The sequence below is a fragment of the Leptodactylus fuscus genome, chromosome 8 (genome assembly GCF_031893055.1).
Source record: "Leptodactylus fuscus isolate aLepFus1 chromosome 8, aLepFus1.hap2, whole genome shotgun sequence".
In the NCBI taxonomy this organism is placed as follows: domain Eukaryota; kingdom Metazoa; phylum Chordata; class Amphibia; order Anura; family Leptodactylidae; genus Leptodactylus; species Leptodactylus fuscus.
The window spans coordinates 64,193,992-64,259,616 of record NC_134272.1 but is presented as its reverse complement, the minus strand read 5'-3'; the positions used below and the strand labels follow the sequence as shown (position 1 = coordinate 64,259,616).

Below are 65,625 nucleotides of genomic sequence, written 5' to 3'. Positions count from 1 at the left end.
ACACATTGTAATGTCCTAAAGTGCCCTCCAGACAGTATAATATCCCATATTGGCCCCTGCACACAGTATAATGTCCCACAGTGGCCCCCATACAGTATATTGCCCGATAGTGACCCCAGCACACAGTAAAATGTCCCATAGCGGTCCCAGCACACAGTATAATGCCCCGTAGTGCCCCTTCCACACAGTATAATGTCCCATATTGGCCCTTCCACACAATATAATGTCCCATAGTGGCCCCCATACAGTATAATGTCCCATAGCGGCCCCAGCACACAGTATAATGTTCCATAGTGCCCCTTCCATACAGTATAATGTCACATAGCAGCCCCACCACACAGTATAATGTCCCATAGCGGCCCCTACAGTGTTTGTTGAAGGGGTTGTCCAGGATAAATACAAATTCCTACACTCATCTAAATACGCTCCCCTCGCCTACTTTCTAAATTACATAATTCAGCAAAAATGTATAGCTACCCAATTCTGTCAAATTCTTCAGGACAGTCCTGGATTGTGGGTCCTGTCCTGCGGTCCCGGTCAGTGGGATGTATATGTCTAGGATTCAACTCATCTTCTTCTGGGGAGGATTCAGGTGAGTTAACTACAATGGTGAAGCAGGAGTGGACAAATGAAGGAGGGACATTAAATTGGTGGTAGATGAAGGGCGGACATTAAGCTGGTGGCAGATCAAGGGGGACATTAAACTGGGGGCAGATGGAGATGGGTACATTAAATTGGTGGCAGATAAATAGGGGGCATTAAACTGGTAGCAGTTGAAGGGGGGCAATTAAACTGGGGGCAGATGAAGGGGACATTAAACTGGTGAAAGATGAAGAGGGGACATTAAACTGGCAGCAGTTGAAAGGGGGAATTAAACTGGGGGCAGATGAAGGGGGCATCATACTGGGAACAGATGGAGGGGGGACATTAAACTGGGGGCAATTGAAGGAGGTTATTAAATCATGGGGGTAGCTGGAGCAAGTAAGTCTGCATCTAGTTGCCCCCAGTTTAATGTCTCCCTCCAGCTGCCCCAGTTTCATGTCCCCTCTAGTTTCTCCCAGTTTAAACTGGGGCACGAGGAGAAGGACTTCATACTGTGGGGCAATTGGAGGAGAACATTATAATGTGGGGGCAGTAATGTTAGGGTGAGGAGCTTTATACTACAACTATAAGACAATTGTGACGGCATCAGACTAGAAGAGAACCAAATAAGACACTCAAACACTTATGTGACATCATCACAATGGAATAATTCCCATGAAAAAGGACACACTACTGTGACATCAATATATCGGTACTCTTCCTAACATCGAAGACAAGCAGTATTATGACATCATCACAGGGGAACAAAACCAGAAGTATATATTAAATATAATATACTATTATATAATCACTATCTATTACATGAGTATAATAGAAATTAGATAAGACTAAAGAGAGAAAATGAAAATGAAACACAGCCAATGAAAATTGCATCTATGATATCACCAGAATATAATTCTACCTAGGAATGAAAACAATTGTGTCATTATTATTATTATGGTACCTTGCCTGAGATCAAAGGAAAACAGTACTGAGACTTCATCACAACCAAGGTATAAAGACAAACACTATATCATCATAATAGAACACAGACCAGAAATATATAAGGTTTCCCAAGACGGATTCATGAAAAATTCATGAGTAAAGAACAGTTTAAGAGAGAAGGGGAAGGAAGAAAAAAATCCAGATAAGTGGATAAAGAAGCATTTTTCTCTTTATAAGGTATATTACAAAGATTCTTTTATTTAATTGCATTATTGATTTATGCAAAGTTTCTTGAAGTGTTAATAAAGATTTAGGCCAGGCTACACAGCAACATTGGCCAAAACTGCCATCAAGCAACCAAGGATCACAATGTGAAACCATCTCTAGTGTTAGTTAATGGAGCTGCATTTTGACTTGAGACCACGACCGTTGCAGAAAAGTTGAGCAATGTTGAATTTTTTTGCGAATGGAAATCAAGGTCACTACAACCTTGGGGTCACAATGCGACGTCAAAGTGTGGCAATGAAGAGACAGCAATCTTTGGTCACGCAACGGTGGTATTGGTGAAAGTCAATGTGTAGCCTTAAAGGCAAATCATGTTCATGATGTTCTGACATCACTGTAATGAAAATCTGATGTCAATACAGACAAAGTCCATTGTGATATTATCCCAATGTAATTTTAAGAACATAGAGAAAACGATTATGATGAAACAAGACATAGGAAAAAAGATAAACACTATTATGACATCATCACGAGTCAAAAACGTGTAGAGGAAAGTAAACTAATGTGACATCATCAAGTTCAGCGCTACCTAGAAATAAAGAAAACCATATTGTGACATCATCCCAAGGGCTAGGGTGAACAAAATATACTATGGTGATGGAACAATGCCTGGGGAAAAATAGTAAAAGCTTTATTGTGACATCATCTCAATGGAACTGTACCCATGAATATAGAAAAACAGTATTGTGATGTCATCACAATAGGACACAGCTAAGGTTTAGAGACAATCACAATTGTGACATCATCAAGATAGAACAATGCATTGGGAAAAGGAAAAGCATATACTCTTATGATGTCATCATCATTGACAAACATTATTGTGACATCATCACAAAACACACTTCAAGAGCAAGGACAGACGATATTGTGACATCATCACAACAGAACACACCTAAAGAGCAAGGACAGACGATATGGTGACAAAATGAGACTGAAACATATAGACAAATAATAATGTACATTTATCACAATGGAACATTGTCTAAAGAAAAAAATGTCTTCATAAAGTTATTATATCTGCTGCCTAATATCAAAGACAAACAGAACAGCACAATGGAAGATAAAGCCATGAAAAGGAATCCTGCCTAAAATCAAAGACTAACACTATTGTGAACCTATCCTAAAAGAAAGCACATCCAGTGACTAAAGAGAAACCGAAATGTGAATAGTCTGCAGCCTCAGAATAAAGGCAGACATTATTGTGGTGTGATCACAAAGGAACACAACCAAGGTAGAAAGACAATTGTCATATTAATACAACGGAATGTGACTGAAGAATATCACAAAAGTGACATTATCACTAGAGAGGAGCGAACAGCGTTCGATCGAGTACATGTTCGATCAGATATCAGGCTGTTCGAGATGTTCGATTCGAGTCGAACACCAGGGGGCAAACTCACTAAAAATTCAATTCCGTTCCCACCTTCCCTGGCGCTTTTTTTTTTTGCAGCAATAACTGTGCAGGGGAGGTGGGACAGGAACTATGACAACAGAGGCATCGAAAAAAAATCGGAAAAAGTAATTGGCTGGCTAATTCAGGTGACCTCCAATTTATATGAACAGTGGATTTAATATCCAGTTCATATGAGACTGTGAATTATCTGACTGTGAGACAGGGATAGATGTACAGGCAGGGTTAGCTAGGGATTACCTTTATTTAGGTGGGAATGTTACTCACCCAGCTCTTTGGGGCTCTAACTGGTCGTGATCCCTGTCAGCTTGCGATATGCGGGAGCTGACTTTTTCCCATGGTAAGCATTGACCAGCGTTGATTGGCCGAATGCCATACAGACTACAGCATTCGGCCAATCAACGCTGGTTCTGCCAGAGGCTCGTCTGTGAGGAGGCAGAGTCTAAGATCGGACCAGAATGGAGACTGCTGTGGACCGATCTTAGACTCCGCCTCCTCTGGCAGAACCAGCATTGATTGGCCTAATGCTGTACTCTGTATGGCATTCGGCCAATCAACGCTGGTCAATGCATTCCTATGCTGAGATGTAGCAGTGCTGGCCGTGCGCTCAGCTCGGCTACTCCGGAGATGCAGCCGAGCTGAGCGCACGGCCAGCACTGCTACACCGGAGATGAAGCAGAGCTGGCCGTGTGCTCAGCTAGACTACTCCGGAGATACAGCCAAGCTGAGCGCACGGTCAACACTGCTACACCGGAGAACCACTGAACCCTGCTGCACACTCAGCTCTGCTGCATCAGAGATGCGCTGAACCCTGCTGCACACTCAGAGATGTAGCAGAGCTGAGTGTGCAGCAGGGTTCAGTGCATCTCTGATGTAGCAGAGCTGAGTGTGCAGCAGTTCTCCGGTGTAGCAGTGCTGGCCATGTGCTCAGCTCGGCTCATCTCCGGAGTAGCCAAGCTGAGCGCACGGCCAGCACTGCTACATCTCCGGTGTAGCAGTGCTGGCCATGCGCTCAGATCGGCTCATCTCCGTGCATATCTAATTCGCATATCTAATTCGCTGGCATGTGGTACTGTGTGCAGAGGAATGTATCTAATCCTCCAAAGTGTGGTACTGTGTTCAGACGCACGTATCTAATCCTTCCCTGTGTGGTATTGTGTGAAGAGGTACGTATCTAATCCTTCGGCATGTGGAACTGTGTGTAGACGCGAGTATCTTATCCTACAGCATGTGGTACTGTATGCAGACGCATGTATCTAATCCTATGGCGTGTACAACTGTGTGATGGTGCGCGTATCTAATCCTCTGGCGTGTGGAACTGTAAGCAGACGCATGTATCTAATCCTACGGCATGTGGTACTGTGTGCAGACGTGCTTATCTAATCCTCTGGTGTGTGGAACTGTGTGCAGATGCGCATATCCAATCCTCTGGCATGTGGTATTGTGTGCAGACGCATGTATCCAATACCCCGGCGTATGGTACTCGTGTGCAGACGTGCGTATCTTATCCTCCGGTGTATGAAACTGTGTGCAGACACACGTATCTAATACTACGGCATGTGGTACTGTGTGCAGACGTGCGTTTCTAATCCTCTGGCGTATGGAACTGTGTGCAGATGTGCATATCCAATCCTCTGGCGTGTGGTACTGTGTGCGGATGCGCGTATCTAATCCTCCCCCGTGTGGTACTGTGTGTAGATGCGTGTATCTAATCCTCTGGCGGTGGTACTATGTGAAGACATGCGTATCTAATTCTCCAGCGTGTTGAACTGTGTGCAGATGTGCATATCTAATCCTCCCGTGTGGTACTTTGTACAGACACACGAATCTAATCCTTTAGCATGTGGAACTGTGTGCAGACTCGCATATCTAACCCTCGGTCGTGTGGTACTGTGTGCAGATGCACGTATCTAATCCTTCCGTGTGGTATTGTGGCATATCTAATCTTACGGCGTGTGGAATTGTGTGTAGACGCGCGTATCTAATCCTACGGCATGTGGTACTGTGTGCAGACGCACGTATCTAATCCTACGGCATGTGGTACTGTGTGCAGACGCACGTATCTAATCCTACGGCATGTGGTACTGTGTGCAGACGCACGTATCTAATCCTACGGCATGTGGTACTGTGTGCAGACACACGTATCTAATCCTTCGGCATGTGGTACTGTGTGCCGAGATGCGTATTTAATTCTCTGGCTTGTGGTACTGTGTGCAGAGGCATGTATCTAATCCTCTCGTGTGGTATTGTATGAAGACGCGTGTATCTAATCCTACGGCATGTGGAACTGTGTGTAGATGCGCATATCTAATCCTATGGCATGTGGTACTGTGTGCAGACGCACGGATGTAATCCTCCCCATGTGGTACTGTGTGCTGAGACGTATCTAATTCTCTGGCTTGTGGTACTGTGTGCAGACACACGTATCGAATCCTCCCGTGTGGTATTGTGTGAAGAGGCGCGTATATAATCCTACGGAATGTGGTACTGTGTGCAGACACACGTATCTAATCCTACGGCATGTGGTACTGTGTGTAGAGGTGCATATTTTATGCTCTGGTGTGTGGAACTGTGTTCAGACGCATATATTCAATCCCCCGGAGTGTGGTACTGTGTGCAGACGCGTGCATCTAATCCTTCGGCACGTGGAACCGTGTGCCAGCGCACGTATCTAATCCTTCAGTGTGTGGAACTGTGTGCAGAAGTGCGTATCTAATCCTATGGTGTGTGATACTGTGTGCTGACCTGTGTATCTAATCCTCTGATGCATGTATCTCAGCTTGGATATCAGTGTTGTATTGTGACCATGTGTATTGCAGTTGGAATATGAGTGAAAGATTTGCAGGTGGGGTGGCTAAGGGGGGGGGAGGCATTGTGTTTGGAATGCTATATCTCAGCAACGGTACGTCCGAGTGAGCTGGAGTCTCATCTTAGCCCTTCCCCAGATACCTGAAGTATCTCTGTACCAAATTTGGTGAAGATCGGTCCAGTCGTTTGGTTTGCATTAGAGAACAGACAGACAAGAATTCATTTTTATAATATAGAGAGACTAGCAAAAGGACCTGGTTTGAACAGGTTTATTGCATTTTTTTGTTTGTGTAGCGGCCCCATAAGAATTGCCCATTTTTGCTCTGGTGTATTTTGTATGTTATTTATGTGTATGTCCATGTGTATCTCTGTTTGGATATCAATGAATGAACATGTGATCGGTTGTTACGGAAACCTGAAGTAAAGCTGTGTGTAGGTGACTGTCATCCACAGCGACCTGCCTCTTTAAAACTGACCTACAGCAGTGAATAAAAAAGGCTGGGTTATTATGGAAACCTGGAGTAAAGCTGTGTGTATGTGTAGATTAAAACGCCTGCGAGCTTCTATTGGCTGATAAGGGACATGTGACCATGTATATAGCAATTGGAATATGAGTGAAAGACTTGTAGGCTTGTATTGGCTAATGCAGGTCATTGTTTTGGGAATACTGTATCTCAGGAATGGTATGTGCTAGACAGCTGAGACCTGGTCTAAAACCTTCCCGGATGCCTGATGTACCTGTGTACCAAATTTGGTGAGGATCAGTCCAGTCGTTTGGGGGCGCATAAAGAACACGCAGACAAATTTATTTTTATAAAATTAAGAAAAAGAGGTCAGGGCTGAGAATTCCATGATTTGATCTAGAGCTGTGGGTGACGCTGTGGAATTGTGCGATTATTGCATCCTGTTACTTTTGCGAATATAAAGTATTGTACAGGTTTAATCCTATAATATGCAAGTGGCAGAAAAGTGTATTCTTCAATCTAAAGACTCATTTTATACACATTTTCTGTACAAAAATAGCTCTTAGAACTGCAGATAAGGAAAGATGTGCAAGTGTCAAAAAAGAGCTAATCTGAAGAAGGCCGCCAAGGAAACAGACTATTCTTTATTGCAGTTCACAAAATGAAAGAAATTAAAACCGGTTCCCAAAGCAACATCAACATATAAAGGAATGCAACAATAATGATGTGATTCTTCATATTTAGTCATCTGAGCAGCAGAAAAATATTGCCATCCAATTACCGTGTTACCTTATGGGTGTATAAAGTGATCATATGGAACACCTTGCAGAATAGCAGGGATTTATTTTACACAATAAATATATGTTTCTAGAAGCAGATTTATCAGAAAATAGTCTGATTGGAGCCAAATTTTATTTTAACCCAGATTAATGCCGTAGGCTCCTTTCTATATTACTGTACATTGTGTTAACATTGCCATCTAGTGGTCAGTCTTGATTACTTAGAGAAATAAAAAAAAAAAAAAAAAAAAAAGACAAAGACAAAGGCACAACAGTGTGCGAGTGCAATGCACTGTCCAGGTTTTTCTCCCAATAGCACACTAACTGTATTGCTGGATCAGAGTGCTGGCCGCGCTTCCACGGACCCCATCATGGATGACACCTATGTGCCGCCTGTGCCGTTCAATCACGACCAGCGGTTAGCAAACAGGCGTGTGCAGTTAGCCCAACAATCTCTCAATTTTTGTGTTCCGTAGTCCAACTAATAACCAACATCAATGGCGTCTGTCCATTATCTGTTGTAGTACCCGAGTAGTCCTGTTGGATGATCAGTTCTGCATGTAGGATTTTGGCCAACAATTTTATACAAACTCTTTAAAAGGAAGTGTCACCACGGTGAAACATATTAAACCAGCATTGCTCCAGTCTGCTACATCCCATGCTACCGTGTCCCATTTGTCCCCCCACGTAGACATTTGTGACCCCCTACAGGTAACCCCACTACAAATTACATTACATACAGTCCAGGCCACACAATTCTGGTGAATTTCATACTTCTCTCTTCTTCCTGCAAAACGCTGATGGGGCACCCATTGACCTTTCCACTTGCAATACCATAGGTTGGGAAACAGCATGGCGGAAGGACATTAAAAGAGGTGTATAGCTGGATGCAATATCAGCACTTTGCAGGAGAAATAGGTAAGTATATAATTCCCTTCACTTGGAGAGAGTAGTGCCTGGTTTAGGCGCCCAGTTGCAAGGGCAACTGTTGTGACCCCCTATAGCTGTTTGTGCTGTCTTTGGCTGGAAGGTCCACAGCACTCCCCAACTATAGAATACTGGGGACCTTCTGACTAAAGACAGAACAAAGTGATGTTGTGTAACAATGGCTTACTAGCCCACCCAACACATAATATAGCCCCATTGAGAACTGCAGCCTCTTCACTGAATGTGTGTTGTATATTGTGTTGGGGCTTTACTAGGTATTACCCTTTCACTTGAATGGGATTTAATTAAACAGGCCATATGATGAATGATCATGAGGTCAATGAGGTCAAATTCCTATGTAAAATCACAAACACACTTTACATATAAAATGTAGATTACATTTTATTTTTTTTCTTTACAAAAATGACAACATAAAAATACATAAAAAGGCATTGACCACCCAGTGATCACCAAATTAAGGAGTCTCTGAAATGAGACTTAAGTGATTGCACTCCCTTCCTCATACAAACTTCTTACAATACACAGAAAAATACATACTTTATACAAGTGCTAAAAGTGTATAAATAGGTTTATTGCAAAATAGAAAAATACAAATATCAATTTTTGCATATTAAAAAATAAAAGCAGAAAAAAAGACAGAGGGGCTCATTTCCGGGCATATTTACCACTACGAGGCTGTTCTGGTGATGGACCTGTAGGCAGAAGAAAAGATTTTAAATGATATTTTCTCATATGAATGTAAAATCTGGAGAAAGTTTCTGCATGCCCAAGTACAAAACCATCAGGTGCAGACTCTAGAGCAGGGGTGCTCACACTTTTTCAGCATGTAAGCTACTTTATAAACTGACCAAGGCAAAAGATCTACTACCCACTTCTTGTGGGCGGACCCGGGGCAGGCCTGTGGGAGAGCAGGGACAGCGGCGTTCTGCCAGTGTCCAGAGATGACTCTCAGCCTGCGCTGTGAACAAGCAGCACCCCGGCTCCCTCCATCCCTAAGAGCGGGGAGCGTGTCATCCTCCGGAGCTGCTGCTGCCTGTGCTGCAAGTGTCCGGATGGCTTGTTCACAGTGCAGGCCGAGAGTCGACTCTCAGCCTGCGCTGTGAACAAGCAAACACCGGGGATCCCTGGCTGCATCCCGTGATCGACCCATATGTCCTTAGCGATCGACCGGTAGATCGCAATCAACGTATTGGACACCCCTGCTCTAGAGAAAGCCTAGATGGTATACACTGTTATTTACAGGCATTTATGTTACTTTTGTTAGAAACAGGTCTTTATCTGATGTACACTTATGCTTTTATATTAGGATTTTACTAGTATTGCCCTGCAAAAGAATGCAGGACTGACTGCAACCTTTATTACGGTTATGACTGTAATTTCAAATTGATCAGCTACCATATCAGGGTGGTTTCACAATACTGTTAGTGTTCGTTGCTGTCTTCAGTCATAGGATGACAGCAACGGACATTAACTGTGGCATAGAAAGGACATAGACTGAGTCTGTGTCTGTTCCCATTGACACTAATGTAAACATGATGGACGCGGTTTTCTGTCAAGTTTGTTTACTTTTGTAAGGGAAGAAAAGTCCTTCATACCTGACGCTGCTACTTTAATTTCTAATAGACTCACCATTCTGCAGTCCGCCCAGTCTTCGTTGCACCATCTCCAGATGGTGGATATACTCTGTAATAGAATGCTCAGGATCCTGAGAGGAGTGCTGAGATCTTTCTGGGGTGGGAGCCAGGGAGTGTGCTGCCCTGTATTCATGCAAATACAATTTTACTTTAATTCTCAGGAATAGCAGATTATTAACCCCACATAAAGCAGGGTTTGGTTTTTTTTGTTATTTTTTACTATTTTACTAACCATTTTGGCGTCCACTGTGATGGCCTCTGAGGTACCGTACCAATACTAGTGTTAGGGCTGTGGTAGAGACTAAATGGTAAGTCTCGGGTTGGAGGAGAGTTCAGTTTTGTACCACCCAACTGTTGTAAAACATCCATTCGATTCACTGGCAATAAAAATTAAGAAAAAAAAATAACTTTTTTAATGAACTGTAACTAGGGCTTATTTTCAGGGTAGGGCTTATATTTCAAACATATTCCAAAAAGTCTGAAAAATCACGCCAGGGCATATTTTTGGGGTAGGTTTAATTTTTGGAGAAACACGATAGCGATAACATTTTGGTGTATTTATCACTCAAAACAAGGAATTTTTTTTCACATTTTGCATGCAAATAAAACCCAAATGATTAAATGTGATATTTTACCCTATTTTTTTTTACTGACCAAAAGCCTGACCCATGTATATACACACACACACACACAACCTAAATAAGCTACTCTGATCCCTTTCTGTATACTGTAGATGTGCAATTTTGCTGAATGAGCGGTTTATCCAAATGTAGAGCTGGAAAGACTTTGCTGCCAGAAAGGGCCTTATTCATATGACTTATGTTGATGCATGTCTGCGTAGACCATAAGTCTTATGACCAAAACCATCACCATCTAAGATCATTGGTTGGATCTGATCTAACAGCCATAAGACTGACACTACATTGCACTGCAATACAGACCACTAACAAATGCTGAAGTAAAGAGCCCATCATCTTGTCCCTTTGTCTTCCGTTACGGTCTTACTTAAACACAAGCTACAACAAGTGCGCTTTAAGAGGTTTACCTTGCCGTGTCCCCAAATCTTCACTACCAGTTTTCCGATTTACTTTATGCCACTTCTTAACCAAGAACTTTAACCTGGAAAAAAATAAAAATTATCAGTAAAACAGTCATGGTGAACTGTGCAGTAACACACACACACACACACACACACACCTCTAGCCTATAGTGTACATTGTACACACACTGTTCTAGAAGCTTCACAGTTCTCTCAAGTCAAAATCTTTAACCCAAACTAAATGTACCAAGTAGCCTCACACTGCTCCACAGACGCACCACAGACATACCAGTGTCTAGTTGTAACCACAATAGTAAATCTGGCCTCCGTTTCAGTAATATCCCGATAACAGGCCTACCTAGAGATGGCGATGACTGCTCTCACAGCTGAACGGAATTTGCCAAGGCCAGTCTGGGACTTGCTGCGACTCTGTAGGTCTGCCGGAGAAGGATATACACCCATACGGGCGATCAAGGACAGAGTTGCCTTTTCACAAGCTTGAAAACCTCCGAGTAGGAGGAGCAAATATTTCTTTTGGTAGACTAAGGCTTTGCGGAAGCTTTCAGCTCTGAGGTATTTGCGGTACAGACGTTGCATCTAGGAAAAGGAGAAGAACAAAAAAAAAAAAATGAAGTGGATTTTTGTGTTATGTACATTAAAGGCCACAACGTTTTACTTCTACAGTTTTGCAGGTGATGAAAAATTCACCTTTGAATTTGGAGCATCTTGAAGTGGCCTGTTCTCCAGAGTTGCTTTGCTCAGTTCAGATTCTGCGTGTTTCAATGCAATCTGTAAGAGTCGTTTTTCACGTTGCCACACAGCACGTTCTGCCTCCAGGACTGAATCTACAACATCAGCATGCACCTAGAATAAAAGAAATAGGTTTAGTATTTAAGAAGTGTGGGGTTTGCGCTAAGACATTATTCTAGTCAATGGAACTATATTCATGATGGCCAGACGGGGATCACAGCTAAATTGTAGTAACACTGCCTCCTTTGCCAAGAGCTCCACAATGCTATTTTTGGGTTGGTTTTGGTGGGTGTTGGTACCGCAACCATAGCACTGCCAAAAGGTGAGTCAATGTAGAGATCGGCATGGTTTTGTTTCTCCACCTGCTGCAGGTTGGCCTCAGTACAAATGTCCCACCAAAATACCTATTAGGTTATGGGGTTGCCATGCAATTAGTTAGCTGAAGTTCTGTTCTATAAACCAGCAATTGCACCAAGCACTGTAGTGCACAATTGTTTCCCACGAGGTTGTGCGTTTTTTTTTTTCTTCCTTTATGTTATAACTATAATCAGGATTTGCTAAGTCTACGACCTATACAGTTATTTCATAGCCCGAGGTCATTTGCCTTTATCAGCAAAGTCAGGGAAGATTGATTTTCATGTACCACTATTACATTTTATAGGTCCTGGTTATAAAAAATAAATAAATAAAACAAAGTAAATAAAAGTTCTAAATCCCTCCTTTCCCTAGAATACATATAAAAGTAGAAAATGACTGTGAAAACATTATACACATTAGGTATCCCTGTGTCTGAAAGTGCCCGGTCTACTGAATATAGGGTATCTGCAGTGCTCCTGTTCCGTCGGGAAGAGGTTAATAGGAGCACTGCAGATCCCCTATATTCAGCCAGACTGAATTCCAAGTGGGGGGAAAAAAAACAAACTCTGTCCTCAAGCTCAGGGAAGGGGCAGACAGACAACTAAAGCACCCCCTCCCCTTCCCCAGCAACTACTGCACCCAAAAACTCCAACCATTTTAATTTTTGAAATTTTCCAGTAGCTGCTGCATTCCCCCCCCCCCCCCCCGCTTTTGCTCGAATCAATAAGTTTTCCCAGTTTTTTGTGGTAAAATTAGAGGCCTTGGCTTATATTCAGGTCGGCTTACACTAGCGTATATACAGTATATTTAAAGTACCTGATCTTTGGTCTTCCGAAGGGATTCTTGATGGCTCTTGGATAGTTTGGGCAGTTGACTTTTGAGATCTAGCTTCTCCTTTGTTAGCTGTGATACGGAGATTGCAAGCTCCTCATTTTCACGTTTCAATACATCAACCACACTGGATGGAGACTGTACTGGCTGCTAAAGGAAGGAAAGACTTGAGATCATTCTGGTGGATAAACCAGCTTAAAAAGGTCATATACAGGTAAAAACATTCCTCTATTCACCAAAATAATTTAACAAACATCTTCAGACCACCGCTGCCTCAGCAGGAGATCCTTTATACCTTCAGTATTAGGGAACATGGAAATCAAGAAAGCAGTTTACATAAAACAGCTGGTGGACCCGGCCTATCTTTGGTTTACATGCCGAGTACTTATTAGAATGCCAAATATCATATCTCCCCACTTTGCACTAATGCGTGATGTATAAAGCCAGCTGTCTTCCTTAAACCAGACCCATAATCATCTGTCGGGCCTCTTAGGCTGGTCTTACACTACAGTAATGTAAGTCCGCAAATGGTCCGTAATTGAGGGTTTTCAATTGCGGACACATTATAGTCAATGTGGCCTCTTACACCACTGGATATTTTATCCGTAGTGTGGCTGAGCCGCAACCGTGGTCCGCAATTTATAGAACATGTCTGTAATGGCCATGGCTTACGGCACTGTACGGACTCGCCCATAGAACTCTATGGGCGAGTGCAGCAGTTTAATGGGCATCTGCGGTGTCTATGTTGGTGATCAGCAGCTAGTTTTGCTGATCAGCAACTTGCGGACCGTAACCTCATTACGGTAGTGTAAGACCGGCCTTAATACTAGGAAAAGTAAGTCACACCTTGAAACACTAACCTGTGCATATCCTTTCTGCAGTTCAGACTTTAGTTCTGATAGAGAGTCCAACAACGCCATCACTTCAGCCTCATCTGGGAAGACTTCATGCGTTCTGAGAAAAAGTACAATATTAAAAGGGGTTTTGCCATTACAGACCCTTCTCCTCTATCCACATTCACTTCTATACGGCTGCATGAGATTGTATAGCACCATTGATGCTACTTAATTCAGGATGCGGGGGATCTTTTGGACCTCTGTTTCCCCGATCACATTTTTGAAACCCCTTTTTTGGACCAATAACTCCCAGAGCTCCATAGACCATAGCTGAAAGTCTAGTACCAAGCTTATACAGACTATATATTTCAACAGGTTCTAATATTATGGCAGCTATAAGTAGTCCAAAGGCATTTACACATCTTTCCTTGTGTGACCGTAAATACATGCGCTCCCACCGGTTTCTATAGCTGCTTTTGTCTCTATATTTACAGCACAGACTAAATGGTGTCTTGTTTAAATCTTAAGCCCAAGTCTGGTACAGCTTACCTGTCGCCTTTGTTCTGCACCCATTTCTTTACTTGAAGCACAGTGTGAAGCAACTGCTGCCATACTCTCTGCATGTTATTGGTTAAGTAAGCCGTGTTTTTCGGAGGGGTACTGCTATCATTCCAGGATCTGCTCTTTCGAGATGCCAGTGCGCGTTCTTGCTCTTCTAAGTCTGCCAGCATCTGCTGAAGTTCCTGGATACGACGTTTGTCTCTGTCATGTTGTAACTGCAAGTCCTATTTGAAGAATAAAGTCTATGAAACCAATGCTTTGTTCCTTGGAAACACACCAAGTAATCCTTTCACTAGGTAACAATACCTTAGGTATTTTGTATACAAACTCACCAACTCTGACATTTCAAGCCCTAACTCCAGAAAAGAGGGATCTATCCTGAACCAGAAGAAACCACAATTGGTAACCTTCTTAGGACTCACCATTATTCGTCGTTCCTGCTCCTCTTCTCGCACTCTACTGGTTTCGGACTGTTTAAATCTTTTTGATTCTTTCTCAAGTTCCTTCACCCAGGTTCTTTCCTTTTCCTTAAGAATCAGTACTTGTGCTTGGTACTGATCACGATCCTTCTGCAGGCGAAGTTCACGTTCTCTCTGCTGTTCCAAAACACTGTCCAGTTGTTGTTTCTGACTCTGTAAGGACTCCAAAAGTGCCTGCAGCTTGACCCCAGCCTCACGTTCTTTTTGCATTTCCTCACGACAGGTCTGCACTTCAGATTCTAGCTGTCGTTTGGCATGGACGGCCTGCTGCTGAGTTTTCTCTATCATGGCAACAAGGTCTCTGGCACGTTTCCTCTCTGCTTCCAATTCACTCTGTAATGTCAGTACCAACTTCCGTTCCTGCTGCCTCTCCTCTTCTTTTTCAGACAGTTCTCGAGCATGCTGCTGCCTGAGCTGTTCAAGAATATTACGCTCAAGGGTTAAAGTGCTGGAAAGACTTAATGAATGCTGTTTTTCCTTCTCCAGTTCCTTCGCTGCCTCTGACAGTTTGCTATGTTCCTGAGCAAGAAGAGCTTTACAGCGAGACTGCTCTATTTCAAGTTCTTTCTTAAGATTGCTACAAAATGTTTGCTCTCGCGAGAGCTCGGCTGAGATTTTGGCATTTAGCTTTTTCAGCTCCTCGAGAGACAGTGAAACATCCTGGCAAGAAATAAAAATTTTAAGTCCAGGGAACAAGACACAAATGGGTTTGTCATACTATTTCACGCATTGCCTAGCCTCTTTCTTTGCTCCCCCTTAGACGCTTATGGAGAACACGCTAAGTCTAGAAATCAATGGTGAGGACCAGCAGTGGGGTCCATCACCAGTGTGTTCTAGGATTTATTACCTATGCTGGGAATAGGTGACGAACGCCAAGTGGGAAGCTCTAGTCACATTTTTTTTTTTTTTTTTTTGTCTTACCTGTAAGGATTTCTCCTTGAGTTCCAAAGTTCTTTGGATAACAGACTTCTGCTCGGCAAGTCTCTGCTTTTCCTTCTGGCTTTCATTCTGGACGGTCTTCATATAATCAGACATAGTCCTTTCTTTATTTTCTAGTTCATCTCTAAATTGGAAAAAAAATGCAAAAATAAATCAGTAAAAAAAATAAAATAAAAAAATAAAATTAATAAATCTCCCCCCATGGATATGTAAAAGATAATGGAAAGTATAAGGAAATGAGTCTGAGGACAATATATAGTGTGTCAAAAGTGAATTAATTTTAATCATACCTCAGTTTTGTGGTTTCAGCCTGAAGCTCTCTCTGCATCTCCTTCTGTGCCTTTCTGAGGCTCTCCATCTCCATTGCCTTTTCCTCTAGCTCAGATCGGAGTTGAGAAACAGCCGCCTGTTCCTGGAGTAGGAGTTTATACTGTTCAGTTGCTCGTTCCTTCTCGCGTGACAGAGACCCCTTTACATCTTCAGTTATGGAGGCTTCCTGCTGTAGTTTGTACTCCAACAGCTCAACTACGAAAGAGGATATTCAATTTCAGCCATTTTTAACAAGTTGCTGGAGTGCATTAGAAAAAGAAATGGTCATTGCATCTAGAGATGAAGTCAGTTTTTGCTGTACCCATACAATTTGGTTCCTTACCTTGCCTGCGTAGCTGGTGTTCTCTCGTATGTCCTCTCTCCTCCGTGCTGGTAAGAGTGTCTTGCAGTTTCTGAAGTTTCTCCTGATTTTGTAGATGGGCCATGCGCAACTGTGAACGGAGATCCTGAATCTCAGACAAGAGACTGGTGCGATCAACGGCCAGAACATGCTCTAGGACAAGACGTTTCTGCTCCTCCTGCATAGAAAAGTTGCTTAGTGTTTGTCTCCATATTTTCAATATTGTGCAGGCGAGTATTTAAAGCCAAAACCAATGAAATGGACAAGTATCTAGTCTTTACCAACCTGTTCCTTGATAAGATGCTCCACTTTTTCTGACAGTAGATTTTTGTCTCCAGAGCCATGGCGAATATCAGACTGAAGTTCCAGACGCAGATACTCTCTCTCACTTTCCAGCAGTGCCTGCACGCTCTGCAACAGGTCCCTTCTCCAGTCCAAGGTGGTGCTTTCCTAGAATCCAAGACAAAAAAATAAATGCAACGTTGTACATTTACATGGATTCCTTGGTAAGTATTGTTGCAGAGTAAAATATGACTTGTATCCCGATTCCTGGTCACTATGGATAATGGGCTAATTGTGCACCAAAACCAATTCTAAAAAAGGTGAAGGGACAATTTAAACAAAGGAAAGGTGATCTAATAACTAGAGATGAGCGAGTACTGTTCGGATCAGCCGATCCGAACAGCACGCTCCATAGAAATGAATGGATGCACCTGGTACTTCTGCTTTGACGGCGGCCGGCCGCTTAACCCCCCCGCGTGCCGGCTACGTCCATTCATTTCTATGTGAGCGTGCTGTTCGGATCGGCTGATCCGAACAGAACTCGCTCATCTCTACTAATAACCACCCCATACAAAAGAGACAACACATTAACATTTATAAAACCTGTACCTTCTCTCCTTTGTCAGCAGCCAAAGCTAAAGCTGAACTCAGGGACTGGATGGTTTCTTGCAAGCTTTGTTTCTCCTTCTGCCAAGTTTCTATCTTGATCGCAAGATCTGAACTGTCTGGAACGGTAGACTTAACCAGAGGACGTTCAGACAACTCCAAGATTTTGCAGCTTTCTTCGTGCACCATATCCAACATTCTCTGCACATAGTAAATCAGACATATCGTAGTTATAGCGAATATGATCCGTTAAGCAGAAAAGGGTATTCTAGTAATAAATCATCAGCTATTCACTGAATAGGAGATGACTGCTAGAACAGTATGGTGATGGAGGAGGGGATTCTGACCATTAGGACCGCCATGACCACAAAACTGGGGCCCCAATTTAAACTAGAGTACAGTTCTATGCAATTACAGCCAGATCCCCACTTGTGATGAGTGGAGGTCCTAGCATTGGGACCCTCACTGATCCCCAAAAGGCAAGGGATAACATCCAGTATTTGCAATGACAAAGGCTTTATGTAGGCCTGCAAAGGTGAAATACAAAAACACTTGTATTCAAGGTTTACCTGCAGTTGTGGAGATAGCCCGGTGGTGCCCAGGATATCCATCTTTTGTTTTATGTGCAACAAATTCTCCATATAATTTTGCTCAGATTTGGTGCCAACTTCAGACCTGTAATCTATAAAGTAAATTAATTTCAGTAATATTTACAGAACAAGGTTTTGTTGAGTTTCTTGCCTCAATTTAAGTAAAACCGGCAAAAAAATAAATTATAAATTTTAAAAGGGGATTTAACGCCATAGAACCATATCCATGAACCTAACTTGTTGCAGATAAAAAAAAAAAAAAAAAAAAGAAAAAAAAAAAGAAAAGGGGGACTGTGAGCAAAAACACCCCGGGAGCAGGGTTTACAACTATGGATGGAAGACATGCCATGGTTCATGGCATCACTGCTGAGACCAGTGATTGGCTGCAGTGGCCATGTCATGTGACAGTATAGCATGCCATCACCTAAGTAGAGAACAAAGATCAGAGGGGACCCCTATAGCATCATTGAAGAGGTTGAGGATTTAAGAGACATGTTAAAAGGGGGTACATAGCAACTTAGACCTATTCACAAGACAGATCTCAAGTGTCTGATCTCTGGAACCCCCTCTAATCACAAACATGGAGTTACCTTGCTTTAAAAGGAATAGTGGTCGCACATTAGTGCCGCTACACTCGCTAAGGGACAGATAACGGAGTACAGCGCTTGGCCATCTTAATCAGTGACACATACTTTGGATAGAGTGGTGGTTGTGGATATGCTTTGCCCTCCAGTTTTCCTCTACCCCAGGCAAATTTTGTCCAATCCTGGAAAACCCCTTTAATTCCTAGAGAGTGCTGCATGATAACATTTGCACGTACCCAGTTCATCAGATTTCTCAGAATCCACTTGATCTTCCCTGGAGCTCCTGAAGTCATCACAAGAACCATAGTCTGTGTGTTCCGCATCTCTTAGCTGAAGGAGAAACATTTTATTATAGTTCCTTACAAAATCATGCAAGATTCCACATTACTACACATCACCATAGCATTAAATAGTGCAGTGGTCGGGTCTGTAGTTGTGGCTAGTAGTAAGTAATACATGCCGTATATACATACACAAGCAGAAATAACCTTACACTTACCGGACTGGTCTGCTGTGCTGAAAAGTTGCTCTCAGATAAAGATGGAGTGCTGGATCCTATAAGATCACAGTGTTCAGATCTTTTGATACAAGAAGATTTGGATCTCATAAGCTCAGCACTGGGATCAATACTCAGTTCAGAGAAGGGTGTAAATGCCCCCAGGCTGTGTATCGCTTCCTCTTGTTTTCGGACCATTTCCGGGGAGTCCCAGGTACTCAGGTCTGTTAGGCTTTCAGAGAAGCTCGTAGCTTTTCCAGGTCTTGACAGGTCAGGCTTCACCTCTTCAAAATTCTTTTTAGGCATCAATGCTATCATGGCTTCTTGGTTCACTAGGGCTTCGTGTAGTTTCTTAACCTGAGTACTAAGATTCTGGGAATGGGTCTGCAATTCTGCCACACTATGTTCTCGCTTCTGTTCAACACAAAAATAAGATATTAATTCAGATTATTTCATATCAATTTCAATAAAAGTTTATACCTGCAAATAACCTTCTTGAGATTCCAGCGATATAACAGACCATGTGATTAGAGAATATCTAATTGAGTAGTACAGCGTGTTTGTGTCAACGCCTCACCAAAAGAAGGATAAAAAGTCACCCTGACCAAATATTGCAGTTACGATATATAGTGGTTCCACTAATTACAATATAGATTCAATCAGGGATGATAAAGCTGAAAACATTAATTTCGGGTCATCGTTCTATTGAAAACTAGTTACTGGTACTGAAACTAGGAGAAGGTCAACCAAAAATAAGGACATTAAACATGATGAGCAAAAAAAAAAAAACTAATACAGATAATGAGTCCTTATATATAAAGTCATAAGTAGCTGGTAGGAGCTGTATATCACTTTGTGTTCGTCTTCAGGGTGTGTAGTATGTAATATGGAGCTGTGCACTAAACACCAGGTGAGGCAGCTCATCCTGGAAACCAGCACATCAGTAGTACAGTGGTGTTACCAAGAAAGTGACAGTGTCACCATGCTGTTTGGATGAGAAGATCTAGTCCATAACATGGCTGAAGGTGGTTTCAAGTCATAATGATCCAGAAAAGAGCAATGAAAATCTGGTAACCTGGGAAACCTCTGTACATTGCACATCATTCTGTATTCGCACCTGAAGCTGCTGTAGAACATCTTGGGCCTTGGCTTCTTTTCGTTCACACTCTGCTCGTAACTCCTCTAGTTCTTGCTTCATGTCGGCAAGCTGAGTCCGTGCACTATGAAGATCGGCTTCTCTCCTAGTTGCCAAATTCTCTGCGGTAGTCAACTGCTCCTTCAAAGTAACCTAATGAATAAATGGTATAAGAAGGAAACGAGACATTTCAAATACCAATGAGTTAAAGATCTATAGAACGCTCCGATCCCGTTTAACTATTTAACACCTCACAGAAGGCTTTTCCAAGTTGTAAACTGAAGGTGATCATTGTAAAGTTAGTAACAGTTACAGTTCTTACACACAGTGCTGTGGAGTTGGAGGCATGGATTGGGTCAGGGCCGGTATGGATAATGTAATGGCTGCTCAAGAGTGCGGTAAAATTTTCTTACACATCCAACTAGGCACTGCAGTTATCCTAATACCCATGAAACCAGAATCTGGACTTCAATACTCCAACACCTCAAGCAAAGACTGTGCTATTGTAGCAGCAAGACATTCCAATAAATCAATACTCACCAACTGAGGTAGTACTTGTGGTTCCAGAAATTCATCCTCATACGTTTGTGTCTCTTCAGACAGCATCTGAGTTTTCTCCTCCCAGTCGCTGAGAAGTTGCTTCAGATGCTGAATTTCTCGCTTATACGCTTCCTCTCCCTCCCTTTGTTCATTGGAACATGTTGCCATTGAATCTTGAAGAGAATTATTATCTTCTTGCACTTTTTGAAGGTCCATTCTGGCAGTTTCTAGAGACTGCGCACTTTGAGCCAGAAGATTCTCAAATTCTGCTCTGTCACCTGCATTTTGCTCCTGTATCGTCTTTATCAAGAGTTCTTTTTCCATAAGGAAGCGATCTTTCTCCAGTAATCTATCTCGCAGTTCTTGCAGATCAGATGTTAGAGTGACAATATGGTCTTCTCGCTCTGAGTATCGCACATGGAGGAGCTCACACTCCTCCACCATATTCCTATATTGCACTTGGAGAGTTTCTAGTGCTTGTTCATGCTGCCTGCAGGACTGCTGTACATTGTGCAAATTTCTTTCCAAGACCTCTATATCAGTGATGTGCACAGCTTCTTTCTCTTCTAGATCTTTCTGCAACGTTTCCAACTGAGTTTTGTATGAAGGTTCAGAGTCTTCTAAACTATCTTGTGTTGTTCTTCCACCCTGGCATTTAGCACCTTTTCTTAGCTCCCGTTGCAGGTTCTCCACCTCGCCAAGCCCCAGCTGATCCAAACTTTCTTGACTGTCACTGATTTCATGTCTGTTTGGCCCCAATTGTTCAAGCTCTTGTTGCAATTTTTCAATGACTTCATGAAGCTGCTCAACTTCTTCCTCCTTGTCCTGACGTAATCTGTCTAGGTCGCTGCGAAGAAGTTCAATCAGTGATCTCAACTCCTCCAGTTCTGCAGATTGAGAGCTTGTTGCCTGTATTTGGAATAAGAAAACGTTTTACCACATTTCCATAAACTGTTCATACAAGGAAATCTATCAGACATTCATTACATATCCTATGAACCTGTAAACGTCTGAGTTAGGAATACCCCTTTAAACCAGAAAGTTTAAGAGCCACCTCCATTGATGATTTTTTTTTAACCTATCATCTATCCACAGGATAGCGGAGAAGTGTCTGATCCTGGCGGTCTGACTGATGTGATTGGAACTAGTTCTGTTAATAGATATCCCAAACCTTCCATATGAATAGAGTGAAAACTTGGTATGACCCCTTCAAGTTCCCATTTCAGCATGTGCAGTAAATATCAGCCATATAGGATTGTTACACAAGGCAGCCCTTACCTCTTGCTGCAGTCTCAAGATCTGTTCATTCAAATGGTCAATCTCTTGGTTTTTCTCTTGCAGCAATGCCTGTGGAAGGTGCAAGGTGGAGCTAGAAGCATCTTCGAACTTCTTGGATTGCATGGAAGACATTTCATCCTATTACACCAAATACATACAATTACACCCAAGGTCACACAAATAAGTTACTTGCAAGCTTTGATGATATACTTGCCTTCAACTGCAAATATTCCTCCTGGGCTTGCTGTATAGCTTGTTCATACTGCTTCCGCTGGATGTCCAGTTGCAAGTTAAGTTGGAAGACTTCTTCTGTTTTGCTCATCAATTCTTCTCTAAACTGCTCTAGCTGCTCAGCCAAGCTCTCAGCCTACAAAGTAATGGAATAAGTAAGAGGGACTCTGCAAGCAGGACAAGATCCTCAACATTGGGTACAGAGTTTTTTGGAAGCAAGTCCTTCTTCTCCCACAAGGGGAGGTGGGAAGGCATAGTAGAACGATGAATATATCTTTACACTGAATACATGGGTCTGATATGGACTGTATGTAAACAGGCTGATAAGTTTGCCTCTCCAGATAATATATATTACAAAGATGTTGCTGTTCACCTGTACTATTCATTTATAACAAGTTGTTTCATAATTGGAGGTACAATAAAATGTGTTTAGCTGCAGCCACCACTACAGGGAGCATAGTGCAAGTTTACATTGAATACAATATATTATGCCGTAAGCTCATCTACTCCATTTCTAATGGTGGCCAGAATGGGTTGTCAATCATAAATGTATAGCTAAAATGTTAGTACTGGATAATAAATAAATAAAAAAAAAAACACACGTGTTACACTATTGGTATTAGGAAACCTACCTCTTTCTCTTTTCTTTGCAGGGCCTCCCGCTCTGCCTGCAGCTCTTGCTTTAAGAGATGGTCCGGCTCCCCCTCCAAGGGTATTCTATGGCGGGTCTCATCCAGCTTGGATTGAAGCGCAGAGATCTGTAGTACGTTATTGTACTGCTGCTGCTGTAATGCTTCTTTGTCCTTGTAGGAAAAAAAATTATTAACATTTCTATAGCCAGAATGCTAACAGACAAACCATTCATTTGCCTAGGCATCTGTCAATGCAAAGATGTGCCAAAGGTTTATCAGGCTGGCAGGGATTTTGTCAAAATCTAGACATGTAGCGAGAGGGCTGCCTACAACATTACAGACATTCATGCATATATTTTATTTTCTATTCTGGTAATACTAAGGTAATGCTGGCTGCCTTTGCATCATAAATAGAGAATCCATCTCCCTCGATTGTCACTCATGGTTAAAACTGCCCACTGGACTCCATTACTCCCCAAGCAGAGGGAACAGAAATATATGGATAAATGACAAACTATACATATTTTATTGGCCTATAAGATTATATATCAGTCTTCTCAGTATTCCCTGTGCTATAACGTTATTACTGCAGCTTATACTGCATTGTCACGTCTTTTATATGTTCTATGTTCAAATCCATGCAGGATGATAAAAGGTACCCAACCCATTTATCTTGCCTTAAAGGGGTTGTCCCATAACAAGGATCCTATATATACTGCTAGTTTATGTGGATTTAAGACTTTCTAAATGCATTGCTTTATGAAAACTGCTTTGTTTGGCCGCTATCTTAATTTATTCACTTAATTTTTTTACATGCGTTTCTATGACCACGGGCCCCGAACCACAGGCTTATCTGCTCAGTCCCTCAGTGACATAGCTCCCTGCTCTCGGGGGGGAGGGAGGGGCTGAGTGCTCGGCAGCAGCTCTGAGCTGTGTATGTCTGACAAGTAGCGGAGCTCCTCAGATAGGGGAGGGTGGAGGTGAGTGCTCCAAGATTTTTGAACCATTTATCTCCTGCTCTTCCACTTATCAGCCAGTTTAATTGAATTTGGCTGATAAGGGATGAGATAGGAAGTCCGGTACCTCTGTATGTAATGCAAGCTGACTCAAACCAGCTCTGCTACATCAGCTTCATACTGTGGTAATGCATTTACAACCAATCCCTCATTACCGACTGCAAACATAGCAGAGCAAATGAAACCCCGCCCACCAATGTACCGAGAAAACCAGGAAATAAACAGAGCACAGAGCCTGCAGTTTGGTGAACAAGGGTTATGGGAATACCCCTTTAAGGGTCTGGTGTCAAATCTATTCGTTCAGAGAAAGGAGTCAGTGTATCCACCACATTTCCCAGGTCATCCTCTGCTCTTCTTGCTGTGGAGCTACAGTAAGAATATCCTGACCAATTTATAAGTAGATTCTAAACATCAAACTATACGTAAACTGTCGAACAACTTTATTTTCTGCCAGCATTTATGCCATTAATAAGTTTTGTAATCAACTATTAACAGGTTTTGGCTCCTTTCTGTGAAATCCTATGTCCTCAGTTTCTTTATTAGTGTTAGAAATACTCACAGATTCTAACAAGGAATACGAATGTGAGAATCTCACCTTTCATATGACACCAGGAGACCGTTTCTACCTTTTACATTGCCTGACAAGTTCACATCTGTATTGGACTGCTAAAATAATGCAAACATACAGAGCCCGAGGAGACCCTTTAATGGGGGTTGGTCACTGCCCATTGTTTTTAAGCAAAACTGCTGGGCAAAAAAAGTGCCGCGTGCAGGACTGTTTAATGCAGCGATTTTGGCTGAGACAATAGGATTTCTCCCTCACATAACACATATGAGCACCGCCTTACCTGTACAAGTTCCTTCTCCATCTTTTGCATTTTTAGCAATTCTGCTTCCAGCAGGCTACACTTCTTGGCTGCGTCAGCATTGATCAAGACGGCTTGCTCCAGCTCTTGTATCCTCAACAACATCTTATCTATTTCTTCATTTCTTTCAGTAATCTGCTGCTCCAATTGCTCTCTTCCCTGAAGCAATAGTTTGCAGTCATCCACTTTCTCCTTTACACGCGCCTCCAGTGTCTCAATCTGCAGAAGACATTATTTGCGGATCTATTATATGCTTGGGAATAGTACAAGGAGCGAAACTAAAAGCAATTAAGCAGGGAACGACATGCGGGGCTACGAGTCTACAAGTGGCTTCTATCTACTACGGAGGGTAGTCATGCGGGAGAATTACTGGACGCATGGGACAACATAGGGATCAGTTAGTCATTAGTGAGGAATTTCAGATGTAGACATGACCGATCATACCTGGACACTCCAGTCATGGAGCTGTGTCAAAATTACACAGTACATAGGAGAGGAGGGAAAAAAAAAAATGAAGAAAATAAAGATATTAAGTGCTATTATAAACAATAAAGTGATCAAAAAACGGAGGATGTTAAGATAAAATAAGAACAAAGCATGCTATACAACAAACTATCCTGGAGGTCAGCTCATCACTGTAGTTCACAATTTCCAAATCTGCTTGCTCAGTGTATTACAAGAGTAAGCAGCGGTTTAGGTACACGTTTCAGTTGCACTGAAATGTAGTATTGCATATGGCACCCATTTGTATGAATGGGTGACCATGTGACGTATCTGGGCTGGGCCGGCTGGAACAGGGGCTGCTATTTCTAAAAGTCTCTCAGCTGTGGTCCATAGAGGAAGATCCTGAACGTGGAAACCCTCTCTGACATTGATCTGCTCTAATAGGACACAAGGGACAGCACAAAGAACTTTCTAATGATCTTTTTACTCCTAGGCCAGTGACAAGGGGACATCCTCTATGTCTGGAGGAGAGAAAGTCTCACCATCAACATAGAAGGGGATTCTTCACAGTAAGAACAGCGAGGCTAAGGAAGTCTCTGCCCCAGAAAGTGGTGATGGCGGATTCATAGAGCAAGTTCAATGAGAACAATATTATGGGTTATTGATTCCAGATTTTAAGGACATGTTGATCCAGGGTTTTATACTGACTGCTAGATTGGATTCGGAAATAATTTTATTCCCCTGAAATAGGTCAATTAGCATAAATCTCATGGTTTTTTTTTGCCTTCCTCTGGATCAACGCTGTAGGGATTGTAGGGTTATAGGTTGGACTTGATGGCCTGATGTCTTCATCCAACCTCATCTATTATGTAAGGTGAGGGGTTGTTCTAGAGATATTTATTTTTAATTTTAAAGTGGTTACTACTTAACAGGGTGTTCCATGATATAAAGGGGTTGTCCAATTGATTTTTAATCAGTTATCTACCCTGAGGATAGGTCATCAATAAAAATGAACTGTACAACCCCTACAAATATTGATGACCTATTCTAAGGAGAAGTCATCAATATATAACAGGTGTGTGTCCAATACCCAGAGGCTCCCCAGTCCCTTTCAAGTGTTCTTGGTATTCAGTGAAGAGGCCAGAGACAGAGAGCTCAACCAAATGTTCACGTGGTCCCTCTTTAAACCCTTAAAGATGCGTATTATTAATGCCATATCTTAATGATAGGTCAATATTACATTCCTGGAAAACCTGTTTTTTTTTTTTTTTTTAAACTCGTTTTATTGAAGATTACATAACAAAGCAAGTAATACAATCAAAACAAAAGAAAAACACAGGTACAGTATAAGCACAAGAAACATACAGTTAACCAGAAACAAGCCACAGCACTGGTCCATCCCGACCCCAACCCAACCACCCCGACCACAACACAGTTCTGAACACAATATCACATGACACAACAACAAAGTTACAACAGTCACATATATTCCCCACACGAGGAGTCACAAACCTATCTGGCAGTAGCTCCTATTTATGGAGCAAAGGTGTCTAGGGCCAAACGCATCATGGGAGCAGAGTATTGGGTCACGGGAGAATCACACCACGCACCCCATACCGTAGTAAATTTCTGGGGACAACCCCTCCCTTTATATATAATCTGATTAAATGGGAGAACCGAGTTAACCATTTTCCGCCATTGGGAGACAGATGGGGATCTAGGGGCCATCCACCGCAAGGCGATGGCTTTCCTAGCATAAAACAAGCACTCTCTAAGAAAAATTCGAGTATGATGCTGCCACAACTCCTCCTCCAAAACGCCAAACAGGCAGACTTCGGGAGAAAACGGGACTGGGCGGCCCAGGACATCTGCCAGAAGGTCTACCACTCCCCTCCAAAAGGTGCGAACCACCGGACAACCCCACATCATGTGCCAAAAATCTGCACGAGGATATGGACACCTGAGACAAGTCGAGCTAGACATACGGCCCATTCTGTGCAAACGGACAGGGGTCAAATAACATTGGTGTATGATAAAAATTTGGATCAATTTATTATTAGCTGAAGGAGAGACATAAAGAGGAGATTCCAAAACCTCCTGAAACAGCTCATCAGTCAATTCTGGGATGTTGGTGCGCCAACGCGTCAGAGCCGGGGACTCAGCCAGAGATACCTTTACATGAATTAGATGGTTATATAGAACCGAAATAAGACCCCCAGGGCCCTGAGAGCGTAGCACACCAATGAGCGGGTATTCGGAAATGGCACACGGTTGGGCAGGAAATATCGAGGAAAGGGCATGACGTATCTGAAGAAACCTAAAGAACTGGTGTCTTGGGATCTCATGTGATGCGGTCAAAGAATCAAAAGTAACAAACACCCCCTGTGTATATAAATTCGCTAGAGTAGACACCCCATATCGTGACCAAGACCTAGCATCAGGTAACACGAATAAATCAGACAAGCCAGGATTGTCCCACAAGGGGGTCTCTGCAGGGGTGTCCGAATAAGAAGATACTTTCCGGGCCTGCGCCCAAACCTGCGCCGACAGAGTATGAATGGGCAAAAGCCTACCCCTGAACAACCGAGACTGGTCCAGCACAGGCCACAAGATATTCAGGTCCAGATGGTGAGCCAAATGCCCCTCCGGCCCCGGGAGCCGATCCGAGGAAAGCCAGGGCTTTATAAAGCGGAGTTGACCCGCAAGATAATAAAGAAACAGATCAGGGAGTGACGCCCCCCCGAGCTGTTTCGGCCTCTGGAGAGCAGTCAATCTCAATTTGGATCTAGAATGACCCCACACAAAAGATATCATCAAGGAGTCCATCTGTCTAAAAAATCGGAGGGGCACAGGCACGGCCGAATTACTTAAAGAATATAGACATTTGGGTAATACAATCATTTTAATCAGGTTTATCCTGCCCGCTACGGACAGGGGCAATGCAGCCCAGGTCAGGAATCTAGAGCGGAAGTGCGAGAGAAGGGGGAAAACATTAAGGTCCAGATAACTCTTATAGTCTCTGGGAATGACGATCCCAAGATACTTAAAAGCAGAGACCACCGGCAATCCACATACTACCTCCCCCTCCGCTGCTGCCGGCACCCCACCTATATGCATATAAGAGGACTTAGACCAGTTAGTGCGTAGGCCCGAATAATTGCCAAAAACATTTACCACTTCCATGGCTCGGGGCAAGGATATAGAGGGGTCAGACATAAATAGAAGGAGGTCGTCAGCATAAAGCGCAACCCTCTCCTCACTAGGGCCAATGGAGATACCTTTATAGAGAGGGTCATGCCTCAGGAGTATGGCCAAGGGTTCTATAGCTAAAGCAAATAGCAGCGGAGAGAGAGGGCAACCCTGCCGCGTGCCCCTACCCAAAGTAAAATACGGAGACAGCGAACCATTAATGGACAACGCCGCCCTAGGGGAACAGTACAAAATGGAGATCCAAGTAATAAATCCATCCCCAAACCCATATTTACGCAAAGATTGTAAAAGAAAAGGCCACTCGACAGAGTCGAATGCCTTTGTAGCATCCAACGAGGCTATTGCCCAGTCCGCCGAAGTGGCTGAGCCAATCTGGGTCACCACCTGGACACGTCTAAGATTATCAGACGTAGATTTGCCTGGCATAAAACCAGCTTGATCCGAATGAACCAGATCAAGAACCACAGTGTTAAGTCTCCTTGCCAACATTTTAGTCAGTAATTTATAATCGATATTCAACAAAGAAATAGGCCTGTAAGAACCACAGTCCAGCGGATCCTTATCTGGCTTGAGAAGAACAACAATTGTGGCATCATAAAAGGACGCCGGAAGACTGCGGTCCCGAAAGGCACGTTCATAACATTTTAGCAGCACTGGCAGGAGCACATCCCCATACTGAGCATACACCTCTATCGGAATACCGTCAGGACCTGGAGATTTCCCCCTCGCCATGTCCGCCAGCGCCTCCGTCAACTCCTCCAAGGTAAAGGGGGAGTCCAAAAAAGCACGCTGGTCCTCAGACAGAACGGGGAAGGGAATGGAATCTAAGTAAAGAGCCAGATCCTGATCACCAACTCCTAATTTAGAACTATATAAGTCACTGTAATACTGGTGGAAACGGGTTCTAATATCATTACTATTGGTGAGGATATCGCCTGTCTCCGAGCGTACTCGGAAAATAGCTGGAGAGGCCGTATTTTGGTGTACCAGGTGGGCCAATAGGCTGCTAGACTGATTCCCGAGTTCATAAAATTTCTGTTTGCTAAAAAACAGAGACCTGCGGGCCTTCTCATGGAGTGCATGCAAATACTGTCTGCCTGCATGCAACCATTGGGATCTAGACTCATCCGTGGGGTTCGCAACATACTCAGCCTCCAGGGAGGTACACCGGGCCGCTAGGGAAGTCTCCAGTAACGAGGATTCCCTTTTAATAAAAGAAATGGAGGACCTAATACACCCACGTAGGTATGCCTTCGTGGTTTCCCAAAGGAGGGAGGGGCATGTATCCGGGGAGTTAACGGTCAGAAATACTTGAAGCTGGTCAGGGATCCTATCATTGGGTGTAAATAATTTGAGCCAAAAGGGGTGTATACGGCAGCTCAAACTCGATCTAATCGTGTCCCCATGATTCAAGATAACCAAGAGAGGGGAGTGATCGGAAACCGTCCTAGGCAAGTAAGATACAGATTGTAGAATGGAACAGGTCTTAACATTCCCAAAGGCATAATCAATGCGGGACAGAGCATGTCTATGAGCAGAATGACAGGAAAAAACTCGGGAATCAGGGAACACCACCCTCCACAAGTCCTGCCAACCCAACTCCTGGACCAATTTGGCCATAGAGGTGGGACGAGAAGACAGCGGAGGATCCACACCAGCATGAAATCGGTCTGCAGCTTCATTCATCACCCGATTAAAATCACCCAGGCATAACACCACCGCCCCAGGAAACCTGACCACAAACTGAGTCGCACCCTGGAGTACAGACATATCGGAGGCAGGGGGTAAATATACACCTAAAATCACATACAGGGTAGAGTCTATCCATGCTTGGACAAATATGTAGCGCCCCTCGGGATCCCGCTCAATCACCCCCGGTTCCCACCTAATACTGCGATGCACCAGGATAGACACCCCCCTAGAGAAGGAGGTATGCATAGAATGAGCGGCCCACTGAACCCACGGCTTCTGAAGCCGGCTAACAGTCTCCGCCACCATATGTGTCTCCTGGAGGCAAACAATATGAGGATGGACCCGCCTAATTTGAGAGAAGACAGTAGATCTCTTACGCGGACTACCTAGACCCCTCACATTCCATGAAAAAACATTAAGTGACGCCATAACAATACAATCTCTTATATCTGTAAAGCGTGAGCCACGGGCAGGAGGCACAGGGCAGTGAGCGGGGTCTCAGGAGAAAAAGACAATTCAGTATGTGGCATAACAAAAACAAAAAAAACGTGAAAACACAGACAAAATAGAACAACACACCCATGGAGGGCGCAAACAGTCTCGAACACATTAACCAAATACGGAGTAGTACAGTCTCGTAGCTACTATCAACGGGGGAGAAAGTGCACCCAATACAGATGGATTGTTGGGCACTCTCTCGAAAAAAATTTTGCGCAAAATAAGCAAAGTACGTTCATGTAATAAAGCCGAAGGTGCAGAACCAAAGCAGTGAACACACCTTAGGCCACCGGGTCAATTAAACACTGTAACGACAAAAGCCATAAGGCCGGGTCTCCGGTCTAACAGGACCTCTCACCACCAGGATATGATGTCAGCGCCGAGGAGATCGGGGCAACAGGGACAACCAGTCCTCCGCATCCTTGGGAGAATTGAAAAAAAGGGAACGGTCACCATGGATGACACGAAGTCGGGCTGGATAAATCATAGAATACTGTATAGCCTTTTCTCGGAGACGTCTCTTGACCGCCACAAAGGATGCTCGGGTTTTCTGGAGGGCAGCCGAGAAGTCAGGAAACATCGCCACTGTAGCTCCATTGAACTTGATCTCCCCAACTTGACGCGCAGCCCGCAGCGCGGTGTCACGATCCGTACTATTAATCAACCGGGCCAGTAAGGGACGCGGGGGGGCCCCCGGAGGAGGAGGTCTGGCAGGAACTCTGTGGGCTCTTTCAACAGCAAATATGGGAGAAAAATGAGCATCCGGCAGAATGTCACGTAGCCATTTTTCCATGAAGGATCGGGGGTCAGCACCCTCTGCTTTTTCTGGAAGGCCCAATATGCGCAAATTGTTGCGTCGCAGCCGATTCTCCAGATCATCCGCCCTCTGAGTCCACAAAGCTGCCGCCCGTTCCAGCTCTTGAATTTTGGCAGGGATGGGTTGAACAGAATCTTCCACCCGAGAAACACGATCCTCCACTTCACCCACTCTATCCCGCAGAGACTGAAAGTCCTGTCGAAGCAGGCCAAGATCAATTTTAACCTCTTCAATTTTACCAGTCAAGGAAGAGGTGCCAGCCTGTATCGCTTCCAGCAACTGTGCAGTCACCTGTTTCAAGGTGGGTTCAGCAGTATCCATAGGCTCAGCCGATGAGGAAGCCGCAGGAGAAGTGGTAGGCGGGGGAGTGGAGGATCTGGTAAAACTACGTAGGCGATCCGACGTGGAGCTCGACAGCGGGCGACTCATTTTGGAAAGTCCGCCGCCGCCCTTCTTGCGTGCCGTAGAAGTAGGTATGATGGCGGATGGAGAAGGCCCAATCCACAAGGAGCAGCCACAGCAATCACAGGTATGGAGGACAAATATGCAGGGCAATACAGTCCTTAAATATATGATGGAGAGAAAGCTGAGGCAGGATATAACAATTCCTAGGCTGAAGCTGCCAGAAGAATAACTAGGATGTGTTCAGCGCTCACCACACGCCACAGGACCACCACAAGAAGCCAGCTGAGGGATACCAGACATCCAGGCTGGGGACACTGCTCAATCATACAGAAGAGGAGGCAGGAAATGGCTGCTGTTCAGGCAGAGGGGGGGGTAGGAAGGGATCCCAGGCAATCCAGGCCCACACCAGATCTCCACTCACCAGCGTCCAGACCCACAGCAGCAAAGGAGGCACCCAGGATGTATATGGGTCGACTGGGAAAGGTCCGGAGCCCCAATTCCACCAGCACCTGGGGTCACAGGCCGGGAGAGTATGCCGTGCTGCCGCTCCACAGACAGGAAGATGGCGGCCGGCTCCACACTGCAGGAGTAGGCCGCAACTACTCTCGGCTCCTCACCGCCTTCAAAACGCCACTACGCGGGAGCCAGCTGCGAGAGGACCCACTCCAGGACCCGGCCCAGTATCGCAGGTACCCGGGGCTTCAGATGTGCAGGCTGGGAGTCAGGATTAATGATGATTCGGCCCGGAGCTCCAGCTACATGCGGCCGACCGCTTCACGCGCAAGCCACGCCCCCCCCTGGAAAACCTGTTTAATGAATACTTTTATAACTCTCACATTACATAGAAACAGTGGAGCAGGTAACTAAGTTATCAGATGTACAAGGCAGTCTTATTTAACTGCTATGTACTGAAGGTGCCTGTAGATACAAGTTGTCTGAACTAGGAGCTGCTGACAGACTTATGCCAGTTTTATACTAGCATTCAGGTTTTTCACCTTCTGATCTGCCAGGTTTCCACAGAAAATAGCAGAGAAACGTTCTTCTTGCAGGACTTGAGAATGTGGCACCCAGTGTAAGGGCTCGTTCACATCTGCGCCCGTACTCCGTTCTGCAGGTTTCCGTTTCCTGCACAAAACAGGAGCAGGAGACTGAAACCTGTCGGCATGTTTCAAGCCCATTCATTTGAATGGGCTTGAAAAGTGTCCGACCGTGTGCACCGGTGAGCGTTTTATGCACTCCGTGGTGAAAAACTTTTTTTTTTTTTTTTTTTAAACTGGACACAGAGTTGGACATGCAGTACTCTGTGTCCGGTTTAAAAAAAAAAAAAGTTTCGCCATAGAGCGCATAAAATGCTCACTGGTGCTCACGGCCGGACTCGGCATGACAGGTTTCCATCCTCTGCATGCAGAAGACGGAAACCTGAAAACGGAGTTCAGGCGCTGGTGTTAACCTAGCGTAATGTGGATTTTCGTCAGTGACACTCTGCCTTAAAGAGTACCTTTTTCCAGGTATTGCAATAAGCAAATTTTCCACCACAGTCCTCAATGGATAGCAAGAATGGTAGCAAATCCTGTAACTGGCCCTGATAGCTTAGGACTTTTCCAGTTAGGTATATAAACCCATTAGTCAGCATTCCCTTATAACCCCACAAAATCTATGATCTGCTACTACACACTTGCACTGTTGATACTCACTCCGTATGCTTTGGAGTCGCTGTGATTCTTCAAAGCCTGCTTCAGCTGCTCCTCCAGATTCTGGATCTCTTGCTGGAATTCATCTCTCTCATGCTCTCGTTCGATGGCTTGCTCCTGAAGGGATGCACATCAGGTCAGCAGCCATAGCAGAACCCGCTCAATACAATGATACACTTTAGATTTTAGTTGTAAGGCTCAATTGAAATGGCAGAATCTGCTATTAATGACAGGTCTAAGTTATTGCAGGAAGTAAAGATCATGGTATTATGTATAGAACCGAATATCAAAAATTTCTTGGGAGCCACCATGACACATTATTCAACTACCTAAAGCCTTAATAGACCTCAACTAGCTACAGTAAGAAGGTCAGCTTAGGGATAGGTACAATAGTTCCATACCATAAGGTCTCTATATAAATGTAGAAAAAAAAAAAAACTTAAAAGGAACTTACATCCATAAAGTGTCTTTGGCTCTTCAATTGTTTCTCTAGAGACTGGAGCTGCTGCTGAAGATCTGTCATTTCATTGGTTTTCTTCATGAGCTCTTGGTTACGAGACATTTGTTCTTCCAGTTCCATTTCCAACATTTTCACCTGAGATATCAAGTTTGAGCGGTCCTGCTTGGCTTGACAGTGCAATTCTAGCTCTTCCTTCAACAAACGTTCGGTTTCTTTCAATAGGTCTGGAAGATAAAGCACAAATCCAAGAGTTATGTGAAACTGCAGCACTTCTTATACTCCTCTTACACTTCTTATACTACACTTATTTCAGACGGCAATCTTCACAAATTTTGGAGAGTTGTCACTCCTGTCCTTGGTGTCAGTTTCATCTTTTGATGGGGTCTCACTGCCAGACCTTCTGTGCTGTGACAACTTCAACCAGTCAGTGGTTGCTGGTAGGGAACTGATCCCTCTTCAGCAACCACTAAGGTCACAGATTGGTCTCAGCAGTCATATGGGGTGCAATACTTCCATCAGGGAGGCGCCAGCACAGGACCAAATTGACAGCGGCGGTGGACAATGGAACACCAGGGACAAGAATATATGCTTTTTTACATTATACCTCCCAAAGAGGTTTGTCCAATTCCTTGGCAACCCCCTTACTTAGATGTATAGTTACACATTTACTTGCATAGGAATTCAGTCATTGGCTTTTTAATGAATTGGAGGAGAGTTACAGTTTCTCTGTGCAGTAAGACATCTGAAGAGGACTGTGCATAAACTACTATATGATATGATAAAGCGACGTTTCCCAATATGAAGTTATTAACTTTACATTAGAATACATAAGCCGCGTTCATGGTGGCAATTTACCAGTTAACCATTATGAGTGATGAGTCTACTGAAAAGTAACTGATTAGAATGGGTCTGTGAAAGTTTGTTAACCAACTGCAGTGGATGAATTGTGAAAATCTACTCCATCCCCAACCCCCCCGCATATCACCATATATATACTACACAAGTTTGCTAGATACAAGGTATTGCAAGGTTAGGTAAAACCCACCTACGTATAATATACCAAGATTCTTACCGGCATCGATGTCACTGCCAGACAAGACCTCCTGCAGCCTCTCTAACACTTCCTTCTCCTTTCCAAATACAGAGGGTTCTGGTGTCAGGATCTTCAGCTGCTCACGCGCCCTGTCCAGTTCTACAATGAGTCTGTGCTCGGAGCTCTCCTTTGACAATATAGCCTCTTCTAGTGCAGCTTTCTCAAGTGCAAAACCTTCAATAAGTCCTGGGTCACACAAGACAAGTTTTACCCATTACATACGTTTGGTAAATGTATTTTGATATTACATTTGCATGGTCAGTATGGTCCATTTTTCTATACCTCAGCCTGGCCTCCTACCTTGGGATTTATGCAGCTCCACCTGAAGTTGCTGCTTCTCCTCAGCTTCTTTCTCCAGTTGTTTTAAGAGATCCTGGTTCTGAACCACCACTTGAGCCATATCCTGGTTCCGGCCTTTAAACTCCTCCTCCAAACATTTCTGCATTTCGCGGGTTTGTTCTAACTGTATTAGGAACGCAGAAATATCAATCACGTGGTAATAGAAATATCACAGTTTTGACTACCAAACTGTAACTTCTCATACAAATGGGTTGTTCTTTAATGGACGTAAAAAGGGAATTTCATACCTGAAGCGTTGAGTCCGTAACCATGTCTAGAAGCCTCTCGACCGCAGCACGTAAACGGTGTCCCATACGAACAATCTTCTCTTCGTTCTCCAGGCCTACTTCTAAGCTACCGAGTACGCTGTCACACAAGTATTCAGACAGCTCATAGCCTTCATCAGTAGACATCAGGCTGTGCTCCGTCATGGTGTCACAATCCGGGCTCAGGCGATTTTTATCTATGAATGCAAAATTTGTTCTTACCCTTTTCCCTTATACTAAATTTCAAGGGGACATATAGAGTAGAAGGGATACCTGTTGATTTTGACAAGTGATCTAAGGTTTTCTCATCATCGGATTGCGACAAGCTGGTGTCCAAGCAGAGACCAATCTTTTTACTGATTAAATCCTCAGTGACCAGGGTGCTTTTAAGTACATCCGTAAAAATCTTAAGAAGCCGCTGACAGGAATCTTGCAACTTCCTCCTGGTAGGCAAACAAAATGAAGAGATTATGGATTTCATTGTCAAGTTAAACATCTTTGGATATCATTACAGCAGGTTCACAATATGAAATTTCACATGGATTTCTGTGTATTCTACATTGAGATCAATTGGGATGCATATTAAATGAATTCCATTACAAATCTGCTTGGAGGTTCACAGGAGCAAAGAAGTTTCCACCACAGATTAGGAAGCCATGTCAGTAAGTGGCAGGTCACTTACTGAAGCCGATTCCAGAGGATTACTACATACAGATTAGCCTTATTGAATGGAGGGAATCGGCGTGCCAATCTGTGACGTATCAGACTGCAAAAGTGCTGCAGAAATCTGAGTCAGATTTGGATTACTTCTCTGAATTCCCATAAGACAATAAAAGATGTGAACATGCCCTTACACTATCAATAGGCAACAGCAATATATAAACACATACTGGATTACAGTTATCGATACGGTTTAACATTTGGGGTTAAAGGGGTTGTCCAGCGAGTTTAATCTGACTTGTCTAGTTTGGTAGATGATGACCGTAGACTTGCAGGTTCCAGCCACATTACAACCTCCAGGTCAAATCATCGAAAGCAACGCTCTGACCTATAGGTCACTCTACCCCTCCTCACTAATAGCACAGGGGGGCTTAGCTTTGTTATAGTCAGCACAGCCCACACAGCACAGAGAGACTGGGGAAGGAGGTAGAAGGCAGAACGACCTGGGATTCGGCGCTCTGCTTTTGATCATGTGAGTCAATTTAAACTATGTACAATCCCTTTAATTCCCACTGTTTTTTGCAGAGTAGCTTGAGAGCAAGTGTCATACGATTTTCCTGGTGGAGGCCTACGGAAGAGTTATTCCAAGTAGCCGACTAAAGTGTTGATCTCCGCTAAATGGAGGTCAAAAAAAGGACACCTTTTTGGTCTGTTAACTTGAGACCTAAGGAAGTCCGAATGTAGCCCTAGCCAGTCCTTAAAGGGGCTGTACAAAACATGGCTGTTTTTTCAAGTGACATAATTTCTGTTGATCACATGGCCATGCTGCATTGCAGTCCCATTTATTTTAAAAGGGACAGAGATGGGTCATTGCCACTTGACCAAAGAATGTGACGTGTTTTCAACATCCGGCCCAACCCCCTTTAACACTCACAGCAACCAAAGTGCACAGCTCTTATTTTCTGGAGCCTCAAGTGGCTTTAATGGTAAAAAGACTCAGGTCAGATTGCTTGAGGATCGACTGCTGAGATCCCAGCGATCAGGAGAACAAAGACCCTCTACATTTATATCTATGGGGCTGCTGCAGCTCATAGTCCTAGAAGCCCAAAGAAGAAAATGCCAAACGATGGCATCAAACACTTCATTCGTATGTAGTATAAAGCAGAACTTTCAGGTCAACCTTTTCTTGATCGATGGGGGTTCCTGAGGTCAGAGCAGCAATATAGAACTTATCTACCTGTCCTGTGAATAAGGAATATGCGTCTTTCATGGTACAACCTCCAAGAAATTAAGGCTGTGAACCGACTGGTTACTATGGGCAATGACCGTTTTTAATGACAGTCATGATAACCAAGGCCAATGGTGTTTATGATTTATGAAATATCGGAATTTTTATAAATGAATACAAACACAGCCACGGGTCAGTTACAATATAAATACATGATAAATGAATCCTCAGTACAAAAAGAAGCTGTACTTACAGTTCTTGCTGTGCAGTCTTCACGTCCAGCTGCAGAATTGCCACCAAGTTCTCCTCTTCTTGGTTTTCTCTCTCCCTTCTCTGCACAAGCACATCCATGTGGGATTGAGAGTCTTCCATTTCTTTAGTTAAAGCCGAGACTTTATCCTGCAACTGAGGGTTTTTGATCAGAGAGAAAAGGGTAAGAAAGCTGATCATGACCCAAACATGATACCCTTGTATTAAAGTTGCTTTCAAAGACAATGCAACAAAAAGTTCCAACCCAAAGTCATTTGTTTCTATCCGAGTTGCATTGTAGCACCTAAATAGTCATCCTGTCTGCAACGCTAAGTGGTAGGAAGGTTTTGCAAAGTTAAGCTGGCAGAAAGCAATAAGCCAGCACTTCTCACTGGTGAATGCAAAGGGCATTATCCACCGCTTCATTTCTGGCCCAGTCACCAGGACAACAGCTTGGAAGCCTGACAAGCCAAAACACAAGAAGCCTCCTTGTCAACTCCCCGCCCTGAGATTCCTTTTACATGCAGAGTGAATAATTTAACAGTCTGACACCTTTGAACATAACTACTTCATGTTCTACATTATATCAACATTTGGTGCAAAAAAAAACACAAAAAAAACAAAACACTTACCAAAGTCCTGGAAAAGTGGACTCTTAACTAAAGATTAGATCCCAAAATATGGAGAAGAACAAACCAAGAAAAAGGTGCAAAAAAGCTATGGCAGAAAACTCTACTGGTGTACTAAATGTAATGAAAAACTATTTCCACCCAATCTACCATTTTAAGATTCCAACCTAAGAGGAATAATTTTGCTTAGTGTAAGTTGGATATTAAAGAGTTCTCCCCATTTCAGTAATTCATAGAAGAGATGGGAATAACTGGCAGCAAGTCCAGATCAGCAGTGTGGGACTTGTAATGCAATGCCGCAGTATATGGAAACCGCTTCAGGGTTCCTTGGCCCCCATTCACTTCTACAAGAGTGCAGGAAAAGATGTAGCTTGCTGCTTGGCCGTTTCCCCAAGTGCCGCTCTGGTTGTTAAAACTTACAGTCAGATTCAAGTTTCGGCCATTATTTGCGGACATGAGAATAACCCTTTAACAGTTCGGGATACATGGTATGTGCGAAATAACAGGTTTCATACAGCAGTAACCTTAGACATCGGCACCATCAGCTGAATTTATTTTGCCCAGGCTAAGTGGTCTCATCTTTAGCCAAAATTCTAGGTAAAATACAACATGACCAAATTTCAAAAGGGAGCAATGGAAACTATAGGGTTAAACACATCAGTGACAACAGGCCTCAGAGTTCAGTACCGGTATTACTATTTAACAGAGTTAAAGCCTAACTATGCAAGACCAGATAGTTAAGGTTCACAGAAATGGCCCAAAATATGGGACCATCATACATTAGCTTTAAGAAGCCATAACTCAATTTCCCCCAATATTATGTAGGTCACACTGAAGGAGCACAGTGAAGTGCCAAACACGGATTTCCCCCAACACGTTGGATTTGTGCCTGCGGTGTGTCTTCTGTGAAAACACACACTTTGTCTCAGTGCTCAACCTACAATTTTTTCAGGGGACGTTCACAGGTTTTCTGTCAGTCAGAAAAAAAAATAAAAATCTACTACTGCCTTCAACTGAAAAGAATGGGGGCAGATCTCAGCCACAATCTTCCCCAAAATCTGCTTTAGGGCTAGTTCACACGGGGAGTGGTGGGGCGGGTTTTGGCACCAAGAGTGATGCGAGAGCCGCGTCACTCTCGGGTCAAAACCCGCCTGCCACGGCTCCCGACAGTCGCGGCTCCCTCTCCCCAGAGTCAACTCAAATGAATGGGCCGAGCCGGAGGTTGCTGCCACCAGGCGGAAGCCGCGGCTCGGTGAGCCTGAAGAAAGGGCAGCTCGTTTCTTTTTATCACTAGCGGCAAAAAGCTGCTAGTGGAAAATCGAACCCTAGCATTTCACATAGGACCCCATTGTATGGAGGTGGATTTTGAGGCGAAATCCACCATCAAAATCCGCTCCATTGGCCCCGTGTGAACTAGCCCTAATATTTATGAGGTGCAGGTTGCCCCACCACTGACTGACAGAATCCTCTGTATATAGGGAAACCGCCATCATTCATGGCAGGAGGGAGTCCATGGCTCATGAATACCAAAGACTCCTGGCTTGGAGCCAAGTGCCGCAACTAAGTACATGACAGGCTCAAGTAACTGATACAGATGACTGAAATCCATGTGTCTCCCATTCAAATGAAAGGATATGAAAAGTGAGTGCCTGTGAGTGTTATGTACCTGTCCACTGTGAAACCGGGTTTTTTTTTTTTTTTGTTTTTTTTGGGGCGGGGGGGGGGGGGGGGAGGTTGGTTTAAACAGAAAGTCCTGCATGTCTGGCTTTGTGTCCGGTTAAAAAAAAGAAGAAGAAGAAGAAGAAGAAGAAGAAGAAGAAGAAGAAGAAGAAAAAAAAAAAAAAAAAGGTTTTGGTGCGGAGAGGTACAAAACGCTCATAGGCGCTCACTTTTCAAACCATTCACTTGAATGGGTTTGAAAATTGACTACCGGGTTTCCGTCCCCTGTCCAGTTTCTCAGGGCAGAAGACGAAAACCCAGCAGAATTGCTTACAGTGCACACGGGCACAGGTGTGAACCCACCCTGACCCTTGTGGCTGTTGGTATAAGCTCCTGTGTGGCAGCCACTAACTCCCCTACCCCACAATTCTCCCTGCACGTTGATTCCATTACAAATCTTTGTCATGGCAATTGGCGCAACATATCCACCTGTAACACCAGTGTATTTTTCTCTTCCAGCTGCTTCATAACATGATCCTTCTCCGTCTGATGTTCAGTTTTCACCTTCTCAAGGTCTCTACTGAACCGTTCTTCAATCTCCTGTAATGCAGACCTTTTCTCCGTGCTGAATTCCTCCTAAGAAAATAAATGCATTGTAGTTAAGAAGAGATCTTGTGTACTATGTACACGACACGCAACATATAAAATACATGTATGAGCACTTCTTACTTTTAGAAGACTGATCTGCTGTTCCAGTAACATCTCCGACTGACACTTCAACAACTCAATCTCCTCCTGGAGCTGCAGCTGCTGCTCAGACTTTGCCTGGAGTTCTGCAGACAATGCCTGCCGTTCACTACTAAACTCTGCAATAAAAAGCTGAAGAAAGACGTATGTCAGAACAGGGGAAATCAGGGACCGCTGCCTATAGGTAACAAGAAGAGATTACCAGTCACTGACCTCCTGTCTGTGAAGCTCCTCGCTCATCTTCTTCAGCTCTTCCTGCAGTTCTATAGTTTGATTTTCAACTTCTACTTTGTGCAGATCTCGAAGCTCCTGCAGAGCTCGCTGGTGCAGGACTTCCATGCCTAGAACCTCCTCTTGTAACAAATCTAAGGCCTGCTTTTTATCCTCCTCTAGTTGGAAAAGTTGTTGCTCAAGCTTCTGTCTCAGGTCCTCCTATAAGAAAAATTAGATTTAAAAGGAATATACTCGCGGTGGTCCCTGCTCTGTGGTTACAGGTTATGAAGATATGCATCACTGAACTACTAGCATGCAAATGGGCGTAAGTGCCCCACTACAATTATGAGGTATGGATAGTCATTGTACGTGGCTTTAAAAAAAATAAAATATATATATAATTTGTGAATTTTAGAACCAATTTTCAATATCACTCCCTCAGCATATCCTCCCTTCACCTCATCCTGTTCCAGGTGCTCAGGTTTGCTTCCCCCCTACTCTTTTCAGCTTGTAAAGCCTCGTTCACATCAGCATTTGGATTCCGCATGAAGACCTCCCATCCCCGAATGGAATACCAAACGCAAGTGCTGTAAAAACACACAGATCCCCATAGACTATAATGGGGTCCGTGTGCTTGCCGTGAGATCTCTGCAGGGATCTTGCGGACAGGAAAGTAGTTCACAATCTACTTTGCTGTCCGCATGATACGTGTGGGCAACAAGCACACGGACCCCATTATAGTCTATAGAGTGCATGTCCTTTTACTGCACACCACTTTCAATTGAGTTTGTATTCCGTTGGGGGGGGGGGGGTTTGGGGCCTCATGCAGACTCCCACGGACGGAATCCAAACGCTTATGTGACCAAGGCCCAAGACAACTGGCTGGAGCAGGTGCCTTTTCTACAGCAGGGCAAAAAGGATTGTTAAAGGGAGCGTCACCAGAACCCAGCATATCACCTAGCCCCACAGATAGGTTAGGGGTGCCTAATCATTGCCTCCATTACTGGACCATTTTTGTCAAGATACAAATTAGCTTTATGGTGCAACGAGAGCCTTGCTGTTGTTCCAAAGTAGTAAATGGCAGCACCCTTGCTACACAAAAGAGTTAATTTGCACATTGACAAACTGCGATCTCAGCAACAGAGGCACAGATTCACAAAACACCATTTTAATTGCGGTGACTGTAAGACATCTGTAGGACTGGGTTGATATTTTGGGGTCTGATGATAAAATCTCTATAAGCATTGAATCTTCAGCTGAATAATGGGACAGATCAGCAGAATAAGATTAAAGGGGTTGTTGGTTTTCTACAATTGATTGTTTAGCCTGAGGATAGGTCATCAATATTAAATCTGCGGGGGTCTGACAAATGGGGCCCCAACACACAAGCTGCATGAAGACAGCTGCCATACCATAACCTGTCCCTACAGTTTGTACAGCAAGTTATCAGCGTCACTCCCATATTGTATAGAATCCTGGAAGCCATGTTGTCTCAATAAAAGCAGATCTAAGATCGATGGCCTATAGGATAGGCCATAAATTGTAGAAATCAGTTAAGTCACTACAAAATATACGGAGCAATTCCTGAAAAGCAATGGAAAGAACGTGCCGAAGTGCTACAACCTTTTCAATGAATTAGAAGTGCCAATATACATCCCAGAAACCCCTTTACCTCTATTGTGTGTCTCTAGGCTAATTTATTAAAGGCATTCTGTATGCTAGTCTAAAAAGGGGTTGTCACATCACAAGAATCCTATCTATACTGCTAGTTTATGTGGATTTAAGACTTTTCCTAAATAAATTGCTTTATAAAAACTGCTTTGTTTGGCCGCTATCTTAATTTATTCACTTCATTGTTTACACTCTGTTTCTATGGCCCTTGGGATTATCTGCTCATTTGTCAAGTGATGTAGCTGCCTGCTCTCAGGGGGGGAGGGGCTGGGAGCAGCTCTGAGTTGTTTGTGTCTGATAAGTAGTGGAGCTTCTCAGATAGGGGAGGTGAGAGCTCCGGGATTTCTGAGCTCTTATCAGTCCGTTTAATTGAATTTGGCTTATAGGGGCTGAGATAGGGAGTCTGTTACCTCTGTATGTAATGCAAACTGACTCCAATCCAGCTCTGCTACATCAGCTTCACACTGTGGTAATTCATTTACAACCAATTCCGTGCAAGTGAAACCCCGCCCACCTATGTGCCGAGAAAAGCAGGAAGTGAAGAGCCACAACAGCCTGCAGGTTAGTGAACAAGCGTCATGGGAATACCCCTTTAAGTCCCCGCCTGCACCTGAATTATTAAGGGGCTCCAACATGTCCCAAAATGGAAATCTTCACCGGTCAGGAATTGGCGTGGATTTCAGGTATAACTCAAACCTGTCATGTTTTGTAATCCTGAATAAATCCTTTATGGGGGGGGGGGGGGGGACCCACACAAATTTGGATACATTTACTACATGCAAAGGTTAGACATCCCCCCCACCCCAGAATGTGAAATGCTTGGGCTTTTGGTTGGTAGCAGGTCATAGTTACAGTGACATTCCCACAAACATTTTATTCATGTTAGATACATTAAATGTTACATTAAAGGGGATGTACATGTCTGCTTTATCCTTCTCAAGAAGTGGCATCATGTCTGTCGGTCACAGCAATGCTGTAGCTCAGTCCCATTCATTGTAATGAGATCAAGACGACGTGGCATTGTCATGTTACCATACACCACTTCCTGAGAAGAAGAAAGCAGCCATGTTTTCCAAGTCTTGCACAATCCCCTTCAGTAAATTGTAGTGAAAGCAATCTTCTTACAGGGAACTGTATTTGAGAGTTATCCCTCCGTTGTACTTCTTGGCCAGGTCTTGTGACCAGCAATAAGACTCTACAAGTGAAAGAGCGTCTTATGTGTCAAGAATGCAGATTGTCTATTCACTCTGTGAGCGTCATAGGAATAAATAGAGAAAATAGACTTACAGACAAGACATTGTGTCTGTCAGTGTCAGCCATAGGACATGGCCAAGGACCAGTAAAGACTGGATAACTCATATACAGCCACTGGTAAGATCCACCTTCACTACTAATCCCATCATGTACCATTCACATGGTTTACAGAACAAAACTTGTGGGAGTGTACGGCGAGCGCAAGTCACAAACCACAGCACCGATATTAGTGAACGTCACTCACAAGCGGTTTTAGCATCTTGAAAAACAAACAATGATGCCATTCATGCAATTCATCCTCCAGTTCCAGCCAGTCAGGTCTTGTAAGCCATCCTATTTGAGCCCAGCAAATACAAAGGGGATGAGCTATGCCGAATCAGATCAGAAAGCCATGTATGCCTGAGCATTGTCCTGTATGAGCCTGGCAAAGTACACAGTCCCTTCAATATGCAGCTCCACGAGCATAATGCAAGACAAGTTCATTTTCCTCGTAGCCATAAAGACACAAAGAACTTATTAAAGCATTGCTCTGTACGGGTTCACACCTGTGCCCGTGTCCGCTTTAGGCAATCCTGCCGGTTTCTGTCTTCTGTCAAGAGAAACTGGACAGGGGAAGGAAACCCTTCAGTCAATTTTCAAACCCATTCACTTGAATGGGATTGCAAAGTGACCGCCTGTGAGCGTTTTGTGCCTGTCTGCAGCAGTTTTTTTTTTTTTTTAAAACTGGACATAAAAATCGGACATGCAGCACTTTGTGTCGGCAGAAGACGGAAACCTGAGAACGGAGATCGGGCGCTGGTGTGAACCCAGTGTCACACTACCAAGGCAGATTAAAGTCACTGAGTACTGGGACTATATGGCTTCCCACACTGTGTAGGCTGGCAAAGTTACTCAAAGCTCAGCCCCATTGACCTGAATGAGACTGAGCTAGTATTACATAGTGTATGGAACGTTATAACTTTGGTATAGTATATTTGGACCCCAAGCATCAGTTATTGACAACCTATCCAAAAAAATAGGTGATCAATGGTATGCTCATGGACAACCCCTTTAAGGATGTATTCAGATAGAAAGGTTAAGGGTAACGACAAGGGAAATAGAGCTGCTGCTTCCCCCACTCCTTAGGCTCAGATGAATTATCCCATTTGGCAGAGTCGCTCACTCCATGGGTTCTGTGACTGAATTAGTCGCAGAATCTGAACATTGAGCGCAAACTTATTAATTCAGCGTCCCGCTTCGATCTCTTCTTCCCACCGATTACAATGGGAGGCAGAATCCAGCCAAAATTTGACACAGATTGATGCAGAATCCACCTCAAAATCAGCATCAAATTATACCATGTGAACAGACCCTAAAACCACAAGCCGTATGATCAGATGTAGCAAAATACTGCTTAATCTGCAGTACAATCCTCTATACAATCTCCTCATTATTTTGTCATAGGACTGGGTTAATAACGTTATATACAGGCTAGAGCTTAAGAATAATGAGCCACCTGCTGCGAAATGCTATCCTAGCAACAAGATGCTTTGGGACTGTGTGGCCACCTGGCAGGTAAGGGGCTGGGCCTGTAACAAAGCCTAAAAACTGGAACTGGTTTTAAATGGTCATGAAACAAAACCTCGCTTTAACACGAAAAGAGGCGTAACAAAACACTTCAGGCGAAGATAAAAGCAAACTGAGGTCACTCACCCTACCACCTTAAGATTCCATGGTTGCAAAGTGCAATACAAGAAAAAAAAAAAAAAAAATGAAATATGATTTACTTCCTGCATCAGATCATCTTGTTTGTAACGCTTACATTGTACATGACAATGACAGTATTCTGTGTATAATTGGTACTAAAGAAAGCCACAGTAAGTATGTCCTCACCCTGTGGGCAACTTCCAGCTCCTCTGCCATAGCCTGGAATTTTTCCATATGCACAGATGCCAGCTCTTGGCGCAGACGCTGCAGCTCCTGCTCTTGTTGCTGTAACCACTGCACCCTGGACTTTTCTAACTTGTCTTGAACCTCTTTCTCCTTCTCTTGAAGTTTGGTATACAAACATTTCTCCAGATCTTCCAAAGCAAGTGCATGTTCATCTCTGATCTTCTGTATCTCTGTCAGGTACGACGACTCCAAGGTGTCCAGCTTTACCAGATGTGAAGCTTCTAGACTTTGAAGGAGTGCCTCGCGGTCTAGACCACAAGCCTGGAGTTCTTCTTGGTGCCTTTGTAGCAATTCAGTGAGCAGAGCGTACAGTTCCTTGTGGTCAGGGCCTTGAAACTTGGACAAACATGTATATAGGTCTTTAGAACATAGTTCAGACAAAGCAATGGTTTTCTCTGCTTCAGGATCTTTTAAGGGACAGTCTCCATCACCAGCTTCTTGACGAGGTTTCTTCTCAGATCTATGAGGTGTGAGATTCTCTTCCGACTGCAGGCTTGGATCATTATTATCCTTGTATTCCTCTGAGGATGTTCTCATTAAGGTCTCTCTCAAGAGATCCTTCTGTAGCTTTGTATTTTCCATGCTTATTTGGACAAACCTACCATAAGACAAACAGAAATCATTCAGAACTTTTTCTTTCATTACAGCAAACATTTCAAAAGATTAAAGAGGTTACTGGTTTCTAACATTGAAGGCCTATCCTTAAGATATCCAATATTAGATCTGTGGGGATCAGACACCCTTGACCTCTGCAGATCACCGATACCAAGACCTTGAAACCTAAGAAATAGCACTGGGTGGTGCCAAGAAAGTACCTCTACTTTAGTTTGGATGGACACCTCCAGCCATGTCTGCGGCCACACTCCTGCACGGAACGTAAAGGGTTTTCTGGGACTTTTAAATTTAGGCCCCATCATTAAGATAGACCCCCCACAGGTCTGCAATTGAAGATCTGATACCCAATGTGGGTGCCTTCATCAAGTAAGGTACTGTGCGCACATACCAAGGTGGAATCACATGGCACAAGTGAGATTTTGATGCAGAAAAGTGTGTGACACTGAAAAGCAGTGGAGTGGTCACTTACAGTCATGGTGGAAGGCGCAGAACACCACTCACTGTGGCAAGTTAATGTAAGATGATTAGGGACAACCGGAACAGCAGAAGTTTTACCAGGAGAGAAATCATTACATTTTATTTTCTTGCATTTATTGCTTTTAGCACATTATTATGAAATACCAACTTCCCCTTTAACACACATACAGTCTTTCAATATGTAATACACTGCTACTTAAAGAGGAACTTTTAGCACCTCCACGAATTCAAGTTCTTATCATCTGTTAATAGACACTGCTCCACTGATTCCAGCATAGCTGGAATTTTTTCTAAAGCCCCCACCATTCCCAAGCAAACAGTGTTCTTAGTTTTGGTGCCTGATTTGCTATTTAAGCTCTGTAATGTGAGGCGGGTGGTGTCAGGCAGGGGGTGTGATTCAGAGCTCCAATCAGAAGCAGCCAGTGTCAGAGCTCAGAATCATATCCATTGTCTGCTCCTGCCTGACATCGCCTTCCTGACAGCACATAGACTAAATATTATATCAGACACCAAAACTAACAGCATTGATTGCTCAGAAACGGTGAGGCTAGAGAAAAATTCCAACTGTTCCAGAATCAGTGAAGCAGCACTTATTCATTGATGTAAAGAACTGGACTTGTTGGAGGTGCGGAGAGGTCTCCTTTAATGCTGGCATGCACAAAGGGCTAATAGGCTTGTTAGACTGTACAGACACACTAGTGCCCCTACTCTGGTTATTTAACATACTGAATATAGCTCACCTGTCTTCAGCTTCCTTCAAAGCATTTTCCTTCTCCAATTTCAGCCTTCTTGTAACTTCCTCCAAGTCTTTAGCCATGTTTTCTCTGGCATCAGCCAACTCCTTAGCATTCACAGCCTGTAATGCCTCGAGCTTGGACACCAGTACTTCCCCATCACCTTGCTCTGGTTTCCCACCATCAGCATCTGATCCAATCTCAAAGTCAGTTTGGCACATTTTAGTATTCTGTTTAAAATAAAGGAAATTGAAAAATATGAAAGTAGAACTATGGGGACTGGGAAATTCCTTTAATTTTCTTACAGTGTTGTAAACAAAAACTAAACAAAACAGCTATATTTAGACACAGGATCGTCTTCCAGATTTACCTCTTCTAGCTGTTGGTCACTCAAGGGCAGCTCTGAAGTCTTCACATCTTCATGACATGGCCAACCTGGATCATGTGTTTCTTCCGCATGCGCCTCAGCTTTATGGGTGTGCTGAAGTTGTATCTTTGTTATCTCTACAAAATATAACACATTAGCAACTCTAGACAAAACCGTATCATGTCATCCCCCCACCCCAAACACAGAGATAATTCACAATGAGGTCAAACAATCCAGACCCAGCAGTATACAAGATGAAACCATTTATGAAGGCAATGTAAGATTTCAGCACGTTGGGTTATATGTTCCACTTTGCTCTTATTCCGAATTCTTAGATACTATGCACATGCTTTGGGGTCTTTTTATTTTTTTATTTTTTTATTAGCTGTGGGCTATGCCTACCTTTATCTTATGGCCAGTGATGAAAAAGCTGCAATCAGAAGACCATAGATCATGTATTTATTACTTATCTATTAAGTCTTCTTACACGTTTCAACAAAAAGGGTAAAATTTCTCAAAAACTACCAAAAACTATACATCAACTGAATTTGTCCTACATACTAACAGGTTAAACAGGTTTCTGGGGCCTGAAACTCCTGTGGAGTCCCACGGGCAACCAAATATTTGGTTACATCATGAATTGCATCAAAATTGCTATGTAGTGGTCCCTGAAAGCAAAATGTGTAGTGGACAGTGTGTAGATCCTACAGCCATACAACATACTAGTAATGCAAGTGTATGGGGTACGATCAAAGATTAGGTGTGGGGATGTATTCGGAGGTCTACATTCATTTAGGGTCTGAATGTGTGCTGCTATAGAGACTTGAGATGGCTGAAATGCCAAGGGTGTATCAACAGCAAACTGAGGCTGTCAAGACAAGTCCGGATGGAGAAGTTCTACATTGCTGACTAGTCTTAGGCCAGGTTCACTATTGTGGCTCGTCATTTGGTACGTACACACCGCGGGATCTTTTGCAGGCCATATACGTTCCCATTGTTTTCAATGGGAGCCGGTACCATACACACGGCGCTATTTTGCAGCCATGATTTTGCGGTGGCCGCAAAATAGCGCCGCGTATACGGTACCGGCTCCCATTGAAAACAATGGGAATGTATACGGCCCGCAAAAAATCCCACGGCGTGTACGTACCAAATGATGAGCCACAATACTCCGTGTGAACCCGACCTTACAGTAAACTACTGAATCCCGAGCCTAACTGACAACTGGATATTACCATTCTTCTAGTTAATCTATCCCTACGTAATCTGATTGGTCAGTGATGACCTGACAGTCAGGAAATGGTAATAACCCAGTTATTTCTAGCACTGAAAACTGGTGAGGTCCATAGACCACCTAAGGCATATACATGGCAGCAAACCAAAGTCTGGGAAACAGTCAGGTATTAAAGTCTACTTAATCCACCACAATTTGATCTTTTTTCTTATGTGCATTTTTTAACAAAGTTTTCCCGCAAGCAAAAGATATAATAACAGATGACTTTATGATACCTTTGATGTGCTGCTCAGACAACCTTGCCCTGAGCTGCTCCAGCTCCAAGCAGTGCTGCTTCTTCAAGGTCTCCATCTTGGATGTATACTTTTCAGACAGGTCATTCCTTAAGTTCAACATATCCTCCTTGTACTGAAGGGTAAGAGCTGCGCGCAGGTTGTCTAGCTCCTGCTTGTGCTTCTCTTCAATATTGAGCTGTGAATAAGCAAGTTCTTCCTGTCCCAAAAATAGAAAGAAAAAACCAAAGTGTACAGGAGCTAAAATAAAGCACAACCACCCAATTGTGGACTGAAGTAATAGAACAGACTTACCTTGTGTTCCTCTAGCTGGTCTGTCAGATGTTGCAGAAGAGTTAGCTTTTCACTTTCAAAAGACTCTTCTAAAGACAAGGCAGAACAGTTCAGAGAAGTCAATTCCACCTTTTCATCATCACTCATTTCTCGAAGACGTTGATGTAGGATCTCCAGCTCCTCTCTGTAGGTCTCTTCTGCAGAGCAGGACTTCTGCTCAAAGTAAATTCTAAGCTCTTCCATCTCCTTTTCATGTTCAGCTTTAAGAAGCAGTCGTTCCTGCTCAAACTCTTTCCTCATCTTCTCGATTTCTTCTAACTGTGTAGAGCGAGCAATGAGCTGCTTCTTTAATTCTAAAAATAAAATGTAGGGATTAAACCAAAAGCTTAAATAAGATTGAGATTTGACTAAAAAAAAAGTTTGTCCACCATGAGCTACATCTGAACAGTGGAAATGCAGTGTATCGGGACGTCCGCCAATTTAATACCCAAGCATAGGTTGCCATTATTATAGTCCTGAAAACCCCTTTAATACCTACACTTGAAGAGGTATGTTGTCAATGTAATGATAGCTTGGAATATAATGCTTACCACTGAGTTCTTGGCGACTTGCCCTGGACCTATCAATCTGGGACCATAAAAGTTGGATTTCATCACTGGAGTTCATTTTCACTGTACTATAATTAGTCTGCAATGTGTTTGTCTACGGAGAAAAAAAAATGGCATTCAGAAAAGGAATGAGATCTGTACAAAAAAATAAAATAATAATAATAATAATAATAATAATAATAATAATAATAATAATAATAATAATAATAATAATAATAATAATAATAATAATAATAATAATAATAATAATAATAATAATAATAATAATAATAATAATAATAATAATAATAATAATAATAATAATAATAATAATAATAATAATAATAATAATAATAATAATAATAATAATAATAATAATAATAATAATAATAATAATAATAATAATAATAATAATAAATATATATATATATATATATATATATATATATATACACCCCACACACAGACACAATATACTTAGACAATAACTCAGTACCGTATACACTTTATTCTGAGACATATAGTCCATTAGAATTTCATTCTCTGGAAATAGCGGCATGTCCTGGGTTTGTTCACAGTTGGGGTCAGTTCCCAGTGCTATATTATACAAAGAAAAGCACACGTTAGATTAATTCATCGAACAGTTAGTAGGACACATCTTGAATATGGTCCAGCGTTAAACACACACTTTGTAACCACCTCATGTACTACTGATGATCATTTGCATAGAGGGATGTGAACGTAGAGGCCAGGAGGCGGCATGCAGGGTATGACGCTGCTGTGCTCAGAGCACAGGGGAACGCTCTCCCTGAACATCATTAACATAATACAAAAAAATCCTAAATAATTCCAGAATGCAGCCCTTCTGCACATAACACCTAATCCTGCCCATTCTCAATTAAAGCAGAGTCATAGTGTTTTTATCCAGTTTAAGGTTGTTTTTCATGCAGCTGTTCTTAAGCCAGTAGGAAGGAGAAGCACCTGCTTCAGACAAACCTTCTCACAGCTCTCACCCTCACCAATCAGTAGAATGGGGGATCCAATGCCCCTTTAGTCTCCTACCAACAACAACTAAGATCCTCAGCTGCAATACCAGTTTAAGGCTATGTTCACATCTACATTGAAGTCTCCATTCATAGCCTCCACCAGTGTCATTCAGGATGAAAAAGTGCTGCACTCCCAACTTTCTCATCTGTAAAGTCTATTAAAAATTATAGTCCATGTGAAGTGTAGTCAATGGGATACTTAGGAACTGTAGCTGTGATTGACTAGAAGAACGGAAACTCAGATACAAGTGCGAACATAGCCTAACAGAGAACTAAAGAGCTACTACTTGTGGCATCCACAGACTAAGCATACAGAACCGCTGTGCAGAAGTCACATTGCTTTCGACTAGAGCTGCAAACATAATGAATACTATACCTATATGATGTAGGAGACTGGTCTCGCTCATTTGTTCACGATGTCCTTGAATGGCCTCAGTCTGCTCCCCATGTTGATCCTGTAGCTCCTCACACTCTTGGGAGTCCGGATCCTTTTGCTGCAGAGTTTCATTACTATGTATCTGCTGGAACGGTTGTCCAGCCTCGCTCTCCCATCTCCTCCTCTCTTGCATATGTTTATCATTCATATTCTGGATTTCAATAAGATGTTGTTGTTTTAACTCCAATATTTGCTTCGAACATTCTTCTTGCATCTGTTCTAACTGCTTGGCATGTTCTTCTTGTTTCTGTAAGGATCTCTCTAATAGTTCCTCTCCAATCCGTTTCAGCTCTTGTGAATGCTGGTTGACGAGAAGATCCAACTCCTGAGCATGCTGGTCTCTCTGCTTCTCCCACTCCTCATTTTCCAGGATATGGCGCTCTTCTATTTCTTTGATTTCCTTGCCATGTTGTTCTTGTAGTTGCTTCACCGCTCTTGAATGCTCCTCCTGCAGCCGTGCAATTTCTTCACTTAACTGTGTTAGTATGTTGGTCTGCTTCTCCCACTCCTCTTTCTCCTGAAGGTAGGTATTCTGTAAGGCCTCCATATCTTCACATTGCACTTGAAGTTGCACAACTTTCTTTTCATTCTCACCTTGCTGCCTTGCAAACTCTTGATTTTCCTGGGCGAGACGATCCTGAAGTTCTGTTACTTCTTTTGAGTGGACGTCCTTTAAGTGCAATAACTCTTCGGAGTGTTTCTGCTTAAGCTGGTCAATCTGACGTGAATGTAGCTCGGTCATCTGTGAAAGCTCCTCTCTTATGTTCTCCAGATCCTGAGTGTGCTGCTTTTCTTGCTTTTCCCAGTCTTGTTTTTCTCTACAGTGATCCTGCTCCTGGTTTTCCATATCTTTCTTATGCTGCTCTTGCAGTTCTGAGATCTTTATAGCATGCTCCTCAGAAAGTAATGCAATCTGTCTTGAAAGTCCTTCATTTCTCTGTAATGAATCTGAAAGTTCTTGTCGGATTTGTTCCAGATCTTTACAATGTTTAGAGGTAGCCTCTTTCAATGTAGTTTTTTCTTTGTCACTTTGTTCCTCCAACTCTGATAGCTCCTTTCTATGCAGGTTGCTTTTCTCTAAAGCATCTTTGAGCTCTTGGCAAAGCGCATCTTGCTTTATTTGCCATTGTTTTTTCTCTTCTAGATGCAGCGCTCGCATCTCATCTTTCTCTAGATTATATTGTTCTTCCAATTCTAAGGTTTCTGCTACGTGTTTTTCCTTTAAGAGCACAATCTCTTTTAGGTGTTCCTGTTGCTGTTGTGAGATATTCTTTGAAAACTCTTCTTGTAAACTCTCTAAGGCCAGACTATGTTCCTTGTGTAAATGCTCTACTTCAAACTGATTCTTGCCCTGGAGGATTGCTAGGTCTTGGGCCCACTTGCTATTTAACTGTTCACGTAGCTGTACCAAGGCTTCCTCCTTCTCTTTATGCAGGTTTGCTTGACTTAATTCAAGGTGTGCAGTGTGCATGTTGTTCAGGCTCAGACGCATGGCTTCCATGTCCATAGTATGTGCTGACTGCATAGAGAGAATTCAGAATAAAACAAATGGGCTTAAGAAGGTTGTATTATAAGGGTCTTCCTAAAATACAGTTATTACCGTGTTTCCTCAAAAATGAAACCGTGTCTTATATTAAATTTTGGTCCTATAGATATGCAAAGTCTTATTTTCAGGGAATGTCTTTTATTTTTGTGTGCTTCTGCCACCACTGTGCTATGCTGAGATGTGCGTGACTGTATGAAGAAAAACATTGCAGCCGGCTGAACGCTGTGTGCGGTGCTCTGTGTGCACAGGAAAGCCGGCTGCTGTGGTACCGTACATTGTATCCACTGTTCCTGCTGCTGTGGGATGAGCTGGGAGAGTGGACTCCCCACTGCATACAATGCTTAGTGTATGCACAGTGGGCATCTCCCAGCTCATCCTACAGCAGCAGGAACAGTGGATACAACGTATCGCAGCGGCGTCAGCAGCCATCATACCTGTGCACACGGAACATCGCACACAGTGTTCAGCCGGATGCAATGTTTTCTTCACACAATGTTTACGCAGAAAGATTATTATTGGGAAATGTCTTACTTTCCGGGGGTGCCTTATATTAGGCAACTCAACAAAACCTCTGATATGTCTTACTTCCGGGGATGACTTATTTTTGGGGAAACAGGGTACCTATCCACAGCACAGGACATAAGTGTGATTGCTGAAGGACCCACCAATGATGAGAATGGGGGGTCTCTTACCCCCATTTGAATGGAGCAGCAGTTATGTCCATTGCTTGCTCTATTCAAAATCTACGTGGCTGACTGAAAGTTGAGTACAGTGCTTGGCTCAAATTAATGAAGTGGTAACATTTATGTTCCACCAGCGATCCATTTCAACAGAGGAAAATGGGCTCCATCCTCATGACCAATAAGACACTTATCACCTACCCTGTAGTCAGGGCAGATTCTGGATAACCCCATATAAGCAATATTTCAATGTAGAACTCTCAAAATTCTATACAACATCTAGCATTCACATACCTGGACATGTTCTGTTTGTATACTATTTGCCTTCTCTAGCTGTTGCTTAAGTTCCTCCAGTTTCTGTTCTTGCGTGTTCAGGTCTGAACACATGTTTTGCAGCTCTCTCTCATGACTGTCTTTTAGAAGGGCGATTTCGCTTTTGTGCTCCTGCAAATGAGAAATTTCAGACGAGCACAATAAATGTGTAAAAAAAATTAAAATTAATGTTTGTACGGGTTATCGCTTAAATACCTGGTTGACTTGTGCAATTTGCTCTTTCCAGCTTTCTCCAGATACCTCCATCCTCTTTTCAAACTCTGCATTCACACGATTAACCTGAAGACCATAAATATTACAGCGGATCAGACAAGTACAGGATAAAACTAAAAATCCCAAACCACATAGTTAATAAGGTTGATGAAGATCATGTTGAACTTAATGGACCTGCAATCAACCTTATTAACTATATGCCTATTTAAGATTTTGTACTCTATATTATTGATCCTGAGGAACGCAAACATCCCTATGAGGTGAATAACAAATACTCTTGTACATCACAATATATTTTGCAAATTGGAATTTTTTTTAAATTGGCAACAGGAGCCAAATCAATACCAGTGAGAAAAAAACTGGACTTATTGTAGATCAGTAAATAAAATCGGACAATAAACGCCACTGCAATGTGCCATTTCTCCATAAAAGTCAGAGTGATTTGCAAGATGTGGGGGGAGGGGTGCCTAGATACTGGTACAATACATTAAGTAACAGACCAAGTAATGAAACAATTGAGGAATTGTACCATGCAACTCACAATATAGTCATATTTCCAGGAGGAGTAACAAAGGAATGGCCCCATGTACTGAATCCCACTAACCTCTTCTTGCAGCTTGTTCTCTAGCTCTTCCTTCACCTTCCTTAGTAAGCAGACCTCTTCCTGCAGGTTCTCCTCCCTCTGCCTGAATTCTGTTTCCTTGGCTATTATAGATTCTAGTAGCAGCTGCTGCTCCACACCTTTAGAGTTTAGCTTATTATCGAACTCCTGACGTTCAGACTCTCGAGCCATTTCTGAGTTCTGCAAACTCTGGGCAAGGTTATGATGGCTAATCTCTAGATTTTTATACAACTCAAGGGTCTTTTCCAGCTCCTTCTCTATTGCAGATAGACTTCTTTCTAAGATAGCCTTCTCTTCCGAAAGACGTGATAAGTGTTCCTCATTCACAGATTTCTGCTCCTGGACCTCTTTCAGAAGTTCTTCTTGATGGGTTATTCTCCTTCTAAGATCATCCCTCTCAGACTTTATTTCCTCCAATATCCTCTGTTGTTCTCCGCAGCATTCTTCTTCCTTAGTGGCCTTCTCCAGTTCCAGCTTGGTAGTGGTTAGCTCAGCTGTCACATCTCTCCACTTCTGTAAAGCTTCTTCCAGAGCCTCAGAGCTCTTCTGTAACCGTTCTTCTTTGTCCTGAAGCTTCTCCATTAACACTGTGCACTTCTGAACCAAGTCAGATTCTACCACAGGACTAAGATCGGTATCCTCACTAGGTCCAGTATTGCTGGTCAGATAGACCGCAAAGGATTCTGGATCTAAGAGAGTCCCTAAAGTAGCACCACCTGCTAACACACCAGTAATGGGCATTGGAGATGAAAGAAGATTAATATTTCCTTCCATGGTAGAGTTCAGACTTTGCTCCAGTATAAAGTCACTATCCAGCTCAAACTTACTGTGTTCGCTGAATTCTTCTTGGCTGTTGTTGAGCTCAGACATCTGAGTTGTGAGGTTGGGGATCAAATACTTGTCCATTGAGGTCAAGGCCGGTGACGCATCTTCATCTTCTGTTTTCCGAAGTTGGACTGCCTTTGAGTTCTCAAGTTCTTTTCTGGCTTTAACCCTGCTCAGGTTTTTCTTAAGATCTTCTAACTCATGTTTAAAATGATGAACTCTTGTATCATTATCTGTTACCGTAATATCCATTATCTCTTCTGTGTCCTGAGGTTTGCAGGTACTGGACAGCTGCTCGCTCAGTTTTGTTTTATCTTCTTCCAGGCTCTGCAGCTTCATATCATACATTTGTAGGTCTTTTTCGTGCTGCAGTTTTATGGCTTTGCTACTTTCGGCTTCTAATTTTAGAGTATTTTTAAGATCACGGAGCTCTTGGTTCAGGCGGTCTTTCTCATGCTTGTCCTGTGCTGCGGTCTCCTCTGCTTGCTGCAGTTTAACAGTAAAATTTGTTACCATGTCATTGTGCTTTTGTTCCCAGGAAGATCTTTCTATCTCAAAGGTTTGCATTTGTTCTTCAATCTTTATACGCAAGCTCTCCCGAAGGGTTTCTGATTCTGCAAGTCTTTCTTTTAAGTCCACAACCAGTGCTGCTAAAGATTCAGTGTCCATGTCGTTGGCATGCCGTGTGAATCCTCCACCAAGACTTGTAGATGGGACTTCTGTTTGAACGGACTCTGACATCTTATGTTTAAGCTGTGCAACTTCGCACCTTTGTTCTGAAAGTTCTTGCTGCAGGAGGGACACAGAATTCTCAGATGCTTGCAGTTTTTCTTGTAAGAGTTCCAGTCTTGACTGCTGCTCCTGCATCAAGTTTTCAAGGTTCGACACTTGATTTTGATTTTCTTTAGCTTCCTATTTAAAAAAATACAATTGACATTAAAGAAATGTCATACCTCAATGTCCTTGGTTCCACAGAACCAATTTTTGGTCTGGCCCTAGAATTGCTCCTACCTTCTGAGAGTGCTCCAACTCCCTTTCCAGTTCTTGTGCTCGCTGGTCCAGTTGACTCATGCGCTCTGTCTGGTTCATAAGGCTGCTCTGGAGTACAGAAAACTGCTGCTGAGCTTCGTAAAGCTCCGTTTTCCCAGGACTTTTGCCTTTTAAAAACTTGCTTGCCTTAATTGGAGGAAAAAAAAGGAAAAATAAGTTATAGGATTATAGAAAATAATAATCATCAAACTAACGCTTTCAAGGCAAACCTAAGACTGTCTACTAAAGCCTATAAAACAATTCAGCATATGCATGTTATGTGCATGTATTTGAGCCGCTGTATTTTCCTTAATCCATAGTTGATCAATATTAGATAAGGGAAGGGGGTCTGATGAACTCCAACACCCCCACTGAACAGCTGTTACACAGAGAATTGAACAGGAAGCAGACAGCCCTCTGTTCCAAGTGGTTGTCAGAACAAGTTACTGCAGACAAAGTACCATTCATCTGCAAGTTTGCAGGTACTTGGCTCAGGTCTGTATAGTGCCTGAACCATCTGCTTCCTGCCCCATTCTCTGTGAATCCACTTCCAAAACAGAAACAAAATGTGAAGCTGAATGCATTGAATTTTCTTTGTATTTAAAGAGCAAATGGTAATATCTCAGTGCTGCAGTCTCCTTTACACAAGTGTATAGAGAGGTTTACATTCACATTAAAAAGTTAGCTCTTCCAGTCCATATACCTTCACTTTGAAACCGGTTTGGTGCATTAAATAAACCAATGCAATGCATCTAATGTCTTGAGACAGTGAATCTGTAAAAGTATGTTCACAAAGCGGAACTTGACGTTGCATTTGAAGCGAATTCTGCATTAAAATCAGCTAACAATTGTGTCTGAAACCAATCTCAATTGATTTCAATGAGTGGCAGACCATGAATTTTAACTTAATAGAAAAAATTCCTGAAGCTGTATGTTTCAGCTAGGAAAACTTCAGCTGTGTGAAAATAAAAAACTTAGAGAGGGTGAAGCTGCAGGAACATCATTTTGCACAATACTCACATTTTGCAGCTGACTTTGAATAGCTTGGATTTGGCTAGATAGGCTTACAGCCTCTTTTTCTACTTCCTCACGACTCCGTAGAGCTTTTTGCAAATTGCTGGATAACTGGGTTATGATAACATCCCGATCACGGACAGCCGTCTGCATCACCTATGTAGACAGTCATTGTAATAAGTGGTGTAGGAAAATGCCAACTCTAATAAAAACAAAGTAGCTTATAGCAAATATATATATATATATATATATATATATATATATATATATCTATCAACAATAAGCAAAGTACTCTTGAATACGTAAATGTCAAGCAAACGGGTTATGCAGGGAGGCAAAATGTTTGTCAGTACTATTCACTGTCCTGGATGAGCATATATACTGCAATAAAATGTATGACCACCACTATTGTAAGGCTTGCAGAGGGCAGTGGAGGGACACAAGGGGGCCTGCCTCACCCCCACTTATAATCCTGGTAATTGCATACATGCAAGAACTATGAATAAAGGACCCCAACTTATTAGGTTTGCTACTGGTAGTTCTACGTACAGGTCATATGTGGATGAAACAAGAACTAGGGATGTAATGGAGAGGAGTATTACTGCAGTATCAGACAAGAAAGGTGTAGACTCAAATAATGAAAATGCACAGGACCGTAGAAATACAAAAATTCATATGCAAGTTTTAAAGGGATGTGTGTGTGTGTGTGTGTGTGTGTGTCAAAGCCATCAAAAAAGCAAAAACATAATTCAATTTATTGCAATACAAAGTAAGCCAAGGTACCTCATGCAGGAGATCAGTAGACACAATATCTTCCAATGGTGTTTGCAGCTCTTGGATACCCCCCTCAGCATAGCTACCAATTTCATCTGGTTTCAGCTCCAGTCTAGCTTCCATGTCGGTCATGTTATCCTGCCAGTCAGACACCTCCAATAAACTGTTCATGCTCTGTTAAAAAAAAAAAAAATCGTGCTCTTTAGGATAAAAAAAAGCCATAGACTGGAAGGGTAAATTCTTAGGGAGGGTATTAAAAGGGCAAAAAAAAAAAAAAAAAAAAAACCCCAAGTAAGCACTTTTAAAGGAAGCAATATTCTGCCCATTCCCATCTGGAGAGTTCAACCTTTGGGACCCCCCCCACCCCCATGATCAGCACAATAAGGAGGCCATATCAGTGCTGTAATCTGTAGCCTAAGGATAGTTCATTGTCTATTACATGGCAAGTTTAGCAGTCTACACAACAGACGCACCATGGAAGTGGTTAAATAGGTCTTCCCATAAAAGACAGTTACAACATATCCACAGCAATACAGCCCTACAAAATGCAAACCCCCCTATTCAATTAAGAAGGCAAGCACCACACCGTACAGAGATACTACAGCAAAGCTTCTAGATCTTCGTTCCCAGGATTCACTATTGTCCATGTGGTTGGACCATTCTAGAGATATGGCAATACCACTTTAACCCATACCAATGACATGAGCTTGTACCTCTGTTGTGATGTCTGGATCCCGTTCGACATATTCAACTTTGGTTAACGTGTCCTCCTTCTTCGAAACATGCGAGTGTACAGCCTTACTCTTCCTCTTCTGCGTCTTTTTTTGCGCCTTTGAGCTTTCCCCTTTTGTTTTGCGCTGTCTGAAGTGAGCAAGCTGCATAGGAAAGTAAAGGACAGGTAAAGTGAGAGGTAAGTGAGGAAGAGGAAGCAGGGCCACAAGACAGTCATGGCTTTCATAAAGAGAGGGGCGCATGGATGTGGAGGAAAACCGCTCAGTCCTGAAAGTGATGTCATCCATAGGCATGCATTATTCTAAGAGGACAGTTCAAGTGAAGAAAGAAGGGTGAAGAAATTCAGGCTGAACAATAGAGACCACATACAGTAACCTAAACATCTCACTACACTTAGGTCATAAGCAGATTGAGAAGGATTAGGGATTTAGATGTACACCTGCTTAAATATTACACAAACATGGCTCATACAACACGGACAAGAAGCCGGAAGACAAGCAGGTGATGTTACACAGGGCAATGTATGACAAGTGAAAACATGAATATACTAAATGTATAGGATTATCAGACTTTCTCTCATCTTTGATGGTGCTAAGATCAAGGACCTTGTATAATGACAGTCACTAAGTCCATACGTAGCAAGCTGTTAGCACACACACAGACCTCAGGTATCTGGGGTATGTGTGCATTTAGGTTTGGTGGGATCTGTGGCTTCAATATTCTGCCGGTTACCTTATTACTCATAATATATGGTTCAGGGCTCGTTCACATCTGCACCCGGGGTCTCCGCTTTCAGGTTTACGTTTCCTACCCAAAACTGGGCAGGAGACGGAAACCTGCTGGCAGTTTAAAAAGTGTCCGGCCGTGAGCGCCATTGAGCGTTTTGAGCTCTCTGCGGCGAAACTTTTTTTTTTTTTTTTTTTTTTTAAACCAGACACAAAGTTGGACATGCATGCAGAAGACTGAAACCTCAGAACGGAGACCGGACGCTGGTGTGAACCCACTGTAAGTACTTGAAACCAGTTCCAAATAGGAAAGAAGGTCTAAAATGGATTCCTTCAAAGGGCTCTTTAGTTAACAGATATACATCATCATAATACACCGCTAGAAAGCCGACATCAGCATTCCTGATCTGTGCCCCCAGTGAAGAGATATCGGTGCCGGTACTGTAGCTCTTCACTGACAGATGGGCATTTCTGACAGTCAGTCAGGAGCGTCCGTCCTTACAGTAGCGTCTATCGCGATGCATAATGTGGGAGGGGGGGGGGGGGGGACGACAAAACAAAACAAACTCCTCCTCAATTTATTATTTATTCACATACCCAGATTATGTTGAAAGTCACAAGGCAGAAAAGGTCATGAAATATAAAAAAACCCAAAAAAACAGAACAGCCTTTCTGCAAGATTATTCATGATATTTTATTAAATATTCTGTAACTTATCTGTTTTAATGGCGTAAACTATGATGGTGGAAATATCTGTAGATCTGAGGTTATAATCATGGGTGTAGCTATAGGGGGTATACAGCTAGCAATTGATAGCGGGCTCAGAAGCCTCAGGTGATCTGAAGACCACTCTACATCACAAAACCACAACAGTATTATAGAAAGCAGATGGCAAATGGGAGCCACATTACTTATTTTGCATTGGCACCCAGAAGCTTCATGTTATGCCCCTGGTTATAATAATGGGCAGGGCTTTGACCCTGTCCAACATAACATTGTTCAAATAGTAATGGCTGCCCCATATACCCGAGGCTCTAGACATGGACTGCTTTCACCTCCTTGGCTGCTCATCATGCAATAAGTTCCATCTCATTACTATTTTGAGGTATTCAGTTAGTTTTTAAAATGGGTCGAGCGTTTCGAGACGGGGAATAAGGCAGTTTTACATTATTTGGACAATTTTTTCATTGTTGGCCCGGCAGACGCCCCAGTTTGTGTTTATGTTTTGAGTTCATTTCGGGTTCTAATGAAGCGCGTGGGCCTTCCTTTGTCCGCAGAAAAGACTGTCGGTCCTGTGACCTGCCTGTCTTTTATAGGGATTAAAATTGACATGGTGGCGATGGTTTTTCGCCTGCCTGAAGACAAACTCGAGCGGTTGGCTCAGGCTGTCTGTGAGGTTGAGAGGTCCAAGAAAGTCCCGTTGCATCAATTGCAAGTGCTTGTTACATACTGTGGAGGCTACTATATGGGCAGGATACTATGAGGGCCACTAAGGAGCATTATAATATGAGAGGGCAATAAAGGTGCATTATAATCTCTGGGGTCACTATGGGGGCAATATACTGTGTGGGGCAACCAATGGGGCATTGTGTTACAACTTTTTTCAGATTTCCAGCAACCCCCCCCAAGATGAAATTAGTACTTTATTCTACATGATAAATGTCATATACCTTCCTTCAGATGCCAGAATTGTGGTTTTCTGATCTCACCTCTGAAGAACAAAAAAGTGATAAAACCTGATTAAAAGTCTTGTGTACCCACCAAATACAAGGTCTCATAAAGCTACATCGAAATAAAATGTAACAAGTTGTGAAAAATGGAAGGTAGAGGGAAAAATGTTACTGGTTTATGGCTAAATGTGTTAGGGCGCTATAGGGTTACACTGCAGATATGGCCCCGGGAGTTATGTGACAGTAATATTTATTTCAGCCATAAATTCAAAATCTGCAATAAACAAAAGTGACAGTTTCTGGAGGGTTTTTGCAATTGTAATGTGACTGTCAGGGGTTAAGAGGGCGTGGCCTAAAAGTTATTCTGCAAATACAACTAATGATATCTATTATAGCCAATCAGATTGCAGCTTTCATTATTGTAGCACAGGATGAGAATTCACAGCAGTGATCTGATTGGCTGCTATGATCTATGACACGTATCGGTTCTATGCACAAGCCCCGCCCCATATTAGTATATTACTGTTATATCCCACAATGCATCATTTCCAGCTGCGAGATCTTGTAACTGCTGCCTGTTTGGTGAAAGGGAAACATCACAGAGACGGAGCCCGGCCTGGAGCAGAGAACAACTGGAGCACAAAGGCCTGACAACATGGAGGTAAGGGAAGAAAAATTATGTAAGGGGAGGGGCTAAAAGCTGATTCGGTGCACCAGTGGGTGGGGCTAGGAGGGTGAGGAGACAAGGGGTTAATGTGACTAGAGCTGTATCTTCCAAATACCATTGCTAAGGCTTGTGGGTGCCCATCCCCCGGGGTACATGCCCAGCAAGGCCCATAACTATGCCCCGGCCTATGGATAAGAATAAACCTAATGCTGGTTATGATCCTAAATGTTCTGGAGCCAACAGGGCAGTCATAGGGGCCAATTAGACAGGATTTGCAACTGTGTGGCCATCGTTGCACTGGTTACCATGGTAGCGGCAGCCATTTTGATTATACAACAAGTATCAGTGCTGACCATAATAACCGGTAATAACTAGAGATGAGCGAACACTGTTCGGATCAGCCGATCCGAACAGCACGCACCCATAGAAATGAATGGAAGCAGCTGTGATGCTGACTTTGCCGGCGGCCGACCGGCGTCACAGGTGCTTCCATTCATTTATATGGGAGCGTGCTGTTCGGATCGGCTGATCCGAACAGTGTTCGCTCATCTCTAGTAATAACTAATACTGCCCCGCCCACATGTATAATATTAGTTGTTACATCCCATAAAGAATTATTTCTCATTCCTTCCGGTATTTTCCAGCCAGTACAAGCACTGTCTGAATAGAGAACAGATAGACCGACATGGCCGCCACCATGAAGAACCCTCTAGACCAGCATATACATGGAGCACAGGACCTTGAGAATACGCAGGTAAAGTCAGATCTGGGGCTGGAGGTTTCCTACAAGATGAATGAAAGTCATGAATAATAACTGTGAGGTGGGTGAGCGGGTCACAAGAGGGTCATAGATACAAGAGAGGTCAAGGGGCCAAAATGTACATAAATAATACTGCCATGTGCTCAAATATTGTAAATCCAACAGGATAGTTATAGGGACAAGTTAGGGAGTATTTGGAACTGTGTGGCCATGGTAGTGGCATCCATTTTGAAAGAGTCAGAGACAGTCAGTAAACAGCTACTAGATCGCAATGTAAAGTATACAAAGGAATCTCCTCTGGTGAAATGTCCGCAAAGGGAATTTGGTTATGATTGTGCCTAAATATAATGCTTTTTCCTCTGATCCTAGACCAGGGACAAATATATTAATGTCAATAGAGTGAAGGCTTTTGTTCTGATTCATTTACAGTTGGCAAAGTGTGAGAGAAACAATACCTGGATTGCGGTGAAGAAAGCTGCTGATACTACGGAGACCTGAACATACTATTGGGAGCTGCTCATAGAGACCTGCAGAGGTAACCTGAGAAGACTGAGAAGATCTCACCAAATCCAGAGCCCTGATCCTCAGCGGTGATCTCCGACTCCCATCTACTTCAGCCTCAAGCAGACAAAGGACCAGAAAACGTTTCATCGTTTCTACCATTTAATAGTAATTGGTAATATCTGTCACCTGTATTTTATGTTGTAAATCCTCACCACTATTATTAATGGAAATTTCTGCTTATTAATGTTTGGTAATTGACATTCTTTTAAAAGATATGAGGAAATTTTAAAAGTTATTAAAGAGAACCTTTCATGCCCTTGGGCACATGCGGTTTAATACACCGCTAGAAAGACAACAGTACGCTGAATTCAGAGCACTGTCGGTTTTCCTGTTAAGTGCCCCTGGTGTAGAGCTATCAGTGCCGATACCGTAGCTCTTCAGTGTCAGAAGAGCGTTTTTGACAGTCTGTCAGGTATGTTCCTCCTCACAGCTCCTCCATAGCTCTGTACTGTGAGGGGTGTTCCTTACCTCCCAGCCATGACACTGAGCGGTGAGGAATACTGAGCGCCCCCCAGTATTCGTCTATAGGAGAGTACTGTCTGGGTGGGGCGTTCCTCACCACTCAGCATCATGGCTGGGAGGTAAGGAACATCCCTCTCAGTACAGAGCTACAAACAGTACTGTGAGGAGGGGGCGTTCTTGACAGACGGTCAGAAACGCCCTCCTGACACTGAAGAGCTACAGTCCCGGCACCGATAGCTCTTCACCAGGGGCACAGAACGGGAAAGCAGACAGTGCGCTGAATTCAGCACACTGTTGGCTTTCTAGCACACCGCATGTGCCCGAGGAAATGAAAGGTCCTCCAAGTCATTTTTAATATTTCTCATTCTTAGCCACTAGAGGGAGCACCACCTATGTAATGTATTGAAGGTGTTATCCCATGTATATGGGATACTGATGATTTATCCCACAGATAGGTCATCAGTGTCTGATCTTGGGGGTACGACCCCTGGACCAATCAATGACCTGGCAGCCTCTACCTGCCAGAGGTTGTATACATGGGATATAGTTGGATGTATCTGTTAGTATTCAAGTGAATAGGAGCAGAACTGTAGTTCCCAGTGTCACAGTTATATGCTCAGGTGTGCATTAGGTGAGTGAGCTGAGTATGGGATGTGCATGCAGTTGTGCTGTGTGTGTGGCACATGTAGTTGAACTGTGTGAGTGTTGCGCACATAGTTGGCTGAATGATGTTCATGCAGTTGTGCTGTGTATGTGATATGCATGTAGTTGGGCTGTAGTTAGCTGTTTGCATGAACTGTATGTAGTTGAGCTGTGAGAGATGTACATGTAGTTGAGCTGTGTGTGTAATGTGCATGTATTGAGCTGTGAGTTGTGCATGTAGTTGACTGATGTGCATGCAATTGAACTGTATGTGATATTATGTAATTGAGGTTCGTGTGTGATATGTATGTAGTTGAGGTTTGTGTACAACTAGCTTCATGCATGAACTATACGTAGTTGAGCTGTGTATGTGATGTGCATCTAGTTGTGTATGATGTGCATGCAGTTGAGTAGTGTATGTTATGTGCATGTAGTGTTGTGCATGTAGTTGGCTATTTGACATGCATGCCGTTGAACTGTATGTGATATGTACAGTATGTATTTGAGGTTCTTCTGTTGTGCATGTAGTTGACTGATGTGCATGAAGTTGATCTGTGTGTGTAATGTGTATGTA

The 65,625-nt window shown here is 43.1% G+C and overlaps 1 protein-coding gene across 1 annotated transcript; it reads right to left on the bottom strand.

The window, feature by feature from the left end:
• Positions 1-8,697: 8,697 nt before the first annotated feature.
• PCNT (pericentrin) lies at positions 8,698-59,879 on the bottom strand. The gene is made up of 50 exons (XM_075283869.1): positions 59,543-59,879; positions 58,839-59,003; positions 58,062-58,211; positions 57,024-57,188; positions 55,170-56,924; positions 54,548-54,631; positions 54,314-54,463; positions 51,734-53,312; positions 50,808-50,908; positions 50,315-50,426; positions 49,746-50,077; positions 49,434-49,650; positions 47,928-48,061; positions 47,564-47,787; positions 45,672-46,329; positions 40,875-41,093; positions 40,644-40,793; positions 40,404-40,550; positions 37,631-37,782; positions 35,763-35,932; positions 35,472-35,686; positions 35,185-35,347; positions 34,864-35,070; positions 33,786-34,015; positions 33,335-33,448; positions 25,019-25,039; positions 24,557-24,793; positions 22,693-22,863; positions 22,044-22,196; positions 21,830-21,967; positions 20,552-21,460; positions 19,994-20,164; positions 18,880-19,290; positions 18,617-18,710; positions 17,776-17,888; positions 17,210-17,407; positions 16,604-16,768; positions 16,301-16,496; positions 15,939-16,173; positions 15,631-15,772; positions 14,653-15,369; positions 14,219-14,454; positions 13,694-13,787; positions 12,819-12,983; positions 11,604-11,759; positions 11,254-11,492; positions 10,902-10,975; positions 10,089-10,233; positions 9,852-9,979; positions 8,698-8,914 (listed from the first exon to the last, which is right to left on the bottom strand). The coding sequence occupies exons 1-50, from the start codon at positions 59,852-59,854 to the stop codon at positions 8,868-8,870; spliced, it is 13,260 nt and encodes a 4,419-aa protein (XP_075139970.1). The 5' UTR covers positions 59,855-59,879; the 3' UTR covers positions 8,698-8,867.
• Between the last annotated feature and the right edge of the window lie 5,746 nt (positions 59,880-65,625).

Excerpts from the sequence above, each read along its gene's own strand:
- PCNT (XM_075283869.1), bottom strand. The coding sequence starts at position 59,854 with ATGCCTATGGATGACATCACTTTCAGGACTGAGCGGTTTTCCTCCACA. Across the intron at positions 35,933-37,630 it reads AAGACTGCACAGCAAGAACT|GAGGAAGTTGCAAGATTCCT; the intron begins GTAAGTACAGCT and ends TTTGCCTACCAG. Across the intron at positions 19,291-19,993 it reads ATGTTCTACAGCAGCTTCAG|AAGCGAGAACATAGTGTGGC; the intron begins GTGCGAATACAG and ends TGTGTTGAACAG.